This window comes from Pleurodeles waltl, chromosome 2_1 (genome assembly GCF_031143425.1).
Source record: "Pleurodeles waltl isolate 20211129_DDA chromosome 2_1, aPleWal1.hap1.20221129, whole genome shotgun sequence".
In the NCBI taxonomy this organism is placed as follows: domain Eukaryota; kingdom Metazoa; phylum Chordata; class Amphibia; order Caudata; family Salamandridae; genus Pleurodeles; species Pleurodeles waltl.
In genome coordinates this window covers 54,690,768-54,762,856 of record NC_090438.1, presented here as the reverse complement: position 1 = coordinate 54,762,856, position 72,089 = coordinate 54,690,768, and the positions used below count along the sequence as shown (strand labels likewise).

The 72,089-nt window shown below is 44.4% G+C and overlaps 1 protein-coding gene across 1 annotated transcript; it reads left to right on the top strand.

Moving 5' to 3' along the window:
• Window positions 1–14,532: 14,532 nt before the first annotated feature.
• LOC138261244 (C-type Lectin CRL-like) lies at window positions 14,533–48,075 on the top strand. The gene is made up of 5 exons (XM_069210011.1): window positions 14,533–14,698; window positions 22,270–22,439; window positions 27,211–27,342; window positions 33,889–33,994; window positions 47,526–48,075. Exons 1-5 carry the CDS (start codon window positions 14,641–14,643, stop codon window positions 47,633–47,635), a joined length of 576 nt encoding a protein of 191 aa, XP_069066112.1. The 5' UTR covers window positions 14,533–14,640; the 3' UTR covers window positions 47,636–48,075.
• Window positions 48,076–72,089: the final 24,014 nt, after the last annotated feature.

Sequence of the window (72,089 nt, the reverse complement as noted above, 5' to 3'; positions counted from 1 at the left end):
CGTTATCTAAAGTTTCCCCAGAGACAGAGACCCTAAATAGCCAGAAAAGAGGGTTTGGCTACTTAGGAGAGAGGATAGGCTACTAACACCTGAAGGAGCCTATCAGCAGGAGTCTCTGACGTCACCTGGTGGCACTGGCCACTCAGAGCAGTCCAGTGTGCCAGCAGCACCTCTGTTTCCAAGATGGCAGAGGTCTGGAGCACACTGGAGGAGCTCTGGACACCTCCCAGGGGAGGTGCAGGTCAGGGGAGTGGTCACTCCCCTTTCCTTTGTCCAGTTTCGTGCCAGAGCAGGGGCTAAGGGGTCCCTGAACCGGTGTAGACTGGCTTATGCAGAATTGGGCACATCTGTGCCCAACAAAGCATTTCCAGAGGCTGGGGGAGGCTACTCCTCCCCTGCCTTCACACCATTTTCCAAAGGGAGAGGGTGTCACACCCTCTCTCAGAGGAAGTTCTTTGTTCTGCCATCCTGGGCCAGGCCTGGCTGGACCCCAGGAGGGCAGCTGCCTGTCTGAGGGGTTGGCAGCAGCAGCAGCTGCAGTGAAACCCCAGGAAGGGCAGTTTGGCAGTACCAGGGTCTGTGCTACAGGCCACTGGGATCATGGGATTGTGCCAACTATGCCAGGATGGCATAGAGGGGGCAATTCCATGATCATAGACATGTTACATGGCCATATTCGGAGTTACCATGGTGAAGCTACATATAGGTAGTGACCTATATGTAGTGCACGCGTGTAATGGTGTCCCCGCACTCACAAAGTTCAGGGAATTGGCTCTGAACAATGTGGGGGCACCTTGGCTAGTGCCAGGGTGCCCTCACACTAAGTAACTTTGCACCTAACCTTTACCAGGTAAAGGTTAGACATATAGGTGACTTATAAGTTACTTAAGTGCAGTGTAAAATGGCTGTGAAATAACGTGGACGTTATTTCACTCAGGCTGCAGTGGCAGGCCTGTGTAAGAATTGTCAGAGCTCCCTATGGGTGGCAAAAGAAATGCTGCAGCCCATAGGGATCTCCTGGAACCCCAATACCCTGGGTACCTCAGTACCATATACTAGGGAATTATAAGGGTGTTCCAGTAAGCCAATGTAAATTGGTAAAAATGGTCACTAGCCTGTTAGTGACAATTTGGAAAGAAATGAGAGAGCATAACCACTGAGGTTCTGATTAGCAGAGCCTCAGTGAGACAGTTAGTCACTACACAGGTAACACATTCAGGCACACTTATGAGCACTGGGGCCCTGGGTTACCAGGGTCCCAGTGACACATACAACTAAAACAACATATATACAGTGAAAAATGGGGGTAACATGCCAAGCAAGATGGTACTTTCCTACACAACCCCCCCCAAACGAAGGACAATAAGACTAGCCATGACCTGATGAGTCTTCATTGTCTAAGTGGAAATATCTGGAGAGTCCATCTGCATTGGAGTGGCTACTCCCAGGTCTATGTTCCACTGTATAGTCCATTCCCTGTAGGGATATGGACCACCTCAACAATTTAGGATTTTCACCTTTCATTTGTTTTAGCCAAAGTAGAGGTTTGTGGTCTGTCTGAACAATGAAGTGAGTGCCAAACAGGTATGGCCTCAACTTCTTCAGAGCCCAGACCACAGCAAAGGCCTCCCTCTCAATGGCAGACCAACGCTTTTCTCTAGGGGTCAACCTTCTACTAATAAAAGCAACAGGTTGATCCTGGCCCTCAGAATTAAGTTGTGATAGGACTGCCCCTACTCCTAATTCAGATGCATCAGTTTGGACATAGAATTTTTAAGAGTAACAAGGGCTTTTCAGGACAGGTGCAGAGCACATGGCCTGCTTCAGCTCCTCAAAAGCTCTCTGACAGTTTGCTGTCCATAATACCTTTTTAGGCATTTTCTTGGATGTGAGGTCATTAAGAGGGGCTGCAATGGAGCCATAGTTCTTAATGAACCTCCTGTAGTACCCAGTGAGGCCTAGGAAGGCTCTCATCTGAGTCTGTGTGGTAGGGGGAACCCAATCAATAATAGTTTGGATTTTCCCCTGAAGTGGTGCAATCTGTTCCCCACCAACAAGGTGTCCCAGATAAACCACCTTACCCTGCCCTATCTGGCACTTTGAAGCCTTGATAGTGAGGCCTGCCTTTTGCAGGGCCTCCAGAACTTTCCATAGGTGGACCAGGTGATCATCCCAGCTGGAGCTAAAGACAGCTATATCGTCCAAATATGCTGCACTGAAAGCTTCCAGCCCTTGCAGGACTGTGTTCACCAACCTCTGAAAAGTGGCAGGTGCATTTTTCAAACCAAAAGGCATTACAGTAAACTGGTAATGTCCTCCAATGGTAGAAAATGCAGTCTTAGGTTTAGCATCTTCTGACAATTTGATCTGCCAATACCCTGCAGTCAAATCAAAAGTGCTTAGATACTTGGCAGATGCCAGTGTATCTATGAGCTCATCTGCCCTGGGTATAGGGTGAGCATCAGTTTTGGTTACCAAGTTGAGACCTCTGTTGTCTACACAAAACCGCATTTCTTTCTTTCCATCTTTAGAATTGGGTTTTGGTACCAGTACCACAGGAGAAGCACATGGACTGTCAGAGTGCTCAACCACTCCTAGTTCCAACATTTTCTGAACTTCTTGCTTTATGCAGTCCCTGACATGGTCAGGCTGCCTATAGATCTTACTTTTGACAGGTAAACTGTCTCCAGTATCTATAGTGTGCTCACACCAAGAAGTGGTGCCTGGCACAGTAGAGAAGAGTTCTGAAAATTGTCCTAGGAGATTTATGCAATTATCTTTCTGCTCAGCAGTAAGACAATCTGCCAAAACTACACCTTCCACAAGAGCATCTTGTTCTGTGGAAGAGAAGAGATCAGGTAGAGGATCACTGTCTTCTTCCTGTCCCTCATCAGTTGCCATGAGCAGGGTGAGATCAGCCCTGTCATAGTAGGGTTTCAGGCGGTTGACATGGAGCACCCTAAGGGGACTCCTGGCAGTGCCTAAGTCAACCAAGTAGGTGACTTCACCCTTCTTTTCAACAATTGTGTGGGGTCCACTCCATTTATCTTGGAGTGCTCTTGGGGCCACAGGCTCCAAGACCCACACTTTCTGCCCTGGTTGGTACTGAACCAAAACAGCCTTCTGATCATGCCATTGCTTCTGGAGCTCTTGGCTGGCCTGAAGGTTTTTACTGGCCTTTTTCATGTACTCAGCCATCCTTGATCTGAGGCCAAGTACATAATCCACAATATCCTGCTTAGGAGCTTTTAAAGGTTGTTCCCAACCCTCCTTTACAAGTGTGAGTGGACCCCTAACAGGGTGTCCAAAAAGAAGTTCAAAGGGGCTGAAGCCCACTCCTTTCTGGGGTACCTCCCTGTAGGCAAAAAGGAGGCATGGTAGAAGGATATCCCATCTCCTGCGGAGTTTTTCAGGGAGACCCATAATCATGCCTTTGAGAGTTTTATTAAATCTCTCCACCAGTCCATTTGTTTGTGGATGATAGGGTGTTGTGAACTTGTACGTTACACCACACTCCTTCCACATGGCCTTTAAGAATGCAGACATGAAATTGCTTCCTCTGTCTGATACTACTTCCTTTGGGAAGCCCACCCTGGAAAATATTCCCAGGAGGGCCTTTGCCACTGCAGGTGCTGTAGTGGTCCTTAAAGGAATTGCTTCAGGATATCTTGTGGCATGGTCCACTACCACTAAGATAAACCTATTGCCTGAAGCAGTAGGAGGGTCAAGGGGGCCAACTATGTCAACCCCTACCCTTTCAAAGGGAACCCCAACCACAGGCAGTGGGATAAGGGGTGCCTTTGGGGTGCCACCTGTCTTGCCACTGGCTTGACAGGTTTCACAGGACTTACAAAATTCCTTTGTGTCCTCAGACATCCTAGGCCAATGAAACAATGGAACCAATCTGTCCCAAGTTTTCATTTGACCCAGGTGCCCAGCTAGGGGAATGTCATGTGCCAGTGTTAGGAGGAACTTTCTGTACTCCTGAGGAATCACTAATCTCCTGGCAGCTCCAGGTTTAGGATCCCTATGCTCAGTGTACAAGAGGTTGTCCTCCCAGTAAACTCTGTGAGAGTCACTGACATCCCCATTAGCCTGTTTGACAGCTTGCTGTCTGAGACCCTCTAATGTGGGACAGGTTTGCTGTGCCACACTCAGCTCCTCTCTGGCAGGCCCCCCTTCACCCAAAAGCTCAGCAGTGTCTGCTTCCAGCTCCTCTGGTGTAGGTTCTGCACAGGGAGGGAATTCTTCTTCCTCAGAATTAGAATCCACTGTAGAGGGAGGGATAGTAGGAAGTGGTTTGCTTCTACTAGCCCTAGCTTTAGGGAGCACTTGGTCCATTGTTCCAGGATCCAAGCTTCCCTGTCCTTTTTGCTTTTTGGCCTGAGCCCTTGTCAAAGCAAAAATATGCCCTGGGATGCCCAGCATTGCTGCATGGGCCTCCAACTCCACATCTGACCAAGCTGATGTCTCCAAATCATTCCCTAATAGACAGTCTACAGGTAAATCTGAAGCTACCACAACTTTTTTTGGACCAGTTACCCCCCCCCAGTTGAGATTTACAACAGCCATGGGGTGGCTTTGTGTTATGTTGTGAGCATCGGTTACTTGGTACTGGTGTCCAAGTATGTGTTGTTCAGGGTGCACCAGTTTCTCAATCACCATTGTGACACTGGCACCTGTGTCCCTGTAGGCCTGGACCTCAACACCATTTATTAGGGTTAGTTGCTTGTACTTCTCCAAGTTATGGGGGCAAGCAACCAAAGTGGCTAAATCAATAGCCCCTTCAGAGACTAAAGTAGCCTCTGTGGTCTCCCTAATCAGACCAACCCCAACTAAATTACCAAAAGTGAGCCCAGCTACTCCCTTGGATTGGCTATTAGTAGGTTTGCTCCCACCACCACTGCTATTAGTAGGGACACTAGGTGTAGCAGTAGGGATTGTAGTGGTAGGAGCTGTGGTGCCTTTCTTTGGACAACTGGGATCTGTTGTCCAATGGCCTTTTATTTTACATAAATAGCACCATGGTTTCTTTTCCTTGTTCTGATTAAAGGAGGATTTGGACCCACCACCCCCACCAGAGTGTTTTTGTGGGCCTGATGAAGACTCATTTTTAGATTTGTCCCCACCCTTGTCAGAAGACTTACCATCCTTCTTTTTGTTGCCATCTTTGTCACCCCCTGTATGAACTTTTCTGTTCACTCTTGTTCTGACCCATTTGTCTGCCTTCTTTCCCAATTCTTGGGGAGAGGTCAGATCAGAGTCCACCAAGTACTGGTGCAACAAATCAGACACACAATTATTAAGAATATGCTCTCTCAGGATTAAGTTATACAGGCTGTCATAATCAGTAACTTTACTGCCATGTAACCACCCCTCCAAGGCCTTCACTGCCTGGTCAATGAAATCAACCCAGTCTTGTGAAGACTCCTTTTTGGTCTCTCTGAACTTTATCCTGTACTGTTCAGTGGTTAAGCCATAACCATCCAGGAGTGCATTCTTAAGAACTTGGAAATTATTAGCATCATTTTCTTTCACAGTAAGGAGCCTATCCCTACCTTTTCCACTAAATGATAGCCATAGGATAGCAGCCCACTGCCTTTGAGGGATATCCTGTACAACACAGGCCCTCTCAAGTGCAGCAAACCACTTGTTAATGTCATCCCCCTCCTTATAAGGGGGAACTATCTTGTGCAGATTCCTGGAATCATGCTCTTTTGCAGGATGACTATGGGGAATACTGCTGCTGCCACCATGGGTATCTAAACCCAACTTCTGTCTTTCCTTCTCTAATTCAAAAGACTGTCTATCCAAATCCAGCTGTTGCTTTTTAAGCTTCAGTCTGGTTTGTTCCACCCTCAACTTATTGAGTTCCCTCTCTAACATTCTGTCATCAGGGTTGGTGGGAGGGACATTTCTAGAAACAGAGCTATGATGGGAATGAACAGAAGGAGACCTGTCCCTTACAGAAGCCACCCTAACAGCTTGGTTTACAGAAACATTACTACCAGTATGGTGAGAATATATGCTTTTGCTATGATGTGAGACAACACTATTTATTTGGTGTGGCTCATCATCATTACCATCTATGCTAGATTGTCTAGTAATGGGCAGGCTAGGAAGTTTCTTTCCTGAATCTTTTCCTGGGGGAGTCCCTGAATCAGATTGGGAACTATTAGGTACTTTTTCAACAGATGGGGCACCTATGGCCTTATCCTGTTCTCTAAGCATGTTAAGTAACAGTTCCAAGGAAGGATTCTTCCCTACACTCAAACCTCTCTCTATACAGAGACTCCTTGCTCTTTTCCAGCTAAGGTTGTCATATGCAAGTTTGGACAGATCAACACTTTGGCCTGTGCCAGACATTTTTTAGAGAGAGTTAAAGTGATAGAAAAAAAAGTTTTCAGAACTTTTTGGAAAGACAGAAAAAAAACTTTTTAAAACTTTTAAGAACTTTCTGAAAGTTTAGAAGTACTTTTCAGCACTTAGAAAAGAGTGAAAAGAGGAAATGCAAAACTTTTTGGCTATGTGTATATACACTGACCTTGTTTTGTATATTTTTCTCTTATGAAAAGTACAATGACAAGAGTGGTAAGTAGTCTCAAGCACTTATCCCACCACTGCACAACCAATGTAGGAGGCTGGACTGGCTTGTAGTGAGTACCAAGGGGTACTTGCACCTTGCACCAGGCCCAGTTATCCCTTATTAGTGTATGGGGTGTCTAGCAGCTTAGGCTGATAGATAATGGTAGCTTAGCAGAGCAGCTTAGGCTGAACTAGGAGACGTGTGAAGCTACTACAGTACCACTTAGTGTCATATGCACAATATCATAAGAAAACACAATACACAGTTATACTAAAAATAAAGGTACTTTATTTTTATGACAATATGCCAAAGTATCTTAGAGTGTACCCTCAGTGAGAGGATAGGAAATATACACAAGATATATATACACAATAGCAAAAATATGCAGTATAGTCTTAGAAAACAGTGCAAACAATGTATAGTTACAATAGGATGCAATGGGGAAACATAGGGATAGGGGCAACACAAACCATATACTCCAAAAGTGGAATGCGAACCACGAATGGACCCCAAACCTATGTGACCTTGTAGAGGGTCGCTGGGACTATTAGAAAATAGTGAGAGTTAGAAAAATAACCCTCCCCAAGACCCTGAAAAGTGAGTGCAAAGTGCACTAAAGTTCCCCTAAGGACAAAAGAGTCGTGTTAGAGGAAAAATGCAGGAAAGACACAAACCAGCAATGCAACAACTGTGGATTTCCAATCTAGGGTACCTGTGGAACAAGGGGACCAAGTCCAAAAGTCACAAGCAAGTCGGAGATGGGCAGATGCCCAGGAAATGGCAGTTGCGGGTGCAAAGAAGCTTCAACTGGACAGAAGAAGCTGAGGTTTTTGCAGGAACAAAAAGGGCTAGAGACTTCCCCTTTGGTGGACGGATCCCTCTCGCCTTGGAGAGTCGTGCAGAAGTGTTTTCCCGCCGAAAGGACGCCAACAAGCCTTGCTAGACGCAAATCGTGCGTTTGGCGTTTTTGGACGCTGCTGGGGCCCAGGAGAGACCAGGAGGTCGCAAATTGGACCTGAAGAGAGAGGGGACGTCGAGCAAGACAAAGAGCCCTCACTGAAGCAGGTAGCACCCGGGGAAGTGCCAGAAACAGGCAATACGAGGATGCGTGAAACGGTGCTCGCCGAAGTTGCACAAAGGAGTCCCATGTCGCCGGAGACCAACTTAGAAAGTCGTGCAATGCAGGTTAGAGTGCCGTGGACCCAGGCTTGGCTGTGCACAAAGGATTTCCGCCGGAAGTGCACAGGGGCCGGAGTAGCTGCAAAGTCGCGGTTCCCAGCAATGCAGCCCAGCGAGGTGAGGCAAGGACTTACCTCCACCAAACTTGGGCTGAAGAGTCACTGGACTGTGGGGGTCACTTGGACAGAGTTGCTGGATTCGAGGGACCTCGCTCGTCGTGCTGAGAGGAGACCCAAGGGACCGGTGATGCAGCTTTTTGGTGCCTGCGGTTGCAGGGGGAAGATTCCGTCGACCCACGGGAGATTTCTTCGGAGCTTCTGGTGCAGAGAGGAGGCAGGCTACCCCCACAGCATGCACAAGCAGGAAAACAGTCGAGAAGGCGGCAGGATCAGCGTTACAGAGTTGCAGTAGTCGTCTTTGCTACTATGTTGCAGGTTTGCAGGCTTCCAGCGCGGTCAGCGGTCGTTTCCTTATCAGAAGGTGAAGAGAGAGATGCAGAGGAACTCGGATGAGCTCTTGCATTCGTTATCTAAAGTTTCCCCAGAGACAGAGACCCTAAATAGCCAGAAAAGAGGGTTTGGCTACTTAGGAGAGAGGATAGGCTACTAACACCTGAAGGAGCCTATCAGCAGGAGTCTCTGACGTCACCTGGTGGCACTGGCCACTCAGAGCAGTCCAGTGTGCCAGCAGCACCTCTGTTTCCAAGATGGCAGAGGTCTGGAGCACACTGGAGGAGCTCTGGACACCTCCCAGGGGAGGTGCAGGTCAGGGGAGTGGTCACTCCCCTTTCCTTTGTCCAGTTTCGCGCCAGAGCAGGGGCTAAGGGGTCCCTGAACCGGTGTAGACTGGCTTATGCAGAATTGGGCACATCTGTGCCCAACAAAGCATTTCCAGAGGCTGGGGGAGGCTACTCCTCCCCTGCCTTCACACCATTTTCCAAAGGGAGAGGGTGTCACACCCTCTCTCAGAGGAAGTTCTTTGTTCTGCCATCCTGGGCCAGGCCTGGCTGGACCCCAGGAGGGCAGCTGCCTGTCTGAGGGGTTGGCAGCAGCTGCAGTGAAACCCCAGGAAGGGCAGTTTGGCAGTACCAGGGTCTGTGCTACAGGCCACTGGGATCATGGGATTGAGCCAACTATGCCAGGATGGCATAGAGGGGGCAATTCCATGATCATAGACATGTTACATGGCCATATTCGGAGTTACCATGGTGAAGCTACATATAGGTAGTGACCTATATGTAGTGCACGCGTGTAATGGTGTCCCCGCACTCACAAAGTTCAGGGAATTGGCTCTGAACAATGTGGGGGCACCTTGGCTAGTGCCAGGGTGCCCTCACACTAAGTAACTTTGCACCTAACCTTTACCAGGTAAAGGTTAGACATATAGGTGACTTATAAGTTACTTAAGTGCAGTGTAAAATGGCTGTGAAATAACGTGGACGTTATTTCACTCAGGCTGCAGTGGCAGGCCTGTGTAAGAATTGTCAGAGCTCCCTATGGGTGGCAAAAGAAATGCTGCAGCCCATAGGGATCTCCTGGAACCCCAATACCCTGGGTACCTCAGTACCATATACTAGGGAATTATAAGGGTGTTCCAGTAAGCCAATGTAAATTGGTAAAAATGGTCACTAGCCTGTTAGTGACAATTTGGAAAGAAATGAGAGAGCATAACCACTGAGGTTCTGATTAGCAGAGCCTCAGTGAGACAGTTAGTCACTACACAGGTAACACATTCAGGCACACTTATGAGCACTGGGGCCCTGGGTTACCAGGGTCCCAGTGACACATACAACTAAAACAACATATATACAGTGAAAAATGGGGTAACATGCCAGGCAAGATGGTACTTTCCTACACATGTGGGCAAAGCGGTCACGTTCACCATTAACTTGTATAAGAAAAATCAAACAATTATAGAAAACTTGACATTGCCACCAAGTAATCTGGCTGGACCATCAAAGGAATTACTGAGCATCTTTGTAAATTGATAATTTAGGGCCAGATGTAGCAAAGCGTTTGCGAGTCGCAAACGGCGAAAAACGCTGTTTGCGAGTCGCAAAAGCCTCACCGGTATGCAGAAATGCATTTTGCGAGTAGGATCCGACTCGCAAAATGCATTTCCGACTCGCAAATAGGAAGGGGTGTTCCCTTCCTATTTGCGACTCGCAATGCTATGCAATTCCATTTGCGTCCTCGAAAGCGGTCGCAATTGAAATCGCAGTTACCATCTACTTGAAGTGGATGGTAACCCAGTCGCAAACGGGAAGGGGTCCCCATTTGTGACTGGAATTGAATGTGAATTGAATTGAATTGTGAATGGAATTGAAAATCCGAAACAAAAGGTTTGCACTTTGAAAAAAAAAAAACTGCTTTATTTAAAAGCAGTCACGGACATGGTGGTCTGCTGTTCCCAGCAGGCCACCTTCCCCGTGAGTGCCCAGACTCGCTATGGGGTTGCAAATTGCGACCCACCTCATTAATATTAATGAGGTGGGTCTTTGCGACCCCATAGCGAGTCGCAGAAGGTGTCTGAGACACCTTTCTGCATTCCAAATTGCGACTTGCAATTTGCGAGTCGCAGGGACTTGCAAATTGCAAGTCGCAATTTGGAGTTTTGGTACATCTGGCCCGAAGTCCTTCAAAGATCAGAGCATTGCCTTCCCTGGATGTGCAAGATAAATGCCAACAGTATTGAGAAGTTGCTTTACTGTCCACAGGGTCATCAGGAGGACTGCAAAATACTTCAATACTAGAGAAATAGAACTGGTGAATAGTCTCTGATTGGTTCACCAGCGGGTGGGGGTTGGGTTGTCAATATATTTACCCAGACACTGCAGACATGTGCAGAAGTATGGCGGGGCGGCATGGTTTAGATGGTGCAAGCTGACAAAATCACATCATATAGGATTACATTTATATTGTTGTGGAATATTGTTACCTAATTCATTGCCATTCTCTTGACGATACTACTGTAAAGAAAGCTTAGACCAGCAGAATTTATTGATACAAGATAGCAGGATAAATAGCATCAGAGCCCTTCAGAAACATCGTATGGGCCAGATGTACAAAGCCATTTTGCATTACTTAACAGTCCGAATTGCTATTTCATGCAGTTAAGAAATGCAAAATGGGCTTTTCAGATGTACAAAGCCCTTTAGGGAATCACAAATTGCAATTTCTACCCAGTAGAAATCGCAATTTGCGATCCTCTGAATAGGAAATCGCAAATAGGAATTACCTATTTGCAATTCCTATTCAGATGTACAGAGCATTTCCTAAATGCAAATTGGGCATTTAGGAAATGCAACTACCATCGACTTCAAGTCGATAGTAACCATGTGCGATTTAAAAGAAGCACCTCAAAATGTTTTTTTAAAGGTCAATAGAGCACACACATCCCGCTTTGGCATATGTGTGCGCTACATGTGCACCACTATTTTTGGGGTGCATTTCGGTGGGTCTTTTGCCCATAGCCATCCTTGGTTTTGCATTTCCCAAATAGTGATTTCCTAATAGGAAATCGCAATTTGGGAAAAGGAAAACCAGCCCATTGTCACAAATGGCCTGGGATTTCTTATTTGTGATTTCCTAATAGCGATTCTTACTTTGTAGGAATCGCTATTACATAACTGGTGCCTTGGTGCATAGCGTTTTGCATTTCCTAGATAGCGATTTTTGTGAAGTCTCTATTTAGGAAATGCAAAATTGCATCAACGTACAAATGGCCCTATGCCTGTTCTCCAAAATGGTCCCAAGGGCTCATGCGATTCTAAATTTATTCTTGGTGATTTTGGTGACAGATCAGAGACATTTTAAGGCATAGACAAATTGGGCAATTGCCCGAGGCCCCAGCTTCCAAGGGGTGCCTGGGGGAGTAAACTTTCTTTCTCTCTGTCTTTCCTCAGTCTAGTTCTATCTCTCAACCTTCCTTCTTCTCTCTACCTACCACTATCTCTAACTCTGATTCTCTTTGTCCCCTGTAATCTTAAGGATTGAGTGCACACATATGAATTCCTAAACTACTCAAGTGTGGCATGTCTATCTGACTGGATATAAAAACACATGGCTACATGGACATGATAAAGGATTAGATATAGAACACTATATCACAGTGCATGACTATATACCTGGCAGTAAAAGCAAATGTAATACCCAATAGGGTCACTGTCATGTTTTTTCTCAGGTGCCTCCAGCTAAGAAAAGAGGACCATGCTGGCCATACAGGCCTTTGCCAGGACCCTCCTCTGCAGTGGGATGAGAAGAGATTGATGTGTCGGCACTGAGTGGACGTCCTCAGAATGTCCAGCATCTGGGCCGAGATCCTGGACGAATGACTGGATTGCTCCAGCACTCACGGGCCTCCCAGGCTTTTGTGGTGGCAAACCCTACTGGTGTGTGATGGGCTGCCAGGCCACCAGGTATGTACTCCGGCTTGTTTGGGCATATGGCTCCCATACCACTGGTGAGGCTCGACTGCCCCACTATCTCTGCTTCCCCTGCTGGATAAACTTCAGCACCCTCAAGGTCCTGTATTCAACCATTTTGGGGGCTATTCAGAATAAATCAAACACAGGTTGGAGATGGATGCTGGACACCTCAAAATGGCTGCTTTTGCACTTAACCATTGTTCCCTTCTGTGGCCATCAGGTGCACTGAATATTCTTAACAATTCAGAGAATCTGAAAAAGGCAAAAACAGGTGACAGGAAAGAGAGACACAGCAGTCCATGATCCAGAGAGGATACTCTAGGGGTCCACATGCACTGAATCTGCAGCATCTGTCAAATCTATTAACATTGCCTTCAAATTTCACACCTAGTTCATGCATTTGATGTACCACTCTGCACATGTGAAAAGACATAACGAGGAAATCGCAGAATGTCATCACACCGCTGTCCAACATTGCAAGGAAAAGCCGGACGGAGCATGTACATACTCATGTGGAGTGTACAGATGTCCATGTAAGGATGCTGCATCATGCTGGAGCAGACACCGGTGTCTCAGTATGTTAGGAGTGCATGGAGGACTGTCTTCATTTCCTTATTGACTCAACACTGTCCTTCCACTGTGATACATGTACCAGATAAGAGTCTAAGGTGAGGTTCGGGCCATGAGCTGAGTACACGTGTTGAGTGCATACACTCTCTGGCCACAGAGTCAGCTCAGTGACCTGGACTGAGCCCAAGTGCTGGTGCTGGTCCATGTTCCCCACTGGAAGCTGATATTGAGCATCAGGCACCAGGCAAGAATGGTTTAGCACACTAGTTCAGTGGAGCACAGTAGCACCTCACCTGTGTGATCAAGGCATCTGAGGCATGAGTTGGAGGTGCCTTGTGTACACTCTGTGAGTCATTGGTTCACTCTGTGTGTTACCTCTGTTGAGGTGCAGTGGTTGTGTGCCTGAGGGGTAATGAGATGGGAAGAGCAGCCAAGAGTTGCATTACCTGCAAACAGTGACAGATAATTGGATTACTGTTCTTCATTCAAACATCACTCAATATTTACATGAGCAGCTATGTAGGCAAGAGTGTTGTGAGGTGTGCCAGACACTGTCATGGCCTAGCTGAACCTGTATGTCCTGTGTGTGTTTGCTGAAGTCAGTAGGTAGTTACATGTCTCTGCAGTCTCTGACAGTCAATTGAGATGCCCTTGCTTACTGTGAGAAGATGAACCTGTGATGTTTTGCACCAGGAAAGGGGGCACACATGTGAAATGGCACCTGTCAACGCAGGATAGCATTAGCAATATACTGCACTTTAAACTACACATTTTTCTAAACACTCAAAAACCTGAAATGTGTGCACTAAATGTGCAAGACATCCTTAGTACAGTTAAAGTGTGCATTTTACAATGTACTGTGCACACCAACATCAGAGCTAAATAAATAACCAAGATGCAGAAACACAATAGACATAGGTGATAAACCCCTAAATACTTCCTATCTCACCACCAGTAACATACCTTGCTGAGCACGAGCCTTCGGTATCATCTTTACTTGACATTATAACCCATGAAATTATACATAAGGGAACTGCGCCTTGTATTGTGCTTCTAGCTGCATACATTGTCACACTTCCAAATATTACAACTGGCGACGAGGAGAAACCTCAAGTTGTTATGATTGAAGATGTATGAAGCCTACAGTCTCACACTTTAATGGAGGCTGTACATAACTATGTGAGATAGTCACCTAACTGATAAAACTTTAATTTCTAATTGTAATTCACTTTTAATGGACCGAGTTTCTGAAAGACCGGTACCTGAATGTGGAGGTTATTTCTCGGTGAAGTCAGGATCTTTTGAAATGTTAATGAGATGTACAGTTTCATATATTGTGTATTCTATCCTAGGAAACCCATTCATGGGTCCACAGCAGTTTAAAAGTGAAAGTGAAATTAGGAAAAATATTAATGCAAAATAAATATTTAAAGTTAACCCATAGCACTTTTTGGATTGCATGATTTGCACGCTACAGCTAAGATATATGCTTTTCGATCACTGTCACCAACACACATGAGGACTTGAGCATCTGTCTGGCATGGCATCTCCTCAGAGGACATGAAGGACATGGGGATTTCCCACCATGCACCGCGCCTGCTCTGTCCTCAGAGAGGGCTTGAGAAATGCCTGATGTTGACAACTCTTGGGTGCTTTCAGAGATTGCTCCACATCCAGTTAAGCCTGGCGGTGAAGAGATATTGATAAGGGATGCATCATAGGTGGCTTATCTAAGCACTTCTGCAAAGTTCTTCTTTAAAGGGACTGCGCCAGACAAGAGAAGAAGGCAGACCTGCTGTGGTAGGTTCAGACTGCGACCCAGAGGCACACACCTTCTGCAGATATTTGTGGTGAGGTAGAAGTCTCCAACTTGGCCAGGATGAAATCTCTGCTCATTGTCATCTCCCTGCTGGGACTGGTGGCCTGCAAGACCGTGGGTAAGTGCACAATATCTGACTCTTCCAACACTTGATTCTGCCTGGAGCTGGGGCCTTCACAGATATTATCCTGCAGTGCCTTGCAAGAACTGAGAGTCATTTGGAGGCCTTCTTGGCATGGACTGAACGATTTCTACCAGAATGGGCAAATTTACAAGCCCCATGCGCTGCTGGAGCATGACTTTTTTTGGTGCTCGGGTGGCACTGAAAGCAGACCCATATCTGTGTGGCCACGCAAAGCCACCCTGCGTGGCTTTTCATGGTCTCATAGATTCGGAGTAAGGCAAGGCAGCGCAAGTCGCTGCATTGGCTTACTCTGCATCAGGGGGGTATTTCATGGATATTGCAGTGGGTTTTCCCATGTAACACCCATGAGTTTTGACACATACGCAGATTTCCAAGGATGTGCAAAGCTGGGAATGCATCAAAACCTTATGCCTCCCAGGGGAGGCGCAAAGAGGAGAAATATCTCTATTCCTTGCATTCTGCAGGACACATGGAAAGAGGAAAACGTATCCATGGATTGTTTTTGTGCAGAAAGGTGCCCCATCCTGCACAAAAACAATACTGCATGCAACGCAGACACCCTTGCTCTATGGTTTAAGGGTACCTGCGTTGGTGGTAGGCAGCCAAAAGGGCCCCCGTGCAATGGAAAAGGACAGAAATGCACTGTATTTCGAAAATGTGGTGCATTTCTGGCCTCTGCCACTGTTCTAGTAAATATGCCCCAAAGTTTTCTGCACGAAGCGCAGGATTGTATCTGGTTGGCCTTGTTGATACAGAGACACTGATAAAAGTCAAGAGGCACAGAGGGAGCGGATAAAGAACACAAGAGGGGGTTCATATTGATTACAATGTTGGCACACACTGAGGGCATTGAAGAGAGCTATTGGAGCACAGAGGGCATATAATGAGTGAGCCATGCCTGCACAGAAGCGGGCGTCAGGGAATACGCTGTGGCACAGTGTGAGTCAAGGGGGAGTACTGTTCGTTTCAGATGGGACTCCACGGGGCTTGAGACGTAAGCACAGGAGAGTCTAATGTGAGACTGCCATGAGGACGAAGAGATGGGGGTAACAAAGGAGAGTGCCAGGCTGGCAGAGAGAGAAAATCAAGTGAGACCTGCAGACACAGGAGGAGCCCTTGCTTTGTATAGTGAGGAATACTAATAAATAATGGTTGCATTGCTTGAATAAATCATTTTTTTGCCCACCATGCCACCTCAGGCACTAGGAATAATCAAATGAGCCATAGTCTAGCCACAATACTAATAGCCCAGCCTGAACTGTAAGGCTAGGTCCCCTCTAACAGGTAACACAAGCAAAACTGGACCGATCTGGCCTTTCTGGGCTACGACAATAGAGCAAAGATTGAGTCCTATGGCATAGTGAGTACGGGTCCCACGTCTGAGCATACATGCTATAATAGCGTGTTGCACTGAGGAAAGCAAGCGAGCATGCTCAGACACGGGTGCCAAAGTCACTATTTCATAGGACCCAAGCTCCTTACTAATGAGGCCCAAATGGGACAAAGATTCAGAAGCACACCATGTGGTCCAGGCCATGAGTGCTCTGTCCATGGGGATGAGGTCTGCACTGCTGCAGAGGCCAGCGGAGTCGGATGGGACCTACATTTGTGGCTCGGGCCACTCTTCCAGTAAGCCAGGCTGGTAGACGCCCAGTCCTTGCACTATTTTGCCCAGAGTATAAGGTACTTGAGTCGGTTAAAGTGGGATCCCCATATTTAGAAAAAGGTTAGTGGGTGCTGCAGGGGAACAGGTTTGTCAAGCTTGCTTCAGGGTTCCACTGTCTCTGATGAGGAGGTCTCTGGAGGACTTTAATGCACACCTTGCAGCCCCCCTGATTTCTTTGTGATAGCTCTGAGACTACTCTCGGCCAGAACTGCAGGGCAGCAGGCAGCACCAGGGCAAAGCGAAGAACTTCAGGCTTTTATCTTGGAAACAAAGCAGGCTGGCTGTATTTATCAGTCTATCTCCCACATCTGAGAGTGAGAGGCTGGCTTGGCCTGGATCACACTGTGTGTCCCAAAGCCAAGGCCAGGAATGAGAAAATCAACACTTTACTTCTGCCTTTGCTGTAAGAATGGGACAGCCATTAGGTAAACTATCACGAATAACCTGCTACCTACGCCCAGCCTGGGTCACCACAGAAACAAACAACAAAGTGAATTAAGGAATGCTTGAATGAATCTTAGCCACTGGTATCTGCTCTGGTCCGCTTTCCAGACCATCGTTTTTCACCCACAATGCCTCTCTAGACAGGGACCTGCTCTATTCAAATCAGTCTTGGATGGATGTAATAGGAACAGTCCTGCCCAAATTCCTATGGGATCATAGCCAAGACAAGTGCATTTGACAGGTGTCTCTCTGGCGTGGCTGATAAAAAACGATGGCCTGGAAATCGGCCCGGGTAGTCACCATTGGCTGAGATTAATTTCACCATTCCTTCCATTGCTTTGTTGTTTTTGCTAATTAACAAAACAGGCCCAGATGGGCGGGAGCCTCAAAAGAAGGGTCCTTTGGCCTGATTCACAAACTGAACTTCATAGTATGTTTTGTAGTACTACAAAAGGTAACACAAATTGCAATTCTCAAACTGTGTGCAGAGTTGTATGCCCCTACATTGCCTATGTGTGTGGAGTTCTCTGCCTCGACTGCTCAGTCTCTGCACAGTTAAGTAAACGTGTTAGTAGCAAATGTGGGTGGACTGGGGGGTTTGATTGGGAATAGGGGCAGACCTACTGCAAAATGTACATTTTTCCATGTAAATGAGAATTTGTAAGCAGACGTCGATTGTGTTATCTTGATCAGAGGGCAGGAGACATGGGGACAAATTATGTCTCACATACATGCAGCCCCCCTCCGTGTACTGAATAATACGTGCTCATTGAGGAAATTATGCCTGCTTTTTATTTAATCAGAACATTCATTTTTAGAAAAAAAACAACTTTTCGCATGCCTCTCTGGCATTAATTAAATACGATTACAAATACAATTATAACAAAGATATGTCAGCAGATGATTTTCAGAGCATAGAGATGGGAACACTCAGATCAGAATGCAGGCCGTGGCAGATGGTCTAAGGAACCACACGCAGGCAGGGACGTAAGAAGTAGTGGTGCAGCAGGTGCAGTGCACCGGGGTCCACAGGCCCGAACGGTCCATCCAGCCCGGATTAATGCTGTGGTTTTACTACCTAATTAACAGCTAGTGGGTATTTTCAGTGCTTGCACTGGGGCCCATGACCCCCTAGCTATGCCACTGCGTGCAGTTGTGCGTTTCCAATCTTGACTGGCATCACGGGAGGACATGGACAAGTGAGGCATACCAACTATATGTTATTAACCAAAATTCAAAGTCAGCCATCATCCATCTTGGCTGCCTGGGGTCGCTACATGAAAAGTGCTTGTCTTGGTAGTAAGATTCTCCAATACAAATGGACATACTTAACCAATATTTATTTATTTATTGAGAGTTGTATGTCATAATCTAGCGTCCAGAGGGCACCGCAGCGCTGTGCAGGAGAGCAGGGCGCTGTAGTGAAAAGCACATCCAGCGCAGAGAGGCTACGGGTTTGGCGTGCATAACACCCCCATCTCACATAACAATGCTAAATGAATGTGAACCAGGAAGGGGCATCGGTCGGGGGGGGCGAGGGGATTAGAAAGTGGGGGTGTCAGCAATGCTGCATGCCTAGGTAGGCATCACATGAACTCTGTAGCCCAAACCGCTTCTGTATTGCAATACTAGTGCAGAGGAGGGGGTGAAGAAGGGCGGTTACATGGTCAGGATTCACACGTGCGTTGCCTGGCGTTGCCTGGCCTCTGTCACATTCCATAGAGAGATGCAAATTATCTCTAAACCTCATCTGAGGTTTTAATCGACATGAAATTGTAAGGTATTGCATCCATCATGGTTCACCACCCCTGGAATCTGAGTGATGCTTTTAGATTCCTTAGTCCCGCAGAAAATGAATTTAAAATGCTAGACCTGTGCACTCCTTTTACAATTCTGTAAAATGTCCTGATCAAAAACATTTAACAAGTTAAAACCTCTTATCAAACGATGGAAAAAAACAAAAAACATAGGAGACCCGACTCAGCCCCCCCCCCACACTCTGTTCTCATGCCAAGAGTGCATTTGGGAGGTGTCACGCCCCAAAAACCCCTGAAACCATGCCCCAGTTGAAGCTTTACTCACTTATCACCGACGGATAAATCCTTGATGTCGAGCAGTCGATAAAGTAGGTCTGAGTAAAACAGGCGTTCCAGGACACTGACACGAAGACGGAAGTAAAATATTTTCTTGCAAACAGGTACCCTACTTGGCATTAAGGAACAACTTTCGACGAGCTAGAACCGAGAAGCAGCTATTCTATTAGAAGCACGAATGAAAAAGCATTGGCAAAGCCAATAGGTCTGGCATTTTCTGCCAACCTTTTGGCGTTGTCCAAGTTTGCTTTGTATTCCAGTGTTTTTTTTATAAAACCTTATTGTTGAAGGAGCTGCCGGCCTTCACTATTATATAAAAAATTGCTAAAATCAAAAATATTTTTTGGTCTAAAAAATCACACACATTCCTGTAGTAATTCTTGGCACTGAAGGGAACTAATTTGTATGTGGGTGTGCTCCTTGTGAATGAGCAGAATGCAATCACTCGCAGTGACAAATGGAATGACCCACTGCCCATGCTGACACACGACTGACCGATGGATAAAGAGGGCTGGATGGAAGCTCCTATTAAGAATATAATACATATATAATTTTAGTAAAATCAAAAGGTCTTGGCTATCGCCAGTTCACAAGGGCACAAGAGGTGCAGGACATGATAGCATTATTCAGATATGTCTGTATTCTCACATGAGAAGTACAGAGAAACTTGGCGCACCATTTGTGAATTTAAAAAAAATGATTGGGACATTAATGATTTTCTGCACCTGATTTAATCTAACACAAATAAGATGGAAACAATAAATTAAATACCAAGTTTAAAACCATATTTAAGCTAAAGGAAACACTGTTTTACCCACCTAAGCACTGGACTTGAAGAGCCCTCGATTATGTAATATGGATTAAATAAGGAACAACATCTATTTAAAACTTCTCACAAAAACAAGTAGGAACAATGTGAGAGTTTTCAGTGATCCAAGCCTCCTAGACCAATAAACAGATCATTTTTAATCTATATGTTGTAACTTAGTACCACCAAGAGGTTGTGTCATAATGTCCCTGTTTAACTCTGCTTTGCAGAAACAGAGATGCCACTCACTCGATGTCATGTAGCCGATTTCCAATCCCTGGCTATCAATTTACTCAGCTGTGTGACTCTAACTAGTTCAATGGAAAAAAATCAGGACTACGATACCCAGAAGCCACTAGTTTATCACATGAAACAGTGGAAGAGTGTCTGCTATGAAATGCAGAAAGGCAGCCTCCCTATATAGTGCACGTGTGTATATGTGAAGTACTCATACTAATGAAACTAGGCCAACAAAGTTACTTCATTGACACAACCTTGAATCAGTTTACGTAGTGAAACATAAGCACATTAGTGATGTCACTGATGTAATTTGCGATGTCATCAATAAATGCATTTGAAGTATCTGTGTTTTCGAATGTGAGACCCTAGTCACTTTATGGTGGGAGTTTGATTCATATAGCATATTATAATTGGTGAGTTATTTATGTTTTGTATAGGAACTTAGGGCCAGATGTAGCAAAGGTTTAGTGACTCGCAAACGGCGAAAATCGCTGTTTGCGAGTCGCTAAAGCCACTTTACAATGTAGAAATGCATTATGCGAGTCGGAACCGACTCGCAAAATGCATTTCCGACTCGCAAATAGGAAGGGGTGTAATTCCATTTGCGACCGCGAATGCGGTTGCAAATGGACTCGCAGTTACCATCCACTTGAAGTGGATGGTAACCAAGTCGCAAACAGAAAGGGGTCCCAATGGGACCCCTTCCCCTTTGTGTCTGGCATTAAAAATAATTTTTCGGAGCAGGCAGTGGTCCCATGGACCACTACCTGCCCTGAAAAATACCGAAACTAAAGGTTTCAGTTTTTTTTTCAAAGTGCAGCTCGTTTTCCTTTAAGGAAAACGGGTTGCACTTTGAAAAAAAAAAAAACTGCTTTATTTAAAAGCAGTCACGGACATGGTGGTCTGCTGTTCCCAGCAGGCCACCATCCCTGTGAGTGCCCTGAATCGCTATGGGGTCGCAATTTGCGACCCACCTCATTAATATTAATGAGGTGGGTCTTTGCGACCCCATAGCGACTTGCAGAAGGTGTCTGAGACACCTTACTGCATTCCAAATTGCGAGTTGCAATTTGCGAGTCGCTGGGACTCGCAAATTCCAAGTCGCAATTTGGAACAATGCTACATCTGGCCCTTAATTTCTCTTTAACTGATGGTGCGGTAGCAGTTGGCCGCAGGGCTGGACTGTGGCCAGTCATTGAAGCCAGCCCCCTATAATCACCCAACCCCGCACCACGCACAGCATAGCGGGGGTTGCCTCTCAGCAGCAGTTGAGAAGAAAGAGCCCACTTGTCACAGGCACTACTTGAGATATTGTGCTAAAAAAACGCAGGGATGCAAACACCTCCATCAAAGTTTAGAGATAACTTTTTAAGGTGAAAATGCAAAGAAATTAGGATGATTAGTACTTTACAGTAGTGGACCTTGAACTTGAGCACCTGCCTTTTTATATCTGTAAGTGCTTCCAGTTGAGGTTTGATTTCTGACAAATGAGCATCATTCCAGAATGAATCCTTCCCTGGGTATTTATCCAAGAAGATGCCACCGTTTTGTGCAGAATCCTGCCCTACAAGGGTGTTGTGTGATGTCAGGCATGGTACACAGCTTCATAATCTAAAAAGCAATTGCTCTGTTACACAAAAGGCACGTGCACTCAGGAGAATTGTCAACTCATGTTTATTAATGACACAAACTCTCAGGCAATTATCATATACTATATTTTGATTTATTTACCTTGTTTACATGAGATCTTGAATGCAGATGATGAGAAATGTGATTGACATAAGTGGGAAGAAGGTCTGTTTTCAGTAAATGTGAATGTTGTTTTCCTATTGTTTGTGAGCATCTTGTCTGTGTGTAATACAGCGGACGAGGTATCTGTCATGTTTTTTATGGAGTATCCCCCTCTGCTAAACTCTAAGTCAGGCACAAGTCATCAGAGTGAGGCTAGATTACTATAAATGATTTTGTGATTACAGATGATTTTGAGGAAGGCCGCTTTTACGGTTGAAATGCGTTAATCATCTTAATTCATGCTTCATGTCGCGGCCTGTCTCTATGGTTGTGTGATGAGCGTTTGACTGAATATAACAGTTCCTAATAATAATAATAATAATTAAACTGTTGGTTCTGTGTATGTAAAGTGTTTTATATATATATATATATATATATATATATATATATAGAGAGAGAGAGAGAGAGAGAGAGAGAGAGAGAGGAAGAGAGAGAGATAATTTTTACATACATGGAGCCAACAGAGTTTATGAATCAGAATATTTTGCTCCGGTTATTGCAGATATTATGCCTAAAGAGGACCTGGTGGACCACTCTGGTTCTGATCCCTTACCGAAGCTGAACACTTCTGATGTCTACCGGTGCCCAGTGTGTGGAATTCATGACTGGACCAAGTTCGGCTCAACCTGTTACAAATTCTTCCCTCAGAAGCTTACATTTCCCAGTGCTGAGGTGTGTATAGCTATATCTTATATATATTAATCCCTGTTTAATGAGCAAATATTTGTGGAATTGATATACAATTAGGTAGGGATCAGCTAGGCTACATAGTATAAATAATTCTGTGAAAGAAGCTGGGAGGAAGTTGGGATCTGGAGTTTTGTCCTAAAGATGAGTGATCTGAGGTAGGGCTGATGGAAGTTGGTGAGAGTCCACTTATCATACAACGGGACGCCACTGGTCAAGGAGGTGCGTAATCTGTTTACCTGGAAAACTGTTTTTATAGAGCACCTGCCAGTAGGTAGACCTCAGAAACCCATGTCTCTTGAAGGAACTCAGTTTCCAATAAGTTCAAGTGAGAGGGACAGGTACACATTGAATAATAATTTAGTATTGTATATCTGTAGGTAGGATATGCGATGCGTAAACATGGGCTCTAATCCTGGCTCCAGCAGTACTGCACATGAAAAACACAAAAGGTGATGAGATGCTTTTTGCAAAAAGTCTAACCAATGAAATAGCTCAGGGTAGAACTCCAACCCATCGTTCTTCTGCCCGTCCTGCAGCCTCATTTTGGACCCAGACATAAGCAAATCAGTCTTGACCCTGATCCTCACGGTAACTGTCCATTCTGAACTGCCAAGCCAGGTCCACCCTGACCCGGAACACAAGCAACCCAGGACCGGTTTCGCCCTAGTTATGGGCTTGTCATCTGGGTATAGCTTGGTTCCAGTGAGACAGTGCGCATTGGACCCACGTCTGGGCATACCCATTCCACTTAGAGCGGTACATGAAAAGCACAAGAGGTGATGGGAGGGTGCTTGCAATAGGTCTAAACAGCAGTGTTGTGTCATACTGTGCAAATAACTCAGTGCCTGAGTTTGGCAGAGGTGTGACACCATCACAAATGTGACGGATATCCCGCCCACCGTATTGCAAGTTTTATAGGCTATAATGGATATCCATCATGTTTGTGATGGACTAATTCCCTCCATCAAACTCTAAATCAGGCCCTTAATCCCTTAGTGTCTGAAACTGTAAATATGTGTGAAATCTCATGAAACTGTGAAAGGTAAATTGTAATCCCAGTGCACCACTGAACTGTGTAAACCCTCCACGGATACAGATGAGCTTCTATCGTTTCCAAGCTCCCATATAGAGGTAGAGGGCCTCTTTGATACAAAGCAACCTATATGTTTATACAGTCAGACATTGATACATAGTTCTTTTTTATAGGATTGAGGTTTAGGAGGGGAATAGGTTGTATTCGTGGAACATAAGATACACCTGGGAAAGATCAATAAACTGAAAAAAGTGCATAATTTTGACATAAAATGAACAAGGTTATAACAAGTTGACCGTATTCCACAATTTTCTAGGTTCTTCCTATTACACATAAATCCCATTAAACCTAAATTATGATATTTGTAACAACATCGATTACTTCTAGCCTTCTTGGTTAGCAAACAAATGCTTCTTATCTAAAGCTAATTTAGAACTAGCACTACAGGGGCTGTTTACCATCTCATCCCTACGTTAGATGGTCGCGCACTGCAGAAACAACATCAACCGAGGAGATAAAGTAGTGGTACCTAAAGCAGACACAGCTGTGGCTGCATCTCTCAACCAGGTGGGAGATGTATCTCACCCCAGTCCTGAAACAATGGCCCTGGCTACTAGTTCAACAAAACATTGTTTTCCAAGTACAATGCACCATAGTCAAATCCTTCCTGGGACACAGTCCGCTCTACCGCCATAAACTGACCACTCACTAAACACCTGGGTACAGATTTATGGTGGGCTTGCCCCATTCAACAGCACACTAGCGTCATTTTTTTTACGTTAATGTGGAATTAAAAGGGCGAAAACGCCATGCCATCTTTACAAAGTGGCACAATGCATGTATTGCTCCACTGTGTAACCCCTTGTGCCACATTATGCCTGTGCCTTGCATAATGTATGCAAGGGGGGCGTTCTGCCATTAGGGGGGCCGTAAAAATGGCACAAAGGAAGCTATGAGATTCCTCTGCGCCATTTTTATTGGCATTTTTTAACACCTGCTAAGTGCAGGCGTTAAAAAGAGACTCCCATTGGTTACAATAGGCTTTTGCATGCTTTGCAGGATTAGCGTCATCATTTTTTACGCTAATCCTGCAAAGCGTCAAACTAGCATAAAAAATGATGATGCCAGTCACACTGACTACCGCCATGGTGTGCGCATTTTAAATTTGGCGCGCACATGGTGGCATTTAGGGGGCGCTAAGGGGTGCAAGAAAAGTGGTGCTGCACTAGCTGCAGTGCCACTTTTCATAACTCTACCCTCTGGTTTCCCCCTTAGTTGTAGGAGCTCCAGACTGTTTGACACTGCAAAGCACAGAATGGAGGGTGCACTGGGGAAACAGCAAGAGATCAGGGCATTTAAAAAACCTCTGAAGACAAAGTATTACAGGAGGCTTTAAACCTTAAGGAACCCCCTTTTTTAACAGCCTCATCATATTTCACTTCATGACTTCACTCCACTAAGCTCCTTCCAGGGCTTAGTTTGACCCAGAGTGGCCACCGGCACTCCTTTTTAGGGACCAGCATTTATTTTTTCCTCATCAGACATTCTCCAAGATTAAGAAAGGGAAAACACACAAAAAGGAAAGACTGAGGGAGAGAACAAATGGAAAGCCGTCAAAAAGAGAGATAGCAGAAACTTTGAAGAGTGAGATAAAGGGGCAGGGAGTGTCGGGTAGAGGATTAAAGAGGCCTGAGGTGGATGGAAGATTGTGCAGTCTTTGTATTCGGAGCGCTGACATTTAATAGAGACGGCCACAGGCGACTGAGCATAGCTTAAGGCACAATCACTCTTTCTTTTACAAACTCAGTACTGGCTCCTTCAGAGAAATTATGATTGATTATTTTTCATATTTGTTCATCTCTTCATCAATGAGCTACACAGTGGAGTTGGCGACATGTTGGCACATTACAACCCAATTTAATGAATAAAAAAAAACTTGATGGAGTTATGTATTCTTAAGGGCCTTAGGCTAGATATTAAGAGGCAGGCTCTATCTTCCTTAAGCTCTACGTCACCTCATTTCTCAGTAGCAGAAAGGGTTGCACTGTCTTTTCCCAAGATGCTGCATCTCAGAGCAATGTCCAGGTTGCTATCTGGATCTTGGAAATGTGGAGAAACTAAGGGTTGATAGTCTGCACTACAGTAACATGGTCATACCAGAGTACATTATGCAGAGGTATGTGTAGTAACACTGTCATGCTAGAGTACTTATTGCAAAAGTATGTGTAGTGACACTGTCATGCCAGAGTACTTATTGCAAAAGTATGTGTAGTAACACTGTCATGCCAGAGTACATATTGCAAATATACGTGTAGTAACACTTCATTCCAGAGTATATATTGAAAAGGTATCTGTAGTAACACTGACATGCCAGGGTAGATATTGCAAAAGCATGTGTAGTAACACTGTCGTACCAGAGCACATATTACAATGGTATGTGTAGTACATATTACAATGGTATGTGTAGTAAAACTGTCATGCCAGAGTGCATATTGCAAAGGTATATAGTTACTCTGTCGTGCCAGAACACATATTACAATGGTATGTGTAGTAACACTGTCATGCCAGAGTACGTATTGCAAAAGTATGTGCAGTAACACTTTCATGCCAGAGTACATATTGCAAAGGTATGCGTAGTAACAGTGCCATGCCAGAAACCAATTTGCCCCAGTATGTAAAACACCATTGATCGAAGGGTTCCTCATTGCCCGGTTTGTACAGCTCCATTGACAGTTATGTGAAAATGCCCATTACCCAGAAATGAACAGCACCAGTGTAGTGTGAAGAATTTAAATGCCCAGTTATGGATAACTCATTTCAGTAAAAGCACAACTGCCACCATATTACCCACCCCATATCTACCCCCCTCTTGTCCCCTCATCCCCACTCTTCTGACCTTCCTGCTGAGAGGTCCTGAGCAGCAGGTAGCAGGGGCTACCAGGCTGGGATCTCATGCAATCTGAAAGGCACCCATACCTGACCAGTGCTCCAACTTCTTAGTAGGCATTTGTGTACACAGATGGCATAATGATCTTCCTTCGTACTTTCTAGTACTGCTTTTTTCACTGCCACTCCAGTATCTGACTCTGTTCACCAGCAGAAGGGACTTTCTTTGTGCATGTGCGTTTAGATGCCCGGTAGCACCATTTTATAGGTTGCTAATTTTTCCTGCCTGGAAGAAAAAGCTACCTGCAAAAGGATGTTTCTTTGCGTCACAAGACCAAGAGGGTCGTTTCTGGCGAGAATGGAACCCTAGAGGCTTCCAGGTTTGGATCATAGTCGCCTGAGGTTTGCTGAATATAGACCCCAAATCCTGCAGCCCATCGGGGAAGTGGCGGGACGGCCATTTCACACATGTACTTGTCCTATCCTTAGATCCTCAAAAGGCTCTGATTTACTGCTATGGGCTAAGGAAGGGGCAAAAGATGGAAACTGCAGAAAGTAAAGGTGGTTCTCAGAGATTTCTTGACTTTCTGATCCTGCCACTGCCTTCATGACCCCGCTGAACCAGGATAGCGAGGGCGTTACCAGGAGTCCCAACATGCAAGCAGTTGCTTGTCCGATTCCTGTCTTCATGAACAAACGTATGGAATTCTCAGATGTATCCATTAAATGATGGAAATGTATACATGGTATTATGTTTGCTGCTACTGATGTTCTCTCTCTCTCTCCCACTCTTTCCCTCTGCTCTCTCTTTACTTGAACCCCACGTTGATCTAGATGTTCTGCAGGCGCAAGATCCGTGGTGGGCGTCTGGCCTCCGTGCACTCCCGAAAACAGAACTATCAACTGCGTGGCTTGTTCCAGGCTAACTCCCCATACGCCTGGTTAGGGGGGATCTATCTGCGGCAGGTACGTTTGTCAGACCAACGTGGTGCATTGTGCTGATATCTATGGCAATGGAAGGGACTAGTGCTTTTGAGACTGATGAGGGCTAACAGGTGATCCCTCTTGCTAGAAACATCTTAGGAACTGTTTTGCTATTGATCAAACATAAAACAGAATGATTTTCATCGATATTATGAATTTTAGGTCTTCGGAACAGAACTTCTGAGTTACAAAGTGTGGTACCACTTTGGCCTTCTAGTCAATGTCTCTCTACATGAGAGTATGAAAGGTATTTTTATTTTGTAAGAATTTTGTAGAAAACTACTTTTGTGCCTGAAGAACTTTAGCGACCTGGCCACGCTCTTCCCCAGCCCTAGCTCCGCTGTCCTCTCCCCCCAAGTCTCAGAAGTGCCACCCTCTCCAAAGATGGCCGAACAGCTGCTCCTCACAACTCGTAAAGTGCATATATCTTAGCAGTGCCACCACAACTGCACAGCACGCAGATGAATCATACAATCTCCAGGCCTCACTGTTTCACTGGGATCACCCTTGACAAGTATAATACATTTGTTACGCACCACAATCATACTTTCACAGCTCCCTTAGGTCTCTTAACTTCCAGTCTTACCTCTGACTCCTCAAAACATCTCCCACATAACCCTTTTCACTCAGGGGAGCTAGCTTCAATTTTCACTAGGCTCTGAGCTGCAAGGCAAGACCCTGGACCAAGGTGGCAGCTGACCGGAAGTGAGGTAAAGTGGACTCAGTGAAAGACAGGAAGGCAGAAGGCTTTGTGTGAAAACATTGCGTTAAAGGAAGCATTGTCAGAGGCGGGGCTGAAGGATGGCAGTGTAGGAAGGGCAAAAATGGGCAGTGTGGTACAAACTGAGGGTGAAGCTGGTGATCTTGGAAAGTGGTGGCAGCAAGCTGGCATGCACATCGATGCATGTTTTCTCAAGGTTATGATACATTTTTTATTTAAATTTGCTAAAAGGCTTAGGCTTTGAAAGGTCCCTAATAATTTTTAGGGGAAATGGTGGTAAATTATATGAATTTTAGTGCAGTCTAATTTCTCTTAAAATAGGTTGAAAAGTCATACTAGAGTACATATTTATATATAAAATCAGCTGTGTGCAGCGGGGGTTTTGCTGCTAGGACTGGCCTGCAGCCAGACCATGCGGGCAAACACCTCCGGCATGAAGCCAACCCCCAGAATGCAGTCAACCCCCTGAATGTAGCCAACCCCATAGTGTGCACAGCCTTTAGCTCTGTGTGAAGCAGTGTTGGCCACAAGACCTGGCCTCAAAGGCAACCAACCCGGGAGAGGGGCACAGACCCCCTCCCCAGGTCGATTTCTACTCTAGGATCCATCCCTGGGGCCCATTACATTGTTTAGGTGAGTGGGGTACGTAGCCCCCCCCTCCCTTGGTTGTATTTGGCCCCGGGGACCCCATCCCCCAGGGCCCTTCACTTAATTTCTGTGAGAGGGGCACACAGCCCCCTTTATTGGAATGATTTCAGCCCCGGAGAACCCGTCTCCCAGTGCCTGGCCATATTGTAAATGGGGAGGAGGGGACGCAGCCCCCTTTCCAGGCCAATATTGGTCCTCAGGGTCCCATCCCCCAGGGGCCTATCCAATTATTATTTGGAACGCAGCACCCCACCCTTGGGCAATATTGGCCTGGGGGACCCCATCCCTTGGGGTCTGGCCAGTAAAGGGTGGGTGCCCTGGAGCCTAATCTGACATAATTTTGCAGTAATTTCATGTAATTACGCTATCACAAATTGTGCGAGTTACGCTCACCTCTATCCCTTTTGTATTAAGAAGTACCACAGAGTAGTGAAGTAGTAGGAATAATCTTGCACTCGAATCCCCCAGTATGGCAAGGATTATCACTAATATGCTTTTAGTCTTTTTGCTGAAGTTCCAAATATGCAAAGAAGTTTGAACCATTTTTCAGATGTGTGAACCTACCTTGCGTCAATGAGATGCAAGGTAGGCGTTCCCATCTAAAAAATGGTGCTAATCCCATATCCCCATATTTATCCCCGTGCTAAAATGGCGCACGGGTGGGAGTAGGGGCTAAATACTGGTGCAAAGCTTGCTTTGCACCCTTAGTTAACGCCTGGGTCAGACCAGGCGTTAGGGGACCTGTGGACCCATTCCATGGGTAAACACCATGGAATGGGTCCACAGGTGCCCTCCTCAAGCCCCAGGAACACCCACACCAGAGGGGTACCGGAGGATGGGGAACCCCATCCTAGCTAAGTAGGGTAAGTATAGGCAAGTATTTTATTTTTTAATTAAAGTGCCATCGGGGGCCCAACTCCGTGCCCCCTGCATGGCACAGGGTGCAATGGCCATGCCCAGTGGACACAGATCCCCTGTGCTGGCCATTTGGGTGGTGGGCATGACTCCTGTCTTAGTCATGTGGTATGGATGGTTTTGCATCGTAAAATGACGCTAGGCTGGTTAGAGCCATTTTTTTTGCCTCTATCCAGCCTAGCGTAATTTTTTGGTGCAAAACCCCCTTCTCTCATACCGCCACCCCTACCTGACTAACATAATTTTTTTTTCATGTTAGCCCACCGTTTGTACCGGCTTGCACCTTTCCATAAATATGGCGCCCGGCTGGCGCTCAAGAATGGCGCAAGCCGGTGCTATACTTTTTGATGCAAAACTGCGTTAGTGCAGTTTTGCATAAAAAAGTATAAATATGCCCCCTAGTGTCTTACCAGGGGGTGGTCATGATCATTTCATAGAAGCCCCAATATGTTACCTTCCCAGATCAGTAGCACAGCTCATGCAGCTACTCCTTCTTCACTCCCTGACATGGGTGCCTGTCCCAGAGAATTCTGGGTCTTGGGTGCCAGAATTTTTGTGCAAAAAAAGCTAACCTCATATTTCTGCTCCCCACACTGACTTGTCAGGGACCTTGAATGGGCACCAGTGGGGCAGAGACACCTCAGCGATGTCTATATGTGTTATGTCCACTGACCTTTGTCACCCAAGGGCAGGAATCCAACACGTCCTATGTAGTTAGTGCACCTACTCTCACCACTCTCTTCCCCTCCACAATACACACAACCTTGCTTCCCACTCACACTGCCCAACTTGTTTTCTCTCCACCACCACATCACCCACAAAACTAATTTCTGTACTCACCTCTGTCACACCATTCAGAGTCCACTCTGGCCACTTCAGCCCACACATCATCAAACATTTGACTCCTACTCATTGTGTCCATTTCATCCATGTTTTCCAGCGGTTTAAAACTACTCTTGTACTGCCAATGGTATTTTAAGAAACTGATCCCCAGAACCTTTATCATCTTTCTTTCTGGAAAACCTTGCACTGTCAATCATCTAACTTAATATTGCTCCAAATGCAACCTACTCAAAGCCTCTCCACCCTTCTTCCAAAGCACTTTACTGTAATAAGAACTCACTATCAAATGCAACAAACTCTGGGCCTGATTTAGATTTTGTCGCACGGGATACTCAGTCACAACGATGACGGATATCCCATCCACTGAAATATAAATCCCATTGGTTCCAATGGGATTTATATTTTGTGGGTGGGACATCCGTCACCGTTGTGGAGGAGTAACCCATCCGCTGAAATATAAATCAGGCCTTTTGTCACGTACCCGCGCCCTAGCGCCCCATCTTTCATCCTCCTTGGCTTCTCCTGCAGCATCAAACTTGTTCGATGATCCCATCCCACCTTTTTGAAAGCACTACCAGCCCACTCCACTATGTGTTTTGGTCCCCAGGTGCACTGAATCCACATCTGTTTTCTCTCTAAACTGCTTTTCCACTTATCGAACTCCACCTGCCCCAAAACAAGAATCAGTGATTGTTTAATGGCTTCTCGCTCAATGATGCTGAATTCCTCACAGCTAAAGCTAATGAGCTTTACCACCTCCATGGCGCCTGACAGATCTACTCCTGTTTTATTCTGTTCCTTGTTGCCACCCAGCCTACAGCTCCTTAGGTAAAGGACCTTAGTGCGGTGTTCCACCCCAGCACCCAACCACCGCATTTGGGGCCAGATGTATCAAGCGATTTTGCATTCGCAAACGGTGCGAATCGCCAAATTTGGCCTTTTGCGAATGCAAAAATGCCTTTCAGAATGTATGAAAGGCATTCGCAGTGCAATTTTAAGGAATCGCTAAAATAACGATTCCTTAAAATTGCGACCCCATTTAGAGAATCGCAAATCGTGATTCTCTAAATAGGAAATAGCAAATAAGGAATCCTTATTTGCGATTTCTTAAGCACATGTATCAAGCATTTCCTAAATGCGAATTAGGCATTTAGGAAATGCAATTACCACCAACAAAAGTTTGGTGGTAACCATGTGCAAATTTTAAAAATGCATTTTAAATGCATTTTTAAAATTGACATGTAGCGCACCCATGCATGTCCGTAAAAATATTTTTGGGGTGCAGCAGAGGGGGCCTTAGGCCCCCAGCACCCTGGGATTTGCATTTCCTAAATTGCGAATTCCTAACTGGAATTCGCAATTTAGGAAATGCAAAACTATTCGCAGCAGGCCCATAGGTGCAAATGGAGTTGGATTCTCTATTTGCGATTCGGTAATAGCATTTGCAAATTTTAAGAAATCGCTATTACCCAATCGCAAAAATCATACATACCATTTTGCATTTCTTAAATAGCGATTTTCTTAAAATTCGCTATTTAAGAAATGCAATTTGGTTTTTTGATACATCTGGCCCTTGGTCTCCACCACTGTTACTTACACCAGCTGCCAGGTAACTTGACACATTTGCTTCTAGCCCACAAAGGAAAAGGTTATGTGTCTGTAATTACTAAACTGAATTAAATAATTCTAAATCGAACTAAATCTAACTTGTCGTACAACATGTCCCTGCATCTCCCTCACCCCCCCAAAAGTACTCATCATATCACCTGTAAAGGCAATATTGACAATTGCAACATCCTCCTGGTTGGTCTCCCACATACTCATTTTCCCCTTTGACCTAATGACCTGATACCTCCTTCGCCATTGCTCCAACCTTCTCCAGAGGGGGGCTCATACAATATACTCCAGCTCAGAATCTCCACCCTGCCAATAGGACACTTCTCTGCATTCTGAAAACCACCTGAGGGCTACCTCTTTCTTCTCTTTATTAAGAGAAGCCCTAAAAGATCTCCTCCCTACGCTGCTGAAGCAGTAGCCTTGATTCACCCAACACTGTCTGGACTTTGTGGCGCAAACATGCCCAGCACTCACCACCCCAAATGGCTTCTAGTTGAATCAAACAGGGAATGTACACAATTCTTGGACTCCCTTTGTCCTTGCCCAATTTACTATCATCATTTTCTCAGTATTGTCTCTAAGGGCCAGATCTACGAAAATGCAATTTTGCATTTCTTAAATAGCGACTTCATAGAAATCACTCTTTAAGAAATGCAAAATGCTATGTACAAAGGTATAGATTTCCTAATAGCGATTCCTACAAAGTAGGAATCGCTATTAGGAAATTGGTATTTTGAAATCTCATTGCATTTTAGTCAATGGGCCATTTTTGCATTTCCTAAATAGCAATTTTTTTATTAAGAAATCACTGTTTAGGAAATGCAAAACCAGGGATGGCAATGGTAAAAAGGCCCCCCTAGGTGCCCCACAAAAATAGTGGTGCACCTGTAGCGCACACATATGCCTACGGGGCATATGTGTGCTCTATTGCAATTAAAAAAATCACCTTGGGTGCTTTTTTTTTTTTATTGTACCTGGTTACCACTGACTTCAGTCAGTGGTAAGTGATTCTCCAAAATGCCCAAATCACATTTTGGAAATGCATGGTAGATCTGAATAGAAAATGCAAAAAGGAAATCCCTATTTGCATTTCCTATTCTGGGAATCACAAATTGCAATTTCTACAGGGTAGAAATCGCAATTTGCAATTCCTTCAAGGGCTTTGTACATTGGGAAAGCCCAGTTTGCATTTCTTAATGGCCTGAAATACTGATTTGGACCGTTAAGAAATGCAAACAGGGTTCGTATATCTGGCCTTAAATGTGTTATACCAAAGCGGGAGCTTGGCGTCAAGATGGTGTGCTGGATTAAATGGTTGCTGCTAACAGGTCAAAATTTTGAATTGTGGAACAGCACACCCTTCGATTCAACTAGAGTCGGTAAATTTACCAATCAGCCAAGGGTAAGTAAAGTGAGTACTGTTAAATTGGTTAAAAGCAATATCTGTGATGTGATTTACAGCATCTAGATTTGCAGAAGTGTAGAATTAAGCCCTATATGAAAAATACATTATTAATGTGCCGCCCACACCAGGTATCAGTCTCTAAATTAATGTAAATTCTGGCCCCACATCCCCTACAACATCCCAAAGCATTAAACGAGTCACTTTACTTTTGTAACAGCTTCCTGGTTGATCTTCCTCAATTTTATTAGAAAATAAAATAAATACAAAAAAGAACACATCTCATGGGTGGTATTAGGGAGTTATGTTCTCCTTCTTTACACTTTCTCCTTCTCCTGATCTCTCATTAATTCTGCTGTGAACTCACTTTCTCCCTCGTCAGGATAAGATTTTTATTTGGTCGGACGGAACTGAATTCAACTACAAGAACTGGGCCCCGGGACAGCCAGATTACTTCTGCAAAAATGAAGAGTGTGTTCACATGTATGGTAAGAAAAAACATACACACCGCCATTTTCCATCATTGAACATGCTTGAGAATATCATATGAGTGAATGAATGAGAGAATTTAAAGACCACTGGGCCCTTAGCCTAGGATGGGGTTCATTTGCGCACCTGAGTATCAGACGGCATTCCACCTTAGAATCAACTTAAAAATTGTAATTCTAAATGCAATAGTATTTGTATAGCGCTTACTGCCCCTGAAGCGATTTAAGGCAAGTAGCACGCTACTCCGGAGCCCAAGAGGAATTAGTGGTGGATTAGTATAGGGAAATATGAGCACAGTTTTAGTATTGTTATGAGTTAATTTGAGCAGAGGATATGTGAGTTTGTTAGTTGGATTGACTGGAGTAATGGAGCGGTGGAGGAGGGAAGAATCCAGAAGTGTTAATTGGGAGTTTATAGTAATAGGATGAGGCTTGGGATGAGTAAAGGAGAGATGGAGGAGGGAAGAGTGTGTGGAAAGGGGTTAGGGAGATCATAGTAGCAGGAGGGGTTTTGGATGAGTCAAAGGTGAGATAAATGAGGAAGAATTTATTAGGGTTGTTTGGGAGATCATGCTAGTAAACTGAGGTTTGGGGTGAGCTAGATGTGGTAGAGAAGGGAAGAGCTTAGGCAGGGTTATTTTGGAGATGAAGCTAGTAGAATGGGTTTGGGATGAGTCAGAGTGGGGATAGAGTATAGATTGATAGAGACATAGGGTGATGCGGAGACAGTGTAAAGCTTACAAGAGCGTAAATGTATATATATTTTTTATTTATTATTTTTTTATATATATAATTTTTTATTTGTTTTTTTTTTTAACTTTAATTTAATTATTTATAATTTGAATTTCATTTATAGATTTTATTTTATTTATTATTATTACATTTTTCTCTAGTACAGTAGGACTTGAGTAATAAATAGATATGTAAATACATAGTAAGGGAATATATGTGCAAGGAATATAATAATGGGTATAATAATATGAGAAGAAAAGTAGTATTGTATAAACACAGACTTGCAAGATTTGTAATATTTGAAGTTAATAAGTGTACTTTTCTAACATTTATTTAGCTTTCCTCAATTTTTGAATAGCGAAATGCTTATGATAATAAAACATTTGATCAGTGTGATATAAAAACGAAAGCTGGAAGTCATAAGTATCTAATATAGCAACTTATCTAGGAGCTACGCAATGCCCTATGAACATGTTAAGCATACAGTAGAATAAAATACACATATATATGTATATATATATATATATACACATACACACACACACATATATATATATATATATATATATATATATACACACATGCACACACACACATACACACACATATATATATAGTTAACTGTGAGTAAATATACATTTGTTAAACAGGCTTCAAGAGTATGTGTATAATTTATTATTATGACATAGTAATGATACGTATTTCTTAAAGAACTATACATGTCTAGAATATACACACAATCAGATTATAAATATTTATCAACACAGACATATGAAGTCCATTGCTGTTTGAATATGATGATTATGAAGGAAAGAGCCAACTCTTGAGTAGTCTCCTGAAGGCAAGATATTCATCCGTGGATCTTATATTTGGAAGTAATGAATTCCATAGTTTGGCTGCTTGAACGGAGAAGGATGTACCACCTATAGTCTTTTTCTTGTATGGTGGTGTTCTAAGGCGGGGTGCCAATCTTGAGCGGAGGTTTCTTTGTTGGATGTATTTGGTAATTTTGTTTCTGATAAAAAGCGGTCCTGTTCCATGTATAGCTTTGTGGGTGATACAAAGCAGCTTGAAAGTGCATCTTCTGGCAACGGGTAACCAGTGTAGTGCTCTCAAGGCAGGGGAGATGTGGGCTTGCGGCTTTACATGTAATAGTAGCCTGGCTGCAGAATTCTGGATACGTTGTAGTTTTTTCATAACAGATAGAGATGATCCATGGTAGAGGCCACTGGCATAATCCAGTTTGGATAGTACAAGCGAGATAGTAGCTTGCACCTTATGTGGAAATCTGAGGTGGGGGGAGATGCGTCGTAAAGTCTTCAAGGTGATGAAGCTTGTTCGTGCTAATTTGTCCACTTGGGCATTCAAGGTTAACTTGGAATCCATGGTGATTCCTAGGTTTTTCACTTCCTTGGATAATTGAGGAGGTGGTCCGAGATCGTCAGGCCAGACGCACAGAGGGTCATAATTTTTCCAGTCACCACATATGAGTATTTCTGTTTTGGAGGTATTTAGTTTGAGATGGCTCCAGGTCATCCACTGATCAACGGCTCTGAGGCAACTGAAGATTTGTGAGTTTTCAATGTTTTTGGGGCATTCTAATTTAAGTAGTATTTGGAAATCATTGATCAGTTCTGGTAAAGATATCATGTAGATGTTGAAAAGCAAAGGTGAGATGATTGACCCTTGGGGGACCCCTGCTTTTGTGAGGTAGGGTTTGGATGACAAGGGGGGGCGAGTGGATGATATTAGATCTTTTTTGAAGATAGGAAGTAATCCAGTCAAGAGCAATCCCTTGTATGCCGGCTTTGTGGAGTCTTTGAGTTAGGGTGTCTTGGTCAACCGTATCAAAGGCAGCTGAGAGGTCCAAGAGAAGTAGTGCAGCAACTCCATTTCGGTCGATCATCCCAGATTGCTATGAGTGCTGATTCAATGCTTCTTCCTGGGCGGAATCCAGTTTGGAAGTCTGAAAGTATAGAATTGTCTTCAATGAACTGTGACATCTGGGCGAATGCTGCTCTTTCTATCAATTTGCCCAGGAAAGGTCCATTTGTGATTGGTCTGTAGTTGTTGGGGTCTTGCGGGTCTAGGTTTATTTTCTTTAATAAAGGTCGTATGTATGCCTTTTTCAGGTCTACAGGAAGTTAAAGAGTTGTTGATGATTCTTCTTACAGGTGTGGCAGCAGATTTAGATAGGAGAATGTTCTTGAAGATTTGTGGTGGGCAAGGGTCATAAGGGCAACCAGAAGGTCTTCTTGCTTTGACCAAATCCATAAATTCATCCTGGGATATTTGTTTGAAGGACTGTAGAGGTTGGGTTGGTTTATTCTTAGAGGGTATTTTAGGAAAGGGGTTGGTGCTGATGGTTTTCTTCTGTTTTAAATAGGAGTCCAATGTGTCTGCCTTGGTTGTGTAGTGGGTTGCCAATTTGTTTGTGAAATCTTGAGTAGTGGGATGACTTCCTTCCATGCACGTAGGTTTTCGAAATTCATTGAGCATTTTATAAAATTCCTTGGTTGTAGATTGAGCATTTTGAATTCTGTCTGAGTAGTACCTTTTTTTAGCTTTTTTGATTGATGATTTGTATATCCTGTTAAGTTTGTGTAGCTGCATTTTGTCTTGACTGTTGTTTGTTTTGAGCCAGGTCCACTGCAACTTTCTGATGTGTTGCTTTATCTTTTTAAGTTCTGTGTTTCTCCAAGGTGTTGGTTTTCTTTTGTTGTGTTTAGTTTTTCTGAGTGGTATTAGGATATCAAAAGCTTCCTGTAGCCACTCATAAAGTTTTGGCACAGAATTAATTGTATCTAGATTTGTGTTTGCTGTTAGTTGTGTTTCTAAGTGATCCAAATTGAGTTTGCTCCATGGTCAATAGGTGTATGTATGTAAGTAGTTGTGGGGTGTGTTGATTTGTGGAGTTGTATGTTGGAAAGTTATCATATGGTGGTCTGACCAAGTGATTGGCGTGATGCTATGAATAGTAACTAGTTCAGGCTTAGCAAAAATGACATCTAGGATGTGACCAGCGATGTGTGTGGGATTGTGTACAATCTGATGTAGGTTCAATGCGACTAGGCCAGTGGTGATAGCTTTTGGATGGGGCATATTGGGTTTGTCAAACCAATTGTTTAGATCCCCAAGAATGCATAGGTTGGAGTATAGTGTAATAAGGTTTGAGACTGTGTCTAGAAAAGCATCTGGGAATGTGGAGTTGTTAGGTGGAGGTCTGTAAAGGAGGAGAAAGTTACAGGAGGAAGTTGGAGTAGGGTGGCATTTGGTAAGGAGGGCTTCACAATCTTGTATGGAGATGTTGTCTGTTTTACTGAGGTTCAATGCCTGTTTGAATATAATAGCTAGTCCACCTCCTCTCTTGCCTATACGGTTTTGAGTGATGGTTTGATAGCCCGGAGGAACGGCTTCGTGCAACACTGAGGCCATGTTGTCTCCCAACCAGGATTCAGTAATGAATAGTAAGTCAGGTTGTGTGTCTTTGAGCAGGTCGTAGATGTGGTGCTTGTTTTTTTAGAGTGATCGAGCATTTATGAGCTGGCAGTTTAGAAAAGGTGTGTTAGTGGTAGTGTTGTTTTGTTTAAGAGAAGGGTAAGTAGTATAATGTGAGCTTGAAGCAGGAGTGTTGCTAGTTGTGATAACTGTTTGAGGCTCACAACAGTCTTGCTTTTCAATATAGTGTTCCTCTTCCAGCAGGTTAAGGAGGCATTGTGTTGGGTCTGTGTGTGTGGGTGGTGGACTTGGTGGCTGAGAAAGCCATGAGGAGTGTACTTTTATTATGTAATAGGCAAGGGGATGCGAGGTTGCTATGAGTGGCATGTTTTTTATTTTGTTTGAGTTTGTTTAGTGTGGATGGAGTATGGGTTAGGGGTGGTGGAGGACCATGTGGATCATGATGTAAGGCTCTAAATTGTGCAATGGAGGGGAGGCGAGTGAATGAAAGTTGCTGGGTTGGGGTGCTTGTGGTAGGTGTTTGTGAAGAGTGAGAAAGTAGGGGTGGAGATAGGATGGAATTTGTATTCTTTGTGTGGTCCTGAGGGTGGGAGTGGGTATGACGATAAGTGTAATGTAAGTTTGTGTTGCTTTGATGTGCTGATGTTTGTGGTCGGTATTGTTTTTGTGGAATAGTGAGAGGAGATATTGGTGTAGTTGTTTTTGGTGAGGGATTTGTATGTGAGTTAGTGCTGGTAAGAGGAATTTGAGTGTTAGATGGGGTGTTGATGTGTTTTGGAGATTAATGTACAAGGTGTGTAAGAGGTGATGGATGTGTGTCAGGGGAGTTAGTATTAGTTGCGATGAGTGGAAGAGGTAATATGTGTGGTGGAGTGAAATGTGGGGATTGTATGGTTGTGTGTAATGGTGAAGAGAGGGGAAGAGTGTTTGTAGATGGTGTGTTTGAAGGCAGGGTCTGGGCATTGTTATGATGACAGGTGGTCTGTGTGGAGCAAACAGCGGATAGTGTTGTTGGTTAGTATGAGCAGAGAGTGTGTATCTGGAAGGCTGAGACTGAGAGAAATGTATGCTGTAGTTTTGTGTTGTGTGGGTGATGGCAGATTTTGGTAGTGGGAGTGGACAGAGTAGTGTTGGCTGTGAGAATGCAGGTGTTTGACTGTAGTAGTTGTGGGGGATATGTGTATATGTGTTGTATAAAGGGTATTGTGTTGGGTGATGGGGCAATGCAATCTGTCTGTGGTCAGTTTGTGATGTATGAGTTGGATGCTTTTGTAGAATATGTGTTTGCATGTTGAGGGATGTGTAGGGGCTGGAACCATTCTTGGTCCATTGAGAATTGGGCAGCATTTCTGGCCCTAAGCCCTAGTCCCTACCTGTCCCGAACAGACCCAAACAGGCGGCTGCCCTTGTCCTCTCCACCAGGTTGAGACGCCCGGGCTGAGACGCCCTGAGTCCTAGCCTTTAATAGCCCTACTGGCCAATAAGAAGCTGGTCCTAACCCTAGCCAATCCGATTTCAAGCCCTGATTCAAACAACTAATGGGAGACCCAGCCCTAATCACCAATCATAGCCCTATTCCTGACCACCAATCACAGCCCCAGCCCTAAAACCAGCAACCAATCAGAATCCCAGCCCTATCCACCAATCACAGCCCTAGAACCACAGGCCCTATCCACCAATCACAGCCCTAGAACCAACAGCCAATCAGAATCTCAGCCCTATCCGACAATCATAGCCCTAGAACCAACAGCCAATCAGAATCTTAGCCCTATCCGCCAATCACAGCCCTAGAACCAACAGCCAATCAGAATCTCAGCCCTATCCACCAATCGCAGCCCTAGAACCAACAGCCAATCAGACTCTCAGCCCTATCCACCAATCACAGCCCTAGAACCAACAGCCAATCAGAATCTCAGCCCTAGAACCAACAGCCAATCACATTTCCAGCCCTATCCACCAATCATAACCCCAGCCCTGGAGCCAGCAACCAATGAAAGACCATCTCCCAACAACCTATCACAACAACATATGCAACAACCAATAGAAACTTATATAAGGAGCAGGGGAAAGGCAACTGCTGCTCTATTCTGAATCTCCTTGGATACAGACAGGCTGAATCCACACTTCCAAGCTAGCAGAGTCTACTTTCCAAGTAAGGGAGAGATTGTTTAAGAAACAAACACTAGAATAGTGCTGGGCGCGCACTCTAAAATCTGGCTTTTTTAAAGGCAAAAATACAGGGGGCCAGACAGTTTTTAAGCACAATTTAAATCACAGAAACAGATTAAAACAGTCTCCTAAAAACACAATCTGCAAGATGTATGTAGCCTTTTTACTTAGAAGAGGAATTAGGGGGGGCACAAACTAGCAAGGCAATTCACACAGTCACGGCAAAAAAAAAAAAAAAAAAAACACCACTTTAAAAGAGGCCAGGCTGCCTGAAACACAGAAAGTCCACAGTAAAACAGACACAGGTAGCTGAAACAAACACTTTTGAACAAATAATACTATTTACCCAGAAAAATCTCAGGGCTCCTTACCTACGTCTTTTTGCAATCCTTGAACCCTGGGCTGTATCAGGACACAGGGGAGAAGCACAGAGGCTCACAAAATGGAGGAAAGTTGCTTTTGGCTGTTGATGGTTCGACAGTGAGCGAGAGAATTAGCTGTGTGTCGTCGGCGTATGAGATGATGTTGAGCCCGTGGTGTCTGACGATCTTGGCGAGAGGGGTCATGTAGACATTGAAGAGGGTGGGGCTTAAAGAGGAGCCCTGGGGTACTCCACAGCTGGTTTTCGGCGGTTTCAAGGTGAAGAGTGGAAGTCTGACTCTCTGGGTTTGGCCAGTGAGGAAGGAGTGGATCCACTCCAGGGCACGGAGTGCTCTTCCTAGTCATCAGGCAGGCAGGTTCCCACCGGCTGTATTTTTGGACAGGCGGTGTACTGGTGGCGGTTTGCTGATGGAGGGAGGACATCGCTGGACCCAATGGATATTGGAAAATAGCAATGGATGTGGAAAAGAGGTAAGTAACGCACACACACTCTACCCTTCACATATTCATCCCCCTGCATCACTCACAACACAACACATACACACCATTATCCACTGTCATTACACCACGAAACCTAAATGTGGCAAACACACATGCATGTACATCCATCACACAACAAACACACACTAGTGACACTGCATCTACACATGACACAACTACAACAACCAACACACTCATCTACACAAACACACACACACACACAAGTATAACTACACACATCATGACAGCAACCGCTACACAACAACATGCTCCTGAGTTCTACATGCAGCAACGCAACACACAACTCGACATACACAACAACATCCACGCCACATACAAGAGGCACACATACTGACACAACAACTACACCTCCCTCCACTGCAACCAACAAGTCGCACCACACACACATATACACGTACTGACTTACACACAAAACTCGAGCACAACACGACAGGTACATGTCCCCTTGCAATGTGCACACATCGGCACAGTTGATGAGTAGGAGTGTACTGTCATTGTGGTAGCAGCATTCATTGTCCAATGAATACTGATACCATAATGACAGTTGTGTATGTGTTCGATATGTGTTGTGTACCAGTGTGTCCCCACCGGTGTCTGGCCCATCTGTGTCCCAGACATATGCATGTCACAGTAATTTAAAAAATAATTACTGTGACATGGATATGTTTGCAGTGGTCCCGCGCCCATGTGCAGTGACCCCTCTGGGTTGCCTATGTTTGTGTCCAGCGATGGGGGTGTTGTGTTTTCTCTGTGGTCCAGTGGCAGCAGTGATGGAAGGTCCTGTCTAGTTGTGTCCAGCCGGAAACAGAAGTTGAATCAGAAGGAAAGGTGAGTTTTTACCCTCTTCCCCCAATCCACCAAGTAAGACGTGGAGGTAGGACCGCCACTTTTTGCTTGGCGGTATGGCGCATCCAAATCTGCTTGGCGGTAAGTGTGGCTGGAGTTCCGCTGTCAGGCACTGTTTCATATGGTGCCGTGGTGGTGGTTGGGATTCCTTGGCTGAGTCAGTGGGACTTGGGTAGGTTAAAATCTATGGGACCGCCAACATCTAAATACGGAGGGTGGACAGTTATGGCGGCGGGTGGGTTAATTAAAAAAACGGATGGTGGGACCATGACCGCCAACATCTAAATCAGGCCCAGTAAATTTGCTCCCACCCAATGTATGCATTATCCATAATGTTTATTAGACTTCTGTTAGAATAGTAAGCCCCACATCCAATGTATGCACATTCCTTCACATTTGTTGGACTGACTCCCCATCATCTAAGAACTTCCCACAATGTTTGTTAAACTAGAGTTATAATAGGATATCTTGCCCCCAAAAAGTATGCACTTTCTCTCATGTTTCTTGATCTGGGTTGGAACCTGGACCCCAAGCTGCCCCCCACCACAAATATATGTATTGAAAAAAATATTTATAGGATTGTTACTGAATTGTTTATTATTTGTTTTGAAATGTTTTTGGGTTGGTGTTCAGCTAGTACTTTTTATTTAATCCTAAATATTTTTGGATATGTTCAGGATACTAATGTAAAAACATATGTATTTTTATTTTTAAGAGTTCTTCTGTTTATTTCTATTGTGTGTTAGACATTATGTCCTATTTTTACTGTGTTTTAGTGTTTATAAAATATGTGTTTTGGTCACATATTTTTGAAATATATTTGCATTGATTTAACAAATATAAAATGTTTTTCACATTTTAAATTATGTATAATTACACATCATATAGTGTTTTATTATTTAATGTAAATGAATGATATAGGGCCAGATGTATCATAAGTTCCAATAGCGATTACCAAATTGCGATTTTTTGCGAATCGCAATTAAGTAATCACTATTGGAATGTATGAAACTCTAGGAGTTTCATATAGCGGTTCGCAAGGGCTTGCAAATGGACCTACCTCATTAATATTCATGAGGTAGGTCGCAATTTGCGACCCATTGCAAATGGCTACAATCACTGGGATGGTGACCATGTCTGTGATTGCTTTTAAATAAAGAATTTTTTTTTTTTTAATACAGCCCATTTTCCAGTTTTCCTTAAAGGAAAACGGGATGCTCTTAAAAAAGAAAAATTAAAAGTTTTCTTTTCATTTTGTAAGAGTAGGCAGTGGGACCACTGCTTGCTCTTCAAAAATGTTTTGCATGCATTCAAAAAAGGTGAAGGTTTTCCTTTGAAATTGGTGGTAACTGCAATCGTTTTGCGACCGCAATCACAATCACCAAACAATCATACATACCTCTGCGATTCGGTATTAGGAAGGGACGCCCTTGAAACGCCCCTTCCTAATACTGAATCGGTATGTAGTCACAAATCGAATTTGCGATTCGGTGACAAGTTACTGAATCTCAAATTGGACTTGATACATACCAAAATGCATTTTTGCGATCGTAAACGGGCCAAAATGTTTGATACATCTGGCTCATAGTTTTTATTTAAGAATTGTATTTATTTGTATAATAAATGTATTGGAATGTACAATTTAATGTTAGGATTTGTTTTTATTTATTTATTGTTAAAAAATATTTTAAAGTTTTATGTATTCTTAACAACAGTAATTTTAAGTTAATAAATTAATGTTCAAACATTTTTGAATACATCACATTGAAAACAAATAATTTACCTTTATTTTTAGATTGCAATAATGTTTATTACATTTTAAGAAATGTAGGGCCAGATGTAGCAAATTTAAAATTTGCGAGGTGCAAAGTGCGAGTCCATGCGACTCGCACTTTGCACCTCGCAAATTGGTATGCAGTACGTTGTCTCAGACTCCTACTGCAACTCGCTATGGGGTCGCAATGACCCACCTCATGAATATTCATGAGGTGGGTCGCAAATTGCGGCCCCATAGCGAGTATAGGCACTCGCAAACATGGAGGCCTGCTGTCGTCAGCAGACCTCCATGTTCGTGACTGCTTTTAAATAAAGCAGTTTTTTTTTTTTAAGTGTAGCCCGTTTTCCTTACAGGAAAACGAGCTGCACTTAAAAAAAAAACGAAACCTTTAGTTTGAAAAAACTGAAAAAATATTTGTGGGTCCAGTCACAAACTGGAAGGGGTCCCATGGGGACCCCTTCCAATTTGCGAGTGGGTTACCATCCACTTGAAGTGGATGGTAACTGCGATGCCATTTGCGACCGCGTATGCGGTCGCAAATGGTATTGCATACCACTCAGACTCGCAAATAGGAAGGGAACACACCTTCCTATTTGCGAGTCGGAAATGCATATTGCGAGTCGGTACCGACTCGCAATATGCATTTCTGCATAGCAAAGAGGCATTTGCACCTCGCAAACGGCGATTTTCGCCGTTTGCGACGTGCAAATACTTTGCTACATCTGGCCCGTAATGTAGATCTTTTGGACCATGTTCTTTTTGTAGTCAATACTCTTTTATTTTACATTATTTATGTGTGTAAAGTCGATATTTTGGGTGTCAATATTTTCACGGCGATATTTTTGTACAACAATAATGTTGTGGTTGATGTTCTGGCACACAACCATATCAGATACACAAGAAGAAAAAGTTACTCCAAGAGACTTCGCCCCTCATTATGGCATCAATGGTTTAGTCAGGAAACCGCTGATGCCAAGGGTGCCAGAAAACCGCCAGTGCTGGCGGTCTTCCGCCCGCCATAATATGGCTACTGCAGGATCTCTGCCAAAATAAGGGCGGAAATCCGGCAGTAGCCATGCTGGTGGTCGAGGCACCTGGGCGGTGTTACCACCTGCACCGCCCCACCAGTAGAACGCTGCCAGCAGTATTTTGACTAAAAAGACAGCCTGGTGGTGTCCTGCTGGAGGGGTGCTGCTGGAGGTAGCAGCACCCCTTCCCGTTCCGTGCCGGATGACCTCCTCACCCAACAAGGTAAGTCAGGCGTCTGTCAGGGGAGGGGGGTTTTGTGTGTGAGTGTGTGGTGTCTGCGTGTGTGAATGAATGTGTGTGTGCGTGTGTGTATGCGTCTGTGAGTGTTGTGGTGTATGCATGGGAGTGAATGTGTGTATGTCTGCATGTCAGTGTGTAAGCATGTGTGAGTGTGTGTGTGGATGAGTGTGAGTGAATGCGTGTATGGATGAGTGTGAGTGAATGCGTGTATGGATGTGGTGGTGCATGGGTGCATGCGTCGTGCGTGTGGGTGTGTGTGCATGATTGCGGGGAGGGCGGCTTGGGGGGCTGGTGTGATTCTGAAGGAGGTGGGGGGGTTAGGAGATTTCTGGGGGGGAGCCTTCTACGGGTGACAGGGAAGGACTTCCCTGTCACCGGTAGCCCTACCTCTATGGTTTTTGTGGCGGTGGTACCACTTCAAAAACCATGGCGGTAGGCTGGCTCATCATACCGCTGGCATTCATGTGCGGACCACCGGGTCGGAGAAGCACATCTCCAGCCCGGCGGTTCATACTGCGATGGCGGTATGAGTGGTGATGTGGCAGGTTGGCTGCGGCCAACCCGCCACACTCATAATGTGGCAGTATACAACGCCAGTTGATGCCGCCACATTAACCCTGGCAGTCAAAAGACCGCCAGGGTTAAAATAATGGCCTTCGACACTTATCACTACTCTGGAAAAGTCCAGCCCGACTGGCCTTATCGTCTTGCATGAAATGAATGGAAGTTCCTTACATAACTTCAGTTCACTTACAACGCAGACTATGGGATAGCACTTTGGATGAGAATCTTTTTTTTATTATAAATTGTATTTAAAACAATATTTTTCTGCATAGGCAATTCGAACACAGAACAATAACTCTTAGGAATAGTTTATAGCACCTAGCAGGATACACCAATCAGTACATAGTGGAGTTGAGGAGTCAATATGGTTCATCTGGCCTTTTAATCAGCCCTCCTCTCCTCCATGTAATGTCCTAATTGTGGGTAACTGTTCCTATTTCATCCTCCAGTCTGAAATATTCTCTCCAGGGATTGCAAATCTTCTGGAACTTGAGAGGACAACCTCTGCTGTCATAAACTACCTTCTTCTCCATGCAATGTCCGATGCCAGCAGGCCTCTCGCACCTTAAATACTATGGGGTTGATTGAAGAGCCCCCAGTGCCATCCTAACAACACATTAGCATTATTTTCTTTTTTTTACGTGAATGTGGCGTTAGATGGCCATAAATGCTGTGCCATATTTACATAGTGGTGCAATGCTTGCATTGCGCCACTTTGTAACCATTTGTGCTACATTATGCCTGTGCCAGGCATAATGTATGCAAAGGGGACGTACCCCCACTTACCCCAGGTTCCATTAAAGAGTGTGTGCTTCTTGGGTTTGCTGACTGAATGCATGCCACAATCCATGGCAGATTGACAGGTCTCTCTGGGACAACACAAAGATGCATGTCCTCTCAGCATTCATGTGGGACATTTATAAGGTACAAACCTACCTGAAGAAGAACAGGGCCATGCACAGAATATGACCTTGAAACGGTGCATAGAGAATGGGTACAGACAGGCAGATGGGGATGTGGGCAGGGTACAGCGGTCAGTGGTGTTTTAGAAGAGAGAGGTGTGAAAGGTGGAGGATTCCAATGAAGTCCTTTTGTGTGTGATTTCCATATCCTATACGTAGTGATGAGCATCTAAACATGGAGTTGATGGTAGATATGAACTGTTAGACAACTCTAGTTTGCCAATGTACTCTTGGTTCTTGACAAGCAGGCCTTTCATTGTCCCCAGCCTTTCTCCTGCATCCTGAACGCTCTCCAGTTCATAATCCAGGCTTTTTTTTAAATCACTGACTCACTCTGCGTTCTTCACCTTGTCTTCAGTGGGGCTGTCTCAGTGTTTAATTTGTGCTTGTTGTTTCTGGTAAGGGACACTGGCACTTATTTTTGAGGGCCGGCACTTATTTTTCTGTCTCAAGCATTTACTGCGAGCAAAAGATGCGTATGGGAAAGACGGAGGAAGAGAAAAACGAAAAAGCGTTCCAAATGGAGAAAGCAGAAAGCTGCAAGAGTGAGCTGAAGGGGCAGGGAGTGGCTGTAAATGGATTGAAGCGGCCCCAGATGGCTTCAGGATGACGCTGCCTCAGTATTCCGTGTTTGCGCATTTAATTGCAGCAGCTGCATGTTTAAGAGGAAGGCTTTGGGCACCTGCACCTTTTTAATTACAAATTAAGCACTGGGCTGTGTCATGCAATCCTTGACGTAGTAAATTTAAGGGTTCTGCTCAACTCCACACACTTTACAACCTCCTTCTCCACCCTCAAATTCTTCTTCCCTCCCTACATGTCCAGAGCTCCAGGTGTGTTCTTCATGTGACACTATGGCTTTTTCTTCCAGGTTCCGGCTTGTGGAACGACCTAGGGTGTGCCTCGCGCCTTGCCTTCTTCTGCGAGTACCGCCTATCAAGGGAGGAACAGGCGAGAGGGGAAGAGAAGCTGCTCTGCTAATCATCGATTGCCCCAAGGCTGATGCTTAAGCATAAGACACCTACCAACCACTTCTGTGAATGCACTCCCATCACAGCGCCAGTAAAAACTCCCAGAAGACTACAGACACCGCAAAGTCATGGAATTACCGGTGCCACTTTTCTAATACAATTCTGAGCTTTCTCAAGTCGAAATGGGGAATAACGTGCAGTTTTGGCCATACTAACCTGTAAAACAATGCAGCACTCCACTTTCAACATTGTTGTCCCCATGCAGATGTCTCCATCTCATTGTCCCAGAACAATTTGCACTCATGAGGCAATCTTAAATTATAAATTTACCGAGTACTTAAGAATGAGCTCCTCACTGGGAGGCAAAGATCAAACCTGTCTGAGCACACTGCTTTTTTTCTCTTCCTTGTATTGCATGTTCTCTTAATAAAATCCTTGCTAGCATCTCAACTTCCTCTCAATTTTTGTTTTTTTTGTCATAAATGGGAAACTTTCTGGATCAGGTAGAAATTAATGTATGTGTGAAAATAGAAAATGAATATGCGAGGAACAATTTTATTATTTACAGGACCGAATTATTTTACTGATGTAGATAACGCTGGTGCACTCCTGACATGAGATCATGCGTGCATCAGTAGCTCACGAGGAGAAACTGGAAAAGGGAAGATTTGCCAAAACAATACTAGGGGACATGTGTATCATTGTTCCTAAATAGTGAATTTTAAGACATCGCAAATTAGGAAATGCAAAACCAAGGGTGCCTAGGGGCCTAAGGCCTCCTTTGGTGCCCCCCTAAAATCAATTTTGCACATGTAAAGTGTACACATGCCCTAGGGTCATGTGTGTGCAACATCGCACTTTAAAAAATGCATTTTTTATGCAGTTTTTAAAATTGCACATGGTTACCATGAACTTACTAAATGGCCATTTCACATTATGGAAATGCTTGGTACATGTGCTTAGTGAATCGCAAATAGGAAATACTTACTTGCGATTTACTACTTAGGCAATCGCAAATTGTGCTTCCCTATTTGGAGACACAACTTTAGGGAATTGCAAAAAATTGTGATTCCCTAAAATGGACCCACCAATGGCTTTCATAATTCTGGAAAGGCAATTTTGCATTTGCAAATGATTGAATTTAGCAATTTGCACAGTCGCGGCTTGCGGCACTAAAAAAGGGCAGCGCAGGGCGTTGCGGGGAGGGGAAACGACAAACACAATAAATAATTTTTTTTTTTTTAAACGTACCTGACTCACCGCCGCCTCCACCGCGTCGCTCATCGTCACAGCAGGCACAGACTCCCACCCTGCCCTGCGGCCAATCCTAACACTGCTTTCATGGTTGCTGGTAGCATGAAAGCAGATTTAGGATTGGCTGGAGTGCCATGGCTTGGTGCTTCGAGGCAGACTGGGAGCCTCTGTATGCTGTCTCCAACCCGGCAACACAGTGCCAGGTTGAATAGTGCAAAGTGCGCATGTGTGTTTGGCTGGCCTAACACGGCCAGCCAAACACACATGCACACTGAGGGAAGTGCTGAGCAGTCCCCCTCCGTCCCTGTCATCGCCTGTGGTCCCACCCCCTGAAAAATAAAATGATAACAAACACTGTTTATTATAGTTTTTATTTTTCAATTTGCAGCTGCTGGCTGGGGGAGGTGACGCTCCTCCGCCATAGAGGAGTAGTCGCCAAAGGATTTGTACCGTTTGCAAATGCAAAAACATTTGATACATATGCCCCTGGGAGATCAAATTAGGCCTTGTCAACTGTGTTGTTTCACTGTAAGTCAAACAATCGAGGGTAAAGATATTGTGGAGCAAAAATATTGAGGCCTAAATACTGAGGACTGAAATATTGAGAAGTAATGTGCATAAAGGGAAGTTTAGATTCAGTGTTCTAAACTCTACAGATATAAATATTGACAAGGTACATTTGTGGATGTAAGTATAGTAAACATATAATTACCTACACATACCTACCTTCAAGATATGTTGGTGCTCAATATTTTGGGCAAATGACATTTTATTCTCATTATTCTGGTGGACAATTTTGTCAATCTAGGGTCTATGTAAGATGGGCATCCAAAATGTCTCATAGACCGTTTACCCAAGAAGGTGATGTGGGTGCAATGTCCCATTTGGAAGGGCACCATGATGAAGCTGCTTCCAGTTTGTAAGGCGACAGATCCATGAATGGAGCGGTCAAAGCCTAAATTAAATTCCAATTTGAGGATAATATGTATGCTGTTGGGGTAACTGTAGTAGGGAGATTGAAGATTCAATTAAATAGAGCAGGGTTCAGAGGAAGAAGTTAAATAGATTTGGAAAACTGGCAAAACCCTCCGGTGAGATGACGTAATGTGGGAGAGAATGGCGCAACTGAAATAATCAGTATTAAAGAGAAAAAATATAATTCATGGTCTTGTACTGAAGATGAGCCAAGCCAAAACAGCTGAGAGAGCCAGCAACACAGAAGTCATCTTGTCAAGATACTGATGACCCAGAATTCAGCTCTAGACTGATTGGCCACCTGAAGGACCTGGATGGGCTTGCCTGGACTCAAACGTAACATGGGAAACATAGAGGCCTTGATCACCAGCTGCCTCTATTTCCTCTTGCAATCTAGTTTATGGCCAGCAGACTTAGGCTCTTTACTACTCCAGTGAAGATAGTTAAGAGTCTTGAAGTAAAAATAATCTCATGGAATTTGAAGTGGCCACACTTCCTTACCATTCTGTGGAAAGCAGACAGCTAACTGTGGATGCCCGTATGGGTTCCCATATTGGGTTACTGCCACAGTCTGTACCTGAGCATTAAAAGATCATTTATTGGTCATTTGCAAACCAACTTGCAAATGAAACCAAACAGACCACAAGGTAGGCTCAGGTCCTAGGTCCCACAAAAGAGCACAAGGTTACCAATGCTCCTAGGCTCGGGTCCCAAGTCCCACAACAGAGCACAAGGTTACCAATGCTCCTAGGCCTAGGTCCTAGGTCCCACAACAGAGCACAAGGTTACCAATGCTCCTAGACTCGGGTCCCAAGTCCCACAACAGAGCACAAGGTTACCAATGCTCCTAGGCTCACGTCCTAGGTCCCACAACAGAGCACAAGGTTACCAATGCTCCTAGGCTCAGGTCCTAGGTCCCACAACAGAGCACAAGGTTACCAATGCTCCTAGGCTCAGGTCCCAAGTCCCACAACAGAGCACAAGGTTACCAATGCTCCTAGGCTCACGTCCTAGGTCCCACAACAGAGCACAAGGTTACCAATGCTCCTAGGCTCAGGTCCCAGGTCCCACAACAGAGCACAAGGTTACCAATGCTCCTAGGCTCACGTCCTAGGTCCCACAGCAGAGCACAAGGTTACCAATGCTCCTAGGCTCAGGTCCCAGGTCCCACAACAGAGCACAAGGTTACCAATGCTCCTAGGCTCAGGTCCCAGGTCCCACAACAGAGCACACGGTTACCAATGATCCTAGGCTCAGGTCCTAGGTCCCACAACAGAGCACAAGGTCACCAATGCTCCTAGGCTCAGGTCCCAGGTCCCACAACAGAGCACATGGTTACCAATGCTCCAAGTCTCAGGTCTTAGGTCCCACAACACAGCACAAGGTTACCAATGCTCCTAGGCTCAGGTCCTAGGTCCCACAACAGAGCACAAGGTTGCCAATGCTCCTAGGCTCAGGTCCTAAGTCCCACAACAGAGCACAAGGTTACCAGTGCTCCAAGGCTCAGGTCATAGGTCCCACATTCTTAAATCTCTACAGTGGCTCCCTATTCAATACTGTTATTTTGTTTAAGGTGATCTGTCGTCTCCACAGATTTGTTTACCTTAGGTTCTGTCCAAACATCTTGTTAATACCATACAGCGAGACCCCTTCAGTCAGCCAAACTTCAACTGTTTTAAAATTCTGTAGATTGCACTTGGGTGGCCACACTTTTTTGAAGGCTGGTCCTTCTCTATGGAGCATGTTGCAACCAAGCTGACATTGATTCACCATCTTCTTTAGTTAAAGACAGCACTTAAAATGTGTCCATTCTCATGGTCATCAGTATAATGTTTCACCACTCCTCTTTCCTGCATCATTTCTGGTGCCAAGGGGCCATCCTTGTGTTAGCTATATTAAGTCTTTTATAACATAAAATTAAATGCAAATGATGTAATCCCATCCAATTGGCTCTGGAGATTATCTCACATAGCGGTAAAAGAAGACTCTACCCAATGGCAGGTGTGGAATTCAGCCCTGAGTTCTGGAAGTTGAATGCACTTAATGAACTGAATGATCAGCTTATCTCGTAAGGCCCTGTTCACATCTGGCCTGCAGCTGTCTGAGATTTTTGCATCACCAGAGTGTTTCTTTAGGAGTCACTTGATGTATATAATTTGAGGTTATTTATATACATTCCCTGGTTATTCAAATACATTCCATCTTGAAAGTAAGAGGTAAGGATGATTCCTATCACTAGTGATGCTGAAGGGGAGGTGAGGAGCTCCTTCAAAATCACTGAAGTTCAATTATCATAAATACATCCCAATTTCTAGCATAATTCATCTAGTTTAGAAAAATCACAACCAGACAACTGAGAATAGGAGTGGAGCAGAGCAAAGGGATTTATTGGTAGAGGGGACAATGAATGTCAACAACTCTTCTCCGGGGTCGCCACCTGTTCAGTAAGGTGGGACTAAAAATACAGAATTTTATTCACAAAGTTATCTTCCAAAGAATTGCAGAAAAATGTGACGGCATTCATTTAGTGGAGTTTGATTCCAGATTATGTAGTTGGACAACTGGCATTGTAAGCTGATAAGGAAGGTGGCGTAGTACCTTTTCTTTCTATTCCAGGTCAAGGTTGTCCATGACATCAGCTATGTATATTTGCTTGAAGGCTGGATGCCATATGTTCCTTCATTTATACTTATTTCTGATTCTATTTCTATTGATATAGCTCACATATATCAATGGCCTTTCTAAGCATAAAAGGGCAACTCTGTATGAGTTAACCATAGGACTCCATAAAGAACCAAGTTTTGATTGAACATCTGAATAGCATAAGGTTTGTTTATGCTCACAAACAGAATAAAATTGAATTCCATAATTTAGGAGAAAAAATTGAGAAGGTGAGCCCACCGATGCAGGCCTTGTGATGCTTGAGGATATGAAGTGACCATCCATTGATCTCAGCCTTCTAGGGGATATGTAGTGTCAGAAAAGATTTAAGAAACAGTAGCCCTGCCATACCAAGATTTATTTATAATATAATTAACCTGAAACTGTGTTATTTACTTAATGAGCAACCAATGGAATTGTTTCAAAATGGGATGAACGTTACTATGTCTGGGGATACCAGTGACAAAACAAACTGTAGAATCTTGAATAAACTGTAGTATTTGAATTAAAAAAATGTGTGAAGCTAAGTAGACTGAGTTGGCATCATCTAGTCTGAACCCTATCAAGGCCTGGGTAACTAATCCCAACGCATAATCTCAGTAAGAGGATATTTTCGCCAGAATACAAAGCTGGTGGCAGCAGGACAAGACAGTTGCCAACACCTGCTTAGCCATAGTGAGTCCAGCTTCAATCTAGAGCCCGGATTTTTACCTCCAAAGTAGAGTGGAAGGGGATCCTACTTGCACAGCCCAGCAATTATCTGAACACAAACCACAGTTGTTGATCACTACCAGTACTTCCGCCTTACCTGCGTTCAACTGGAGCATGCCATTCCTCATCAATGTTAGGATACATTGGAGCTTTTGCTCAAGTGACAGGATTATTACTGGTTCTCAAGTTTTAGCAGTGACTGTGTGTTGTTGGTGTATTTGTACTCCATGATTCGCTAACTGATCAGCAAGGGGCTTCACATAGATGGATGTTAAAGAGATACAGAGAAACAGAGAATTCATGTGGATCCCTGCAGGAGCTAGTAATTCCACAAGGGATGGCTGCATCAACATTGACTACTTGAGAATGACCTATTAATTAAAATGAGTTAAACCACTCCAAGGCAAACTCCCTCCTGCCCCCCCCCCTCCTCCCCAGAAGATACCTGTTGCCGTTATATGATATGATGGTATAATCCACTGTATTGAAGGTGGCAGACAAATACAGCATTATCAAGACAGCAATGTGTCCTAGGTCTAGTTACAACCTCAAGTCATCAAGAACAGAGACCATAAAGGACTCTGTATTATGACATGGGCGAAAGCCTGCCTTCACCCTACCCGGTACCTCAGTGTGTAAAAACGTACTAATGCAGTTGGCTACAATCTTTTACACTCCGTTTACACTTAATAAAAGTGGAAGTAGTTCTTTACTACAGTCAGGTCGAGCCCAGATTTTCCCAGCAATAGAACTAATGTTGCCTCTTTGAAGAACTAGGAAACAATACCTTTCTCTAAGCATGAATTAAAGACGTGACATTAAGACTGACCATTAATAGAGGCCAGGTGATTAAACACATGTGGAAAAGAAGAGTATTCGGGTGATCCTGATTTCAACAACTGCATCAAAGAGTCCTTTGTAACATATGTATGTATTGATATTGTATTTCTATAACGCAAGCCTAGCCAAAGAGTAGGGGAGCTTTGTACAGGGTGAAAGAAATGTATGAAGTCAACGAGTGATAGGACACGTAGCTGGGATGTGGGCAGTTACTGAGTTGTGAAGTAGTGGTCTTTAAAAGGTGTATATTCAACTCTCTCCTAAATTAAAGCGGGGTCAAGGCTGTCCTGATGGATACAGTATTGTTGTTCTAGATTCTTGGTCTGCTGTCTTGTTTTTTTCCTTTTTTACACTTGAGTGAGGGAACCATTAACAGTATTGAGTAGGGTTGAGACAGTGTCTTCACAGAGAGCTTTGATGAAGAATAAGGGTAAGACATCATCTTCATAAGAAGTAGGTTTGAGGGAGTTGAGTCATGAGTGTGGTTTTGCAACTTAGGTGGTACCAAGGAGTTGACAGCACAGATGTTCTAACTGGTGAGGGCCAGTACTACATGTTCCATGTAGGTAAAGGTCTCTAGAGAAGGTACTGACTTGTTCAGGAGATCTGTAGACTGGAGTCACATTGGGCCAGATTTACAAGAAGTGCTGCAGCATGGCTGCTGCACCAAAATTGGCAACACCGTGCTTCGTCAATTCTAAAATACAGGGGTGTGCCGTATTTACAAAAATAAAGCACACCCTTGTGTTGCCCCCTGCACTGGCACTAAAGTTGCTGCCGAGCGCCAATGCAGCCACCCTTGTGCCATAGTGCAAGGATGGCTGCGTTGCGGGGGAGATTTTTTTGTGCAGGAATGATACAAGGGCTGGGTGGAGAAGGCTTAGTGGAACAAGAGTGGGAAGAGGGTGGAGGTGAGGATGCAGGACAGGCGGCTGTCAAGATTAAACATTGGGAAAAGGGGTTACAGCGATGGAGGGCGGGAGGTGGGCTGGCTACCTAGAAAGATACAGAAACTGAGGGCCTGCTATAGATCCTGGCGTTTCTGGTCCAGCCATTGTTTTTCTGTTGGATTCACAGCCTGCCGACTTGGCAGTCTGCCCGCTCTATTTAGATGGCGGCAGAGTGGAGTAATGTTAGCCAGCATAGGAGTCCGCCAGCCCGTTGGAGGAGCACCTCTTACGCGACGGATAACACTCCGTCGAGGCGGTCAGAGGATCAGCCATAACACATCTAAATATGGCGGTGGGAACTCCATCAGAAAGGAGGTGTATGGACATTCAGTAGTGAAAACCTGAGAAAGATTAATAATGGTGGGGTGCAAGGGAATATATGGGGAGGGATGGATGCAAATGGTGAACAAGAGGGGGTGAATAGTAGGTAGCAGACTTTGGAATTGAAGGTTTAAGAGATGTATTAAGGTTAGAAGGGGTGGGAGTAGTCAGAGAAGGGTGCAAGCTGGAGTGTGGCGTGATGCAACAAGGACTGGTAAATAGTTAGAGATCGTATAAACGTTAGTGATAATTTGGAGAGGCTGACTGCGTTGCAAGGTTGAGTTGGTGGATTTGGACAAGATAGTGTGTAGACAGGGGTACGAGAAAACAAAGCCGGAAGGGGCAAGGTTTTAGAATGACACTATCATGGAGTGAAGAGGAGGAGGAGGACATAGCAAGGGTCTGAAAGAGAAGCAGGGGCAGAAGATGCTTTAGGAGCAGAAGGAGGAACAAATGGAAAACTGCTGAAGGGTGGGTGAAATTCAATGGGCAAGGGTGAATGGGGAGACATGAAAGGGGTTGAGGTGTGTGTGTTGAGGAAGAGAGGGTAAGCAATGAGATGGTAAGCAATGAGAGGGTAAGCAATGTACAAGTGAGAATAGGTACAGTGTAGTGAGTAGCACGCAGGGGCAGGCAGTCCAGAAGAATGTGTATTACTGTAAATGTGCATTAATGTACATTGGTAACACCCGGCTAAGATAAAACAGGTGCCATACATTTATTTTGCCTTTTTCTGGACCCTATTTTTTGCTGGACTTAGAAATCTGTGCACTGTTACTCCTGATAAACAGGAGTAAAGTGCCAGTGCTTCCCCTTTAAAAATGCTTAATTTGGCGTATCACTGACTAACATATTCGATTTGCTTATAAGTCCCAAGTATATGATATAGAATATGCCCCCAGGGTCTGGAAGTTAAGTGCCATCTGTGGACTGCAGAGTGGGCCTGTAAAAAATGGCTTCAGGCCTATCGTGTGTAGAACTGAAAGAAGTATAAAGTTATTTTTATTGAGGTACATTGAAAGACACTTGCAAGAACTAAGGCTAATGGAAAATGCAGCTAGACACATGAATTTCGAATGCAAAAGTTGTAAAATATCCTAAAAGAATAAGAAACAAAAAATGATAAAAGACTCAGGGGATGCGATATGAGAAGTGAAGCTATGTCAATGCCAAATGCAAGAATGCAGGGTCATTGGAAATCTATAAACTTCTGCACGTGGCCGTGGAATTAAAATACAGATTTTAGATATCTCTTACCATATACGAGTGAAAAGCCTCTTTTCCATCTCAAGATACATTAAAATGAACTAACCTTTCTGACTGAGAGATTAAACCTAATCAAAGAATGTAAAGGAGAATTGAGGCCTGGAAGGAATTTGTTTAGGAATCCTCTCCCACCATCTCAGACAAAGCCTTCAATGTGATTTTCAGCCACAAGACACTCTCCCAGTGAAGGAAATATGTCGTTTTGAAGAACTGGAGGTGTGGTTTACTTGGGAGATATGAGGTCATTTAGATAGTAGTTTTTGTTCATCAATAAATTCTTACATAAAGATCTGTAAGCACTTAAAACAATTTATTCAACGTTTCTTTAAGTAAAGCACCTGTAGCAGAGGTAAACAATGAATCACAGCAGTGGTGTAACAAAGGCACCCCCAGCCCCTGCGGCGCCGGGGCCCCCCGAAGCCCAGTTCCCTAGCCTGAGAGCTTCTGAGTGAATCCGGAGGTGGCCTCTCAAGTTTTGTTACGCCACTGAGTTACGATGGGAGGAACGCAACCCAACTTAAATGTTGACTCACAGCATGGCAATCTGCTTGGAAACATCTTCACCGCGTGGAAAACATTGAGCTTGATGGCTGTCAAATTGACTGCTTCCAGTTTTGATTTTGTTACGTTTTGAGTCTTCCACCAGTGGTTTGGCCCCACAAATTTAATTTCACAATGACAATGGGTGAACTTGATTACTATTTTTATCCCACTATCTTTTCCTCATTTAAAGACCATTCGACTAGCTGGACCCTTAATTCTCTTGGGGCCAATGTCTAATGATTCGTAAGTGTTGTTGCATTGATCTAGTCTCGATACAATTTTCAGATTTAATAGTCATTAAAAATATTCTAGGCATAGTTTGGCTCTTAAAGTTCTTTCGTTCGATAGCAGTGTGGCTGTGCAAACTATGACACATGTACATTTCTTTCCCGAAAGGATAGCCTGGCCTCAAAAGTCAAGTCGACAAAGGTGAGGCAAGGATATCTGATGGAAGCCTGGTTGGACTTTCAGGGATGGACTCTGGAAGTACCCCAGGAAGCCAGCTCCTTCCAGAAGAGAAAGAACACGATAGAGGCAAATAACACTATGACTCTAAGAAGAGGGAAGGACCATGGGGAGTGAGTCAAAGTGAAGTCCATGAAAAATGGGGCATTGCAAAATGGCACTGGGATTTCATATATCAAAGGCGTAATAAGACATGGTGTAATAGTGCATGGTAGAATGAAATGACAATCAAAGAAGGAGAAAGAGACCCAGAAAGAGAGGTATAGCAAATGATAAACGCAGAGACACCGGCCATAGAAATGGCACGCAGTATGAATACCAAAGGATTTCAGATGGGATGGGATACCAGAAGATACATGGCTACCAGAAGTTACAGTAGAAGGGCATGAGGAATGGCACAAGTGGTGATGTCTGATGGGGAGTAGAACTTGACAAAATGGAACACATGGTGGATATATGTAGGAGGTCATAAAAATGAAGGAATAAAACTATGGAAGACAAAAAAGGTGGAATCCCAAGGACGGCCTGATACCCAGGGAATGGGAAACACAATGATTTAGATCAGAAGAAAAATTGACCTACTCAAACAAGTTATGGCAGAACCAGCATAAGGCACAAAGAATGTAGCCGAGTGTGGAATGACAAGCGAGTGTCCACCACGTCAGACCCAAGCAAGCAGAACAATGAGGTGCAGTGAGGCACGTGGACATCAAACAGTCGTGATAACTATTTTCTTCACCTGAGGTCCCTGTGGGTATGAACAGTCTTGTCGGATGAAGACATGGGAACACTAGTCCATAATTGTGAATCGACATGTCTGAGGACACAGAAAGCCTGCACTTACTTCTTGATGCGGAGGCTCCAACCAGCGTGCAATGCTTCCACTTCACCCCTACGCCATGCCACTCCCTTCTGGCCTTTAACCCCACATCTTCTGATTGATGCTGTGTACCAGGGTCTTAACATCAACTGGAGGCTGGCCATATGGGCGTTGAAGGTATGGCTTGCCAAGGTATGAGATCTGTAGACCCCAGTGTCAAAGGACAGGCGATGGTAGACTTAGCTCATCAAAAATTGCCACCTGGATCACACCTATACAAAAAGAAGTGTAGCACGGCGCGGGTCAGCGCTGCCGCAAGAACGACACAGGAACAAGCTGGTAAGGGAAACTAAAGACCAGCACAAGTGTCCAAAGCTCCCTTTCAATAGAACAGCCCCCTGACCTGGTGAGAGGCATAACATAAGCCCCGAGCTCTAGGGGGGACCTCCAGCAAAAGTAGCAGGTGGTACGCCAGGGAGGGGGACCCCCGCCATGTATTTTGCAGGGGGGCCCTCTCAAGTTTCGTTGCGCCACTGGACCTGGTGAAGGAGTGTGAGTTGATGAGTGTACTGTAGGTGAATGCCAGCCCTCCGAGAGAGGGCGCTGCCCTCAGTGCATGGCACTGCGGGCATAACATTACTGCATATAGAGAAGGATCAGCATCGCTGAGTGACTATAATCTTTATGGAGTTTACTGTTACTAAACCAAAGGCACGCGCCAAGTCCTCCCTTACTTTGGGTTTGGCAGTAACACCCATATATTTCTGTGGGTTCCCCTTTGAGTTGTATCCCTCGTTTGCCCAGACAATTTAGTCACAGTGGATGAGATAGGGAGAGCTTTAACTTTGAAAAAAAACATGTCAGGATGTAATGCAGGAGGCTCAAGAAGAAACCAAGCTGGCAGGACCCCCCTCCCCCATTCTCCCAAGAAGAGAAGCAGCCCTGGCACCCCTGGACCTGCGCCCCCTGGCACATACCAAGAGCTGCAGCCTTCTGTCAGCTTCCTGTTTCTGCAAACAATATTATGACTGTCTAAAAAAATTAGCGACGAGGGGACATCTGGGGTGAGCAAGTTTTGAAAGGAATGATATTTTCCGTGAAATCATATGCGAAGGAGTTACCATAAATCCCACAAAGAAATTAAGACGAAGAAAAATGGCTTCTGGCCGCCTTTCTAAGAGTTTCAGATCCAAGCTCTGCCAGATGAAATTGCAGGGGATTATGAAATGGAAGCATTGCTCGTTTGCTGTAGTCTGATGACAGTGAGACTTGGCATGCAGACCCAAGGGGCTCCTGGCCTGCCTCTGGAAGTCAACACCAGACAGGCCATAGGTGGAGTGGACCATGCAGAAACTGGGAGCATCTGCAACAGGTCAGCACCTCTGTAAGGCCAGATAGACAGGAGTAAAGTTAGTTACATGGAAAAAATGGTCTGAAACAGCACCAGCCCCACTGTACTACTCCCTGGCTTCCCACGCGCCCACCACATTTAACCAACAGCCCTCCATGTGAGGGAGTAGAGTGCGGTGTGCCCCCCTGCGATGCACCTTCACCTATGGGCCCCCTTTTGGCCTAAGGCCAACTAAGTGAAGTTTTAGAGTTCCCTCAACAAATTTTACAGGGAATTCACATAGGTTTGAATTATATCACGTCTCTCCCTGAGCTCGTCATGTCTTCCTATGAGGTTCCCTAAGTGAAGTTTTAGGGTTCCCCTTAACAACTTTTGAAGGGATTCAAATAAGTGTGAATTAAATCACTTCACCCATGTCTCTCCCTGAGCTCATCTTGTGCCATTATCAGGTTCCCAGCTTTTTACCCCCTTTGTCTCTCTGTGCAATCAGTATCCGTATTATACAAAGTCCCCCAGGGGTGAAAGGGCCATGTGCGCTGCCCCTTCTGTCATATGGACTTCTCTGGCACTACATGTGTGCCTTCATTATCAGAAGGAGGTCTTCCCTCATTTGGAAGGGGGTGCGCCCGCATGTAAGTGAGGGAATTATTTGCCTTTGCCCACTTGGGGGCATATTTAAAATCCCGTAGCGACACCTTGCGACACATTAAGGTCATTATTTTTTACGTTAATGTGGCCCAACGATGCCGAAATCCTCGCACCGTATTTACAGAGTGGTGCAATGCATGCATTGCACCACTCTGTAACCCTTTGCGCTACATTATGCCTGCGCCAGTCATAATGTATGCAAAGGGGGTGTTCCCCCGTTAGGGGGACTGAAAAATGGCAAAAGGAACTCTATGAGATTTCCTTGCGCCATTTTTTACGGCACTTTTAACGCCTGCTCGGAGCAGGCGATGAAAGGGGGCTTCCATTCTTTAGAATGGGCCCCTACGTACTCTGCAGGTTAGCGCCAACGGTTTGGCGCTACTCCTGCAGAGTACATCAATAGCGTCACATTGGATAACACTATTGCCCCTTACCCTGCGCTATGGTGCGACATATTTTAAATATGGTGCACACATGGTGGCGGTAGGGGGGCGTTAAGGGGCGCAGGAAAAGTGGCGCTGCACACAGTGCAACACTACTTTCCATATATCTACCTTTTACTGTATTACTGATGTGGACACAGAGGCATAAAGGCCGTCAGCAGGCACACTGTCAGTGCGCCACTGAGAAGTGCCGCTCAGTTAGCGCATGGCGGAGAGTTCCCCTTCAGAGGGGAATATAAGTCCCAGGGTGCAGAGGTGTTGCAACAATTTTCAGAGTGGGGGTGCTGCCTTCAATGTTACATCACTGAACTCCTACGGACTGGATGAACATCCCGGCGTCACAAAAAAGTGTATCAAATGGGCCACACCCATGCAGCAGATAATGGTATCGGTGTGGTATGTAGCCGGTGGTGAATTTTGGAGAACACTGTTGTACATATAATATTAAAACATAGGGCATGATTCCTACTTTGGCGGGCGGCGGTCGCCGCACGCCAAGCGGGAACCGCCAGAAGACCGTACCGCGGTCAAAAGACCGCGGCGGTCATTCTGACTTTCCCGCTGGGCTGGCGGGCGACCGCCAAAAGGCCGCCCGCCCGCCCAGCGGGAAAGCACCAGCAACGAGGAAGCCGGCTCCGAATGGAGCCGGCGGAGTTGCTGGTGTGCGACGGGTGCAGTTGCACCCGTCGCGATTTTCAGTGTCTGCTAGGCAGACACTGAAAATCAATGTGGGGCCCTGTTAGGGGGCCCCTGCAGTGCCCATGCCATTGGCATGGGCACTGCAGGGGCCCCCAGGGGCCCCACGACACCCGTTCCCGCCAGCCTGGTTCTGGCAGTGAAAACCGCCAGAACCAGGCTGGCGGGAAGGGGGTCGGAATCCCCATGACGGCGCTGCTTGCAGCGCCACCTTGGAGGATTCACAGGGGCAGGGGAAAACCGGCGGGAAACCGCCGGTTTCCCTTTTCTGAATTGCCCTTGATGCACTGCCAGCCTGTTGGCGGTGCATCCTCCAACCCCGGCCCTGGCGGTCCATGACCGCCAGGGTTAGAATCACCCCCATAGTGTGGTAACACACTGTCATTTATAGACAGCACATTTTCCATTCAAATGGTCACACAATTCGGCATGACACGCAGTTTTACTGATAAAACTACATAGATTACAAATCAGGTTTCAGCAAATACTTATTTAAATCACCAAGTAAAGCTTTTTGATTTCTTTGGATCCTATTCAAATCTTTTTTTTCCATCACACTTCAGAATTACAAAAAATGTGCTTCATTTGTGTTTGTCTAACTGCTGATATATTCTGAAATATTTGTACAGTTCATTTACAGGTATTTAAATGTTGCTGAGTGTAAGGAAAGAAGGTTCCGTTCACACTCGGTGTCCCCTGGTACGATTGTCAGGTAGTTCACTTTACGAATTACAATAGCTTTGCAGTCAGACATAGAAAAGTAAACACCAATCTCCATGTTAAAAGAACAAGCATCAGTTTGTCAGACAACACAGCCAAGGCCAAGACAGGCACCTCCATTTTGTGTTCCTCTGTGCATCTCCCCTGTGTCCTGATACAGCCCAGTGTTCAAGGATTGCAAAAAGACCTAGGTAAGGAGCCCAAAGATTTTTCTGGGTAAATAGTATTATTTGTTCAAAAGTGTTTTGTTTTACTGTGGACTCTCTGTGTTTCAGGCAGCCTGGCCTCTTTTAAAGTGTTGTTTTGTTTAAAAATCGTTTTTGCCGTGACTGTGTGAATTCCCTTGCTAGTTTGTGCACCCCCCCCTTTTTCCTCACTCTTCTAAGTAAAAAGGCTACATACATCTTGCAGAGTGTGGTTTTAGGAGACTGTTTTAATCTGTTTGTGTGATTTAAATTGTGCTTAAAAACTGTCTGCCCCGCTGTATTTTTGCCTTTAAAAAATCCCGATTTTAGAGTGTGCGCCCAGCACTATTGCAGTGTTTGTCTCTTAAACAATCTCCCCCTTACCTGGAAAGTAGACTCTGCTAGCTTGGAAGTGTGGATTCAGCCTGTCTGTATCCAAGGAGATTCTGAATAGAGCAGCAGTTGCCTTTCCCCCTGCCCACAGGGACTGGAGTTTAGTTAACTTGCTCCTTATATAAGTTCATTTTGGTTGTTGCATATGCTGTTGTGATAGGTTGTTGGGAGACGGTGTTTCATTGGTTGCTAGCTCCAAGGATGCAGTTATGATTGGTGGATAGGGCTGAGATTCTGATTGGCTGTTGGTTTTAGAGCTGAGATTCTGATTGGCTGTTGGTTTTAGGGCTGTGATTGGTGGATAGGGCTGAGATTCTGATTGGCTGTTGGTTTTAGGGCTGTGATTGGTGGATAGGGCTGGGATGCTGATTGGCTGTTGGTTTTAGGGCTGTGATTGGTGGATAGGGCTGGGATTCTGATTGGCTGTTGGTTTTGGGGCTGAGATTGGTGGATAGGGCTGGGATTCTGATTGGTTGCTGGTTTTAGGGCTGGGGCTGTGATTGGTGGTCAGGAACAGTGCTATGATTGGTGATTAGGGCTGGGTCTCCCATTAGTTGGCTAAATCAGGGCTTGAAATTGGATTGGCTAGGGTTAGGACCAGCTTCTTATTGGCCAGTAGGGCTATAAAAGGCTAGGACTCAGGGCGTCTCAGCAAAGGGCGGAGAGGACAAGGGAAGCTGTCTGTTTGGGCCTGTTCAGGACAGCTAGGGACTAGGGACTAGGGCCAGAAATGCTGCCCAAATCACATATGACCATGAATGGTGCCAGCCCCTACACATCCCTCAACATGCAACCACATATTCTACAAAGGCATCCAAACCATGCATCACAAACTGACCACAGACAGATTGCATTGCCCCATCACCCAACACAATACCCTACATACAACACATAAACACATAACCCCCACAACTACTACAGTCAAACACCTTCATTCTCACAACAAACACTACTCTGTCCCCTCCCACTAACATTACCTGCCACCACCCACACAATACAAAACTACAACATACATTTCTCTCAGTTTCAGTTTCCCAGATACACACTCTCTGCTGATACTAACCAACAACACTATCCACTGTTCGCTCAACACAGACCACCTGTCATCATAACAATGCCCAAACCCTGCCTTCAAACACATCATCTACAAACACTCTTCCCCTCTCTTCACCAATTACACACAACCATACAATCCCCACATTTCACTCCACCACACATATTACCTCTTCCAGTCATCACAACAAATACTTACTTCCCTGACACACACCCATCACCTCTTACACACCTCATACATTCATCTCCAAAACACATCAACACCCCATCTAACACTCAAATTCCACTTAGCAGCACTAACTCACATACAAATCCCTCACCAAAAACAACTACACCAATATCCCTTCTCATTATTCCACAAAAACAATACCGACCACAAACATCAGCACATCAAAGCGACACAAACTTACATTACACTCATCGTCATACCCACTCCCATCCCCAGGACTACACAAATGATACAAATTCCATCCGATCTCCACCCCTACCCCCCCACTCTTCACAAACACCTACCACAAGCACCCCAACCCAGAAACTTTCATTCACTCGCCTCTCCTCCATTGCACAATTTAGAGCCTTACATCATGATCCACATGCTCCTCCACCACCCCTAACCCATACTCCAGCCACACTAAACAAACGCAAACAAAATAAAAAACATACCACTCATAGCAACCTCACATCCCCTTATCTGTTACATAATAAAACTACCCTACAAAAAACACTACACTCCTCATGGCTCTCTCAGCCACCAAGTCCACCACCCACACACACAGACCCAACAAAATGCCTCCTTAACCTGCTGGAAGAGGAACACTATATTGAAAAGCAAGACTATTGTGAGCCTCAAACAGTTATCACAACTAGCAACACTCCTGCTTCAAGCTCATATTACACTACTTACCCTTCTACTAAACAAAACAACACTACCACTAACACACCTTTTCTAAACTGCCAGCTCATAAATGCTTGATCACTCTCAAAAAACAAGCACCACATCCACGACCTGCTCACAGACACACAACCAGACTTACTATTCATAACTGAATCCTGGTTGGGAGATGACATGGCACCAGTGTTGCACGAAGCCGTTCCTCCGCGCTATCAAACCATCACTCAAAACCGTATAGGCAAGAGAGGAGGTGGACTAGCTAATATAGTCAAACAGGCAATGAACCTCAGTAAAACAAACATCTCCATACAAGGTTGTGAAGCCCTCCTTACCAGATGCCACCCTACTCCGACTTCCTCCTGTAACTTTCTCCTCCTTTACAGACCTCCACCTAACAACTCCACTTTCCCAGATGCTTTTCTTGACACAGTCTCAAACCTTATTACACTATACTCCAATCTATGCATTCTTGGGGATCTAAACATTTGGTTTGACAAACCCAATATGCCCCATCCAAAAGCTATAACCACTGGCCTACTCGCATTGAACCTACATCAGATTGTACACAATCCCACACACATCGCTGGTCACATCCTAGATGTCATTTTTGCTAAGCTTGAACTTGTTACTATTCATAGCATCACACCAACCACCTGGTCAGACCACCATATGATAACTTTCCTACATACAACTCCACAAATCAACACACCCCACAACTACTTACATACACACACCTATCGACCTTGGAGCAAACTCAATTTGGATCACTTAGAAACACAACTAACAGCAAACACAGATCTAGATACAATTAATTATGTACCAAAACTTTATGAGTGGCTACAGTAGCTTTTGATGTCCTAATACCACTCAGAAAAACTAAACACAACAAAAGAAAACCAACACCTTGGAGAAACACAGAACTTAAAAAGATAAAGCAACAAATCAGAAAGTTGCAGCGGACCTGGCTCAAAACAAACAACAGTCAAGACAAACTGCAGCTACACAAACTTAACAGGATATACAAATCATCAATCAAAAAAGCTAAAAAAAGATACTACTCAGACAGAATTCAAAAGGCTCAATCAACAACCAAGGAATTTTATAAAATTCTCAATGAATTTCTAAAACCGACATGCATGGAAGGAAGTCATCCCACCACTCAAGATTTCACAAACAAATTGGCAACTCACCACACAACCAAGGCAGACACATTGGACTCCTATTTAAAACAGAAGAAAACCATCAGCACCAACCCCTTTCCTAAAATACCCTTTAAGAATAAACCAACCCAACCTCTACAGTCCTTCAAACAAATATCCCAGGATGAATTTATGGAGTTGGTCAAAGCAAGCAGACCTTCTGGTTGCCCTTCTGACCCTTGCCCACCACAAATCTTCAAGAACATCCTGCTATCTACTTCTGCTGCCACACCTGTAAGAAGAATTATCAACAACTCTTTAACTTCAGGAACTTTTCCTGCAGACCTGAAAAAGCCATACATACAACCATTATTAAAGAAAACATACCTAGGCCCGCAAGACCCCAACAACTACAGACCAATCACAAATGGACCTTTCCTGGGCAAATTGATAGAAAGAGCAGCATTCGCCCAGATGTCACAATTCATTGAAGAGAATTCTATACTTTCAGACTTCCAAACTGGATTCCGCCCAGGAAGAAGCACTGAATCAGCACTCATGGCAATCTGGGACGATCTCAAAAACACAGTCGACCAAAATGGAGTTGCTGCACTACTTCTCTTGGACCTCTCAGCTGCCTTTGATACGGTTGACCACGACACCCTAACTCAAAGACTCCACAAATCCAGCATACAAGGGATTGCTCTCGACTGGATTACTTCCTATCTTCAGAAAAGAGCGAATATCATCCACTCGCCCCCCTTCTCATCCAAAACCTTCCTCACAAAAGCAGGGGTCCCCCAAGGGTCAATCATCTCACCTTTGCTTTTCAACATCTACACGATATCTTTACCATAACTGATCAATGATTTCCATCTCACATGCTACAACTATGTAGATGACACACAAATACTACCTAAATTAGAAGGCCCCAAAAACATTGAAAATTCACAAATCTTCAGTTGCCTCAGAGCTGTTGATCAGTGGATGACCTGGAGCCATCTCAAACTAAATACCTCCAAAACAGAAATACTCATATGTGGTGACTGGAAAAATGATGACCCTCTGTGCGTCTGGCCTGACGATCTCGGACCACCTCCTCAATTATCCAAGGAAGTTAAAAACCTAGGAATCACCATGGATTCCAAGTTAACTATGAATGCCCAAGTAGACAAATTAGCACGCACAAGCTTCATCACCTTAAAGACTTTACGACGCATCTTACCCCACCTCGGATTTCCACACAAGGTGCAAGCTACTATCTCGCTTGTACTATCCAAACTGGATTATGCCAATAGCCTCTACCATGGATCATCTCTATCTGTTATGAAAAAACTACAACGTATCCAGAATTCTGCAGCCAGGCTACTACTACATATAAAGCCGCAAGTCCACATCTCCCCTGCCTTGAGAGCACTACACTGGTTACCCGTTGCCAGAAGATGTACTTTCAAACTGCTTTGTATCACCCACAAAGCTATACATGGAACAGGACCGCTTTTTATCAGAAAGAAAATTACCAAATACATCCAACAAAGAACCCTCCGCTCAAGATTGGCACCCCGCCTTAGAACACCACCATACAAGAAAAAGACTATAGGTGGTACATCCTTCTCCGTCCAAGCAGCCAAACTATGGAATTCATTACCCCCAACTATAAGAGCCACAGATAACTTTCTTGTTTTCAGAAAACTACTCAGGAGTTGGCTCTTTCCTTCATAACCACCTTTTTCAAACAACTATGAACTGCATATGCCTATGTGGATAAATATTTTTTTCAGATTATATGTATATTTCTATTTATTTATAGTTTCTTTGGAAAATATGTATTGCTACTATGTCATAACAATAAAATACACACACACTCTTTAAACCTGTTTGACTAAGTATTTTTTACCCATGATTCAAATTATGTATTGTATGTGCATATGTGTGTGTATTCATGTGTGTGTGTGTGTGTGTGTGTGTGTGTGTGTGTATATATATATATATATATATATATATATATATATATATATATATATGTATGTGTATATGTTTTTTCTGTGCTTGGCATGTTCGTGGATCATTGCATGGCTCCTGGTTGGGTTGTTATACTAGATATCTATGAATTCCTGCTCTCATCTTATCACACTTATCTACTCATTGCTCTTATGTCATGTCTCTATCAAACTATCCTCCATTCTCACTCTGACTCATCCCAAATCCCTTCTACCACTTTCATCTCCTAAATATCTCTGCCTAAGCTCTTCCCTCCACCTCCACATCTAACTCACCAAACCTCACTCTACCTCTGTGACCTCCCACACAACCCTACAACATTCTCCTGCATTCATCTCACCCTGCTACTATGCTCTCCCTAACCCTTCCACATACTCTTCCCCCTCCGCCCCCCTTTACTCATCCCAAGCCTTTGGGTTGAGTAAATGAAGGATATACTCCCAATTAACACTTCTGGATTTCTTTCCTCCTCCACCCCTCCATTACTCCAGTCAATCTAACTAACAAACTCTCATATCCGCGGCTCAAATTAACTCATAATAATACTAAAACTGTACTCATCATTTAACAATACTAATCCATCACTAATTCTTGTTGGGCTCCGGAGTAGCGTGCTACTCATCGAAAAGCGCTTCGACGCCTCGTCAGGGGTAGTAAGCGCTATATAAATACGATTACAATACAATACAATACATTTGACCTCTGTCACCGAATGCACCACAAATGTGACAAGATCAAAATAAAATGTAAAGCCTTGTTATTGCTCATTCAACTTATGAACTCCAGAATGCAGCACCTCCCCCATAGACCTACTTCCAGCACCTATGACATGGTGCCCCCCCCAGGCATCACCCTACAGGCGGGCGCCATCACACACTGCACTCTCAGAGCATCAGTGAGTGACGTGATGTTCCAGGCATATGCACACAACATACCTAAGCATCTCTGGGTACTATGACGACCCCAACAAAAGTCAGGAATTGGATGTCCTACAACAAAATGCCACTCAATTTTTTAAAGAATGGATTGCAGACAGCTTGATCACAAACCACCAGGCTTGCAACCCAATATGAGACCACTTAAATCACACTGCATTCTTTTGGCTAAGTATTCACGTCCACCGGAGAAACACTGACAATAGACAGCAACATCACTTGTGAGCCTCAAATTAAATTGACAGCCTTCTTTAACTTTCTATCTTCTTCAATACCCCAGCTAAGGTGACCCAAAGGCAATTCTAAATGTTTGTGGGACTAGCTCGATTGATGGATGCAGGTTGCCAAAGTCTGTGCTTGTGACCAGGAGTAGGCCTCTGGAGAGACCAGCCGGCCCTCTGCCTCGTTGTGCTGTTCAGCCAGCAACTCGCAGTGTCCCTTCCCTGCTGCAAGCACGCTTGTGAGTTTCACAGGCAGGGTCCCTCACTTGCAGTGTTGCAAACAAGCTTCTGCACTTCACAGTGAACAGAAGGTGGGTTTAAGCTGTGCAGGAGTTCACCGATGCCCAGGGCTGGACATATTTGTTGAGCTGTCTTAGTACATAATGCCAAGATTCATGTAGACGGTTTTCTGCTGGTCTCACAACTCAAGTACTCGCAGAGACCACAAACACTGGGTAATCAAAGTATGGTCAGCATTTCCATAGGCAAATGCCTTTTTTTGTTTTGCTTATAACGTTGGCACCGTTTGACGAATCTCTAAAAAGTTTTCCAAAAAAGTCCTCTTTTTGTCTACTTTGTGACTGGAAAGTTTCAATCTGATCCATCAAGCAGGGAATGAGAAACAATTAGGGTCCAGAAACTAAAGAAAACCATGCATTGTCCATAAACATTTGTCAGAAGAGTTTTCATAAAAACTGCTGAACGGAATTACACCAAATTTGGCAGGAAGATAGATCTTGGATCGCAGATTGTGCTTTTTTTCATTTGGTGTGAATCCATTCAGTGGTTTTTGAGAAATTAAGCTCCAAATATATTTGTACGGTTGGGTTCGAGGGACTCTCGGTTGCCACGGAGTAGTTATAGTTAGATCTGCATAGGTATTCACACACACACATACAATGTATACATTGTAATACAATAAGTTGTAAAGGCCAACGCATTGTATTATATATGCGGTAAAGGCGTGTGTGGTAACAACTGATAGTCACTCACTGAATATGTTAAACTATTATTCCAACACTTGGAACCGGTTGAAAATACAGATTGAGGTGCCAAAAATGTTTTTCCCACTTTCTGGTATCATTTTTCAGTGCGTGAGGGAATCACGCCTCGTCCAGGCGTCTGTGATGACTTTAATGGGACTCATAAAACTATTTTCTTCATTGTGATCAAGAGAGCAATCACTCACCGTCATAAACAATTCTGCAGGGAGATGTTGACATAGCTCAAAAATCCTAATGGAACCAACAGTCCAATCAGGGCTTGACTAAAATATATCTCCTGAGGTACCTGCCAGCTGGTAAGCAATAGGTCACCAACATCTGAAATGTTGTTGTACTTTTACAAATTAATTGGACTGAGCTTTCACCCTACACAATCTTTTGTTAGTTGTGCAATTTAATTTTTAAGTTTTGAATCACACTTTCTATAGGGAGATGTTTTCAGGTGACTTTTACTGTGAAACCGGTAAGTAATCAGGACAATTTCAAATGCTATGTCATACCCAAGGTGTTATGGCACACCTGCATGACCCTTCTTTACACCTGCTCCAAGCTGAGCATTCACTTAGGCCCACATCCTCTGTGTCAAAGGAGGCTGGGGCTGTCCTGGCCATAACATTTTAAGCAAGTGCCTTGTGGGAAAATATCTTGAGCGATTCAACATGACCCTACAGTCAGAGGTCAAAGTGGGGGGCTCTGAGGGACACGACATGTCCATACTTTTTTAATTTGCGAAAAACAGTTCCTCTACTTATTTTAACACAACCTAACTAGGATGGTAATTTCCTACATTTGAGATGCCTCAGTTGAAGTGGACGGGAGGGAGTCTCCAGAGCTGTGAAGACGCGGGTGGGACAGACAGCTAAACAAGAAACAGGCCTTGGGAGGGAGGGGCGTAGCACAGACCACTGACCACTCGTATTGTGTGGAAAAGGCTGCTTTATAGATTCACGTCACAAACTTTACCTGGGCAATCCACCGTCCAAAACTAAAACCTCGCTATACATCAAATGGACTATACAGTTTCCTGTCCCCACCCCTGCTGTTCCACCCACATAGCCCACCCCGCAACTATCTAACTCGTATTGTAGTGCATTTCAGCCTTTATTATCTTTAACTTTTGCCCTACAGCCCATGACTGTATGTAATATACTTCTAAGCAACCAAACTTCCTGTCCCCCCTTTCAATGTGGCTCACCGATGGCAACGCCCATCTGACTTCTGTAAACTCATGCAAAACTTTCCAGGCCACCACCAAAAACCTGTCAAGTGACAACTGTAGAATAACGACTCACCCCTTGCACCCGTCTCAACAAGGAGACCCACTAGCACCCAAATCAAAACCCTTTCAAAAGACATAATTTTAGGGATGGGAGGGCAGGATAAAAAGTTATCTCCAAGGACTCCCTGCCACCAGCACCAGGTCATCTGTACCCACTATGGTGGCATGGAGCTCAAAACAGTCCCCTATGTAGGCATTTGGCTATCCTGGGCTCTAAAAGAAGCCCAAATACAAAATGGCAGTCCTGGACCAACCTCCCCAACTCCCTGGTGGTCAGATTTCCCTGTAGTCGGCTGCTCCCCAAAGCCCCCTTCACCCCTTAGTAGCCGCGACCTGGGAGAAATTAAAATGTGAGCAATTGGTTAATCTATAAATGTAAAGGCTCCTTGAAAGCGGTATTGGGTTTATTTAATGGAGTCACCTGAAGCTTCATGATGGAAAAGAATTGCTGTTTTTGAGATTTATTGCAAGGGTGTAACTAGCTGAGCTGTGGAGTGCATGCTTTTAATGGACAGGTTTACACTATGTACAGTCTGCATATTACTTAACCTAACGGGTGAGTAGTTGCACTTTACAAGCACTGATTTATTGATTGACTGATTGATTACTAACCTGTATACTTTTGAAGCACTTTTTATCTTAAACCTAAATCTTTTTGTGTTTTTTTGCGGCCACCTACGTTATGATGTATGCAATGC

Coding starts and splice junctions, on each gene's coding strand:
- LOC138261244 (XM_069210011.1), top strand. CDS start 14,641: ATGAAATCTCTGCTCATTGTCATCTCCCTGCTGGGACTGGTGGCCTGC. Junction 14,699..22,269: donor GGTGGCCTGCAAGACCGTGG/GTAAGTGCACAA, acceptor CGGTTATTGCAG/ATATTATGCCTAAAGAGGAC. Junction 27,343..33,888: donor GGGGGATCTATCTGCGGCAG/GTACGTTTGTCA, acceptor CTCCCTCGTCAG/GATAAGATTTTTATTTGGTC.